Here is a 72,089-nt window from a genome sequence, read left to right on the forward strand (position 1 = left end):
TGAAATAAGTCCAAGAGTTATGGTTCTCACTGTCCACCAATGCAAACGCAATTGGAAACAACTGGTTGTTTACATCCAATGCAACAGCACAGAGCATGTGGCCACCATACTTATTCTTCAAGAATGTGCCATCCACACAAATTACAGGACGACAGTACTGGAAACCACGCCTAGAAATACCGAGGGAAAATAAGCAATACAAGAAACGACCATCTTCTGCTACAAAATCAGTAATTGTACCTGGGTTCTTATGCTCCAACTCACACAGGTTGTAACGACCCGAATTTGCTAATCGGGCTTAGGGCCTTGATTAGTGTGCCTAGAGGGCAATAAATGGATTAATATGCTAATATATGGATTTATGTGAATATATGATAATGATGCGTGTTTAATTGAGTTAAATGTGCATGTGGGCCTCGTCTGGATATTAGGGGCGTAAATGTGATAAGAGTGATAAATGTTATATGTGTGTGATATGTTTACAGAGCACGATCCGAGACAGTCCTGGGGAGCAGTTTTGGCGAACCCCATCTAAAACTATCATCGGTTCTACTTGGACCTGGACGACTACTGCTGGTCCCAGGTGTTTGCCAATCTTCTATTCTGCGCTCCTTATCTACCATAACATCTGAACTCTGTGTTGGAAAATCTGCCCTAACATCTGGCCCACCAAGATCTGTTGCATCAGCAACAGGATCTTCGTTGACATAAGGATCATAGCCATAAGGATCGTACTCCGCCGTGTCACGCACATATGACAGATCTCTAACCGGGATATCATCATGGACTATGACATCTAGATTTGTCTCGGGAACACATGTTCCAACGTCACCTTGAGTTCCTTTGAAACCATGACATGGAGGAGAAATATTCTCTTCAAATCGAACTTCTTTATTAACGCTGGCAGAAGCCGATGCATTTCTTACACCTCCCTTCTTAATCAATGTCACACATAGAGGAATGAGCTTCTCTACAGATTTCGATGCTAACCCAATGAATGCACGCACATGCCTATCATTTTTTATAACGGTAGGTTTGACGGATTGTGATAGGCATGTGTACGGGACCTCAATTTTCAAGTCATGCACACATTTATCCACTTCAAGCTCATCGTACAGAATGTCAAGCAGTTGCTTATACGTCACACCCTTCTCCACGGGCAGAACTTAATTTTCAGCATCTCTGAAAATCCAATCCCTATTTTCGAGTTCCCAAACACCATTGAATGCAACAAATACGGAAACAGTCGAATCTGCAACAAAAAAAAAACAAAAAAAAAAAGTTAAACTACAACATAAAACAGAAAATATCGATTTCTATCGATATATGTCGAGTCCTATCGAGGTCACATATATCGATTTTTATCAAGTACAGTCGAGGACTATCGAGGCAAACAATCCAATAAAATTCTTATACACCTATCGAGTTTTATCGAGTACAATCGAGGACTATCGAGGCAAATAGCCCAATTAAACTCTTATACACCTATCGAGTTTTATCGAGTACAATCGAGTTATTTAATCCAATTAAACTCTTATACACCTATCGAGTTTTATCGAGTACAATCGAGGACCATCAAGGTATTAACATCCTAACACTTTCGAGGCACGTGGAGGTCCATCGAGGACCGTCGAGCCAGCATGCATGCAACACATCGAGACCTATCGAGTTTCATCGAAACTCATCGAGGTAGGAAAAAAATCCAGAAAAAAACGCACGAAGTATCCAAAATTCATTCCAACAGTGAAAAATTGCAATAAAACATGAAGGCATACACAGCTCTGTTCGAAATAAGTCAAGTAATGTTACCAGACAAGTTTCCTCACTACATATAATAAATATATACTTACCCATACGATTTTTCCCCTAGATCCGAAATCCAAAATGAAGTTTCTTGACTTGAAAGGACTCACAACTTACCCCTAGATTCGAAATGCAAATTAATGGTGGCTGGCTTTTTTTTGTGTGTACGAGAGTTTGAGAGATAGAGAGTGAAAACATAAGAGATAGAGAGTGAAGACTATGAGAAAAAAAGAGGGAAAATTATGTCAGGGGTATTTTGGGTAGTAACGTCATTAGTAGCACCAAAATGAGAGTTATATAGGGTTAGGATATATTTTAAATACAATGTCACTTATTTCATTAAAACTCAAATTTCCCTAATAAAATTAGTACAACATTAAATAAAAGTAACAAGCATATGCGTGGTAGTGGCTAATGCTTTAAGCATTGGTTTTGAAAAATTATAGGTGATATATAAGTTTGTTCGTATCCAGTTAAGACTCATTATTAAAAACAATTGTTTAACCAAACCCAATTTATATATTAATCGTATTGAAAACTAAAACGCGAACCCAACATGCTTGTAAATAAAGTGACATGACACCACCAGTGTAACTTATTTATATAAGGATCATGTTTAATTGTCACTTTATCAACCCATTAAAATGTTAATGACACATTTAACGCATTTAATATCAATTTATGACATATTTAACTCATTTAATATATTTTAAATGTAATAAATATAACAAATTAATATAAGTGTGTAATTTAAAACATGACCTAAAATCATATATTTATTGTAGTTTTCGAATCTTATTATCGTGTCTAATTCATTTTGGTACCCTTACAAAAATTAATGGTTGATTCTTGATTTATTAATGATACCTTTGGATATTTATTAGTTTTGGTACCACTTTTAATGTTCGATTATATATTTATACCACATTTTAAAAAAATTAATTTGCACCATTTTTCTCATAATTTCTTATTTAATTAAGTATATTGATGTTAAATAATTCAAATTCATAATCAAGTAGAATAGATATATAAAATGTACCAATTAATTTTTTCGAATTCTTGAGTAATTTGATAATTTTATATTTACACATCACTTCATTATAAAATTAATTAATCATCGTAAAAATATGTATTCTCGTTTCTACTCAGAATAACATTATTAAAATTAAAATTTACAAACCATTATTTTGTCAGCAAAACTATTATTAACTTTTTCTTTCTTTTTTCTTTTGACAAATCTATTATTAACTTTTTTTTGACAAATCTATTATTAACTCTTTCATATTCCACAGAAAATACCTAAGTTGTTAATTTTATAACACATAAATACTTTTTTTTTTTTTTTTGCAGTGAAAATACCTTTCGTCAACAATTATTAGCATTCGTAGGTACCTGGCCGTCAAGTGCCATGTAGAGGTACACGTGGCAATATTTAATTGGTCAACGCAATTTTAAATAGTCCAGGTCACTTAATGAATGCCACGTCAATATTATTTTTAAAATAAAATTGATATAATTAAATAAAACTAATATAAATAAAAACTTAAATAAATGAAATTTAACAAAAAACTTAAATCAAATTCTTTGGTTTATCTTCTTAAACCGATATCTTCTCTTCATCTTCCTCACCACCTCACTCAAACTTCTCATCTGATAACCACCACCACTCTCTCTCTCTCTCTCTACCAAATGGGTATGTAACCCAAAAATAGGAGGCTAAAAGTGGCAGATCTTGGTTCACTATTGAACCTTGACCACAACAAATGGAGGTCGGAGGTGACAAATCCAGATCCAAAGGATCATGCGGACGGAGGAGAAGCTCGACGATATTCCATTGAAGACGAAGATGGAGCACTCTAGATCTGGTGTGCCGTTGAGATCCACCGCCGAGAACACGAAGGTTTAACGTTGATTCATCTTCTCCATTGTACAAGGAGGCTTTGTCGGAGCTGAGGACGTACGATGTCGAAACATTGTTGAAGATGAAGATGAAGCTTTGCTGGAGTTGTGGACTCATATCTGGACATATTTGGGTTCGTAAGGCTAGCGGTGGTCGAATGGTTTTGGGGTTAGGTTCATGGCTGGAGTCGACATAGGTTTGTTTGTGGAGATTCTGGTATTTTCTTCTCAAATGTCATTGCTTGATTTGTGATTTTGGTTTTGGATTGTGAGTTGATTATTAAATTGAACATTGATTTTCGATGTTAATTTCTGGTTCTCACTAACTGTGTTGAATGGTTTTAAAAATGTTGAATGATTTTTATTTTAATTTTTCCAGTGGTTAAGTTTTTATTTATATTAGTTTTATTTAATTATATCACTTTTAGTTTTAAAATAATATTGACGTGGCATTCATTAAGTGACTCGGACTGTTTAAAATTGCGTGGACCAATTATATATTGCCACGTGTACCTCTACATGACACTTGACGGCCAGGTACCTACGGATGCCAATGATTGTTGACGAAAGGTATTTTCACCGCAAAAAAAAAAGTTAGGTATTTAAGTGTTATAAAACTAACAACTTAGATATTTTCGCCGCAAATATCCATTTATGTATTATACTAATAATTTTGTGACTATATCTACGTAACCCTAAGTAATATATTTATTTGTTATCTTATTCAGTAAAATATTGGTAGAGTAACTTTAAGTAAATAAAAAAATTAAGAAAGTATTTTTTCAAGGAAAATAATAAAGAATACATATTTATTAGATCCAATCCCCACTTACACTACAAAAAAAAAGTTCTATACCGAGAACATTATACCAACAACATGTTCTCGGTATAGTCATTTAAGATGTGCGGGACATTTTCGCGGTTCTGAAATAGGGTTAGTTCCTATACCGAGAACATGTTCTCGGTATAGGGTTTATAAATATGCCCAACAGCCGCGAACCCCTTTCCCCTTCCTCTTTGGTTTCCCTCTGGTTTCTCCGCACCGTCCGCCTCTCTCCGCCGAAAACCTCCATTTTCTTCCCAAAAATTTCGGTTTTAAGCCCAAAAATTTCCAAAGGTGAAGGAGTTTCTCTCTATTTGTTAAAGGTAAGGTTTATTTCTTCATTATATATATATATATAAATATATATTTATGAAATGGTAATGATTTTTTGTAATTTTTGTTTGAAGCTTGGGTGCGGTTTTTGTTGAACTACAGAGAAAGTTTGCAAGGAATTGAAGGTGTTGGTAAGTTGTTTTTAATTTTTCTATTTTTTTTTAAATTTTTTTTTCAATTTTTGAATAATTTATGTTTTTTTATATAAATAAAATAATATTAATTTTAATAAAAATATGAAATTATTATATTAGATAGAATGTATTTATTTTTAGGATTTAAAAATATTTATTAGTAAAAATGAGATTAGGAATTAGAAAATTGTTATATGATTAATTAGTATTTTTTTTTATTAAAATAGATTCTATGTTGTTTTGGTGAAATTTATGTGTATTAAACATATTAGTAAACATATTAAATATTTGAGTGTTAATTTGAAAATTTTTGTGCTAATGTTAGTATGTTGTTGTTGTCAATTTTAATTTTTTTTGGTTATGTCAGTAGTAAAAAATCAGATTTTATAAATATTGATGATTTGTTGTTGTTAATTTTTAGTAGAATTTTGATATTTTGCTTAGAAAATTGAATAATTAATAAAATTTAGACTAATAATTATAAATTATATAGTTGTTTAAAATGCATTTGTATTGCTCTCTGCATGATCTGGGTCTGGATATTTTTTATGTGTTATTTGCAGGATTTTAAATTTTGGGGTAGATGAAAATATAGTCGTTATGCTGCCGAATTTTTTATAGAATTGTAAAATTTAGAGATATTGTGAATATTAGTAGAAGTACTCAATAAATTTATAATTTAATAAATAGTGAATTAATAAGTAAAATAATATATTTTTAAATTAAGATTAAAAAAAATTAACATTAACATTATGCAACTAAATTTTAATAAAAATAAACATTAATTAAATAATTTAAGTAATAATTAAATCCTAAAGTAATTAAATAAATTTTAAACAAATCTTAGAACTTTTGTTTAAATTAATAAAACTATACAATAAAGCATAAGTAAAATATGTAATTTAATAAATACTAAATTAATATGTAAAAAAATAATATTTGTTAGTTCTGATTAAATAAAATTAACAAATATATTATTAGAAAATCAATTTTAAACATAATTTTAATCATTATTAAAATTAAAATTAATATTTGAAGTTAGAAAAAAATATGTCAAATTTAATTCATTTTAATAATATTTACACTCAAATATATTATAGTTAGATATCATAAAACAACATAATTAACTTCAAAGAGCATAAGACATTATAAAAACAATATTTAATTTTATTTGTTTTTTTCTTTCGTAATAAGAGATTATTACTAAAGATATGATAGTGTGTTATTATCACCTAGTGATAATTTTTTATTTTTTTAGTGTTTATCACAAGAAGCCTTAGACCCGTTCAGAGAGGGTGAGTCATTGAAGACTCTTAAATTTGCCTCTCTCTGAATTAGGACACACACACAACTTGATTGTAAGTTTGATGATTAGTGTTCCGTGCAGTGCTACATTCATACAATGTCGATCGACAAGAGCTGGATTAATTTGACAGATCGATTATCCAATGAGTATGAGGCTGGTGTGATGGAATTTCTCCAAAGAGCTCAGCAGTGCGTTGACTCAAGGGGATTGGTGAAATGTCCATGTAGGAGGTGTGTCAACGTTGAATTTCAGACGATTGATGTATTAGAAAATCATCTCTTTGTAAATGGTTTTCTACGGAAATATACCAATTGGCATTGGCATGGAGAGGATGAAATAATACCAATGAGGAAAGTGATAGATCAAAATGATGAAGATGAAATGATGGATGTTCTCAATGATGTTATGCAAAATGACAATTGTAATGCCCCAAATTTCCTAACAAGGTTTAGGACCTTTATTAGGAGGTCGGGAGGGCCATAATTGATTTATTATGCTATTTAATGATAATATGCATGTTTAGGTGTATTAAATATGCATGTGAACCCATTTGTGATTAATTGGGTGACTTTCATATTTTGGCCATTTCGGGCATTTTTGGCATATATGTGAAACGACGTGGTGCTTTGTTATTATTTGGTTATGCCAGGGCTACCCAGCACAAGACGATCCTAGGAGGTAAGCTAGTGGGAAAGTCACAACGGGATTTAAGCTTGACTTGGAGTAAGTCAAGGGGTGTTTAGAGCATTACCGAGTTATTGGGTAATGATAATTAATATTTTGTGATAAATTGGGAGTTAGTAAGATCAGGGGGAAATTCTGGAAGTTTTGACTATAATGTCCCCGGGGGTGTTTTCGGGACCGCAAGCATTAGGTTTTATTGGAAGCTACTTAAGCTTGAAGTAACCTTTTAAGAAAATAAAAAGAACGTTCTGTACGTTCTCTCTCCCTAAAAGTTCCCTTTTCGTCTCCCGATCGCATTTTCGAAGATAACTTGAGTTCTAGGATTCAGAATCAAGCAAGGATCGAGGCATAGCAATCCTAAGGAGAATTAGAAGCTTATTAACCGGAGGATTTAGTTGGAAACAACTCAATTGGAGGTAATTCAAGTTTAAGTTTTAAGTTTTTGAAAGTTTTTAAGCTTGAATTGGATTTTGTGAATCATTGAGTTTTTAGTTTGTTTAAGCCTTGGGTTTTGGACCATTGGGGAGTTTGGGAACTTTGATTTGATGATTTGGAAATGTTTGGATGGATTTTTGGAAGGTTTTAAAATGGAAAAAACGAAGAAAAGTGGCTAGTGCGAGGTTGGGCCGCGGCCCTGTTCTTGGGTGCCGCGACCCTAGCTTGAAGAAGATGGAGGAGGCTCTGCCAGGGGGGCGGGCCGCGGCATGGCCATGTAGGGCCGCGACCCTTAAGGGAAAAATTGGCCAAAAGTGTGTTTTTGTGATGGAAACTTAGCTCTAAGGGCCTGGGATCGATCCTACTACCTAGTTGAGTGGGATTCGATGTCTCGGAGGCTTGGGTTGGGTTTGGAAGTATTTATTTACTCATTTTGATGAGGTTTTATATTATGGTTGTGACTAGGTTATCACTAGAGTCTTGGAATCGGGATCGTTCTTGTGGCTCGTTTGTTGGTAACCTGTGCTTGGACCCAAGGTAAGAAAACTGCACCTCATATGTGACATGCATGGCTATGATTGATGCATGTTGGATGTTTAAATGTAAACATGGATAGCATAATGAATGCTTGGCAATCTTGCCCATTTGCATATGATTATTGTTGAGGCATGCTGGATGATTAAGTGCGATGCATGTGATTAGGGCATGCCATGAATGATGAATATGAGATTGGTCAGAGCTTGAGTCTCTGTGTTTGTGCATGATCATAATTATGCTAGCAACTGTTTAGTAAGCATGCTGAATGCCCTGTTCTTGGATAATTGGCATATGATACACATTGATAGCATTGCTTACTTGTGCATGGCACTGACTGTTATATTATTTCATATAATATAATATTAGATTAAATAATGTGACAAAATGTGATTTGTCACACAAATGTGATTTGTCACACCTTGTAACATATTATTGAGAGTCACAAAATTGGACACATGTGTGTGTCCAAATGTGACATATTTTGGAGTTACAAAATCAGTTACAAATTTGTAACTCCCAAATATTACCCAATAATGTGTATATTATATGTTACACATTTGAGATTGGATTTCATAAAGCCATATGAGAAATGGCTGATAAAGATGTGATTTTAACTCCCATATTGTGTATGGAAGTTACAAAATCAAGTGGGAATAAATTGGAACGTTTTGGAAAAAACTCAAAAAAATTGGTTGCTGAAACTGACCAAGGGCCGCGGCGCTTGAAACTAGCGCCGCGGCGCTAGTGGCTGACAGATTCATACTAAGTCGGTTTTTATCTAATTTTGAACGTTTCCAACAGCCAAGTAATTCCCAAATCTCTATTTTAATTCCATAAAACACCCAATTTATCATTGGTAACAGCCATGGGGGTTGGTGGAATTTGAAATTCAAAGGGTGTCTCTAAACTCTATAAATAGGAGCCTAATGCTCACTTGTAAGACACACCATTTTTCATCCACAAAGCACTTGGCTGAAAAATACACCAAAATGCTTGATAATTCCAGAGAGCTATTTCCTAGAGAGATCCCTTAGTGCTTAGAGAATAGGGGGAAATAAGCTTTTGGACAAAGGTCTTGAACCTTGTTCAAGTTGGTGATCCCACTACTCTACACTTTGGTTGTGTGAGAGTTTGTTTGTGTTTTTCATTCTTTTGTTCCTTTTGTTCTTCTTATTTACTTGTATTGTTATAGTATTGAGTTTGTAATCTTCTTCTTCTACATCTTTATATTTACTTGTATTTTGAGCAATTGAGTTGTAATACTTATTTAATCAATATTATCTTGTCCATTGTATTTTTGCATAGAGTTGTATTTTTGGTTTTTCCACTTTTCCATTGAGCAATAAAATTATATTCTCTAACAATCAAAAGCTTATGTTCCTTTTCAATGGAAGGAGAAGCCATAGAGATCTTGTGAGGATTCAACCTTGAAAAGATGGTAAGATAAGGTAATGTTCTTCTTTGGTTTTCTTAGAAGATCTAGTAGTTTTCATATAGTGATAGATATGAGAAGAAGAAAAGTTTATAAATGAGATTCATTGTTTTCTAATCTCCTTTGTTTTTTAGTGGTTAGATTAGAAGATAATATAATATCTTGAGTTTTTATGATATGTGATTAATATGTAAATAATCTAGTAGATTATTGGGTAATATGCTTGCATGTCATAGAATTGTCCTATTTTGTGTTAATGGGAAATTATTAGAATGACAACTATATGAGTTTTATATGACATGCCTATATATTGATTTTGTGAATCAATAGAATATATCAATATGTGGATATGTGAATTATTGTATGATATTTGTGATATATTTACAATATTATTATGAGATTAACAATGTATGCTAATATGATGGATATATGTTGACAAATTGTGTGAAATTTCTTTGAGACATAATTATGTTAATATATAAAAGTATATTGATATATACATGAGAATTATCATGATTATTATGGTGTGCCATATAATATGATTATTAAGGTGATAACAATATAAATATGTTTTATCATATTTTATTGCAATATGATGAGTTACCATTTATTTGGTAAATAAAGATAATTATTTGAGAAATTAAATTTCTCATTTAAGTGTTTACCATCTCACTTTATGAGATAAGAAAAGATGAACCTAAGGGGGTTACATCTTTTAATGATAAGTGTCTTGCCATTGCAAGATAAATGAATCAAAGTGGATTAAAAAATAATAATAATAATAATAATAATAATTATGGGATGACATATTAACTCAATAGACTTATAGTCTAAAGAATGGTCAAAAGAGAAAATATTTGAGAATTATTTAGTGACAATAATTCTTAAATATTGAATATCTCAATGAGGAGACATTACAAAATTGGAGAAGCAATTTTGAATCTTTACACCAATGGTGAATAAAAGAGAATTTTATTCATTCTTGTTAAAGATGGTGATATGTTTTAAATTAATCTCAATGAGGAGACAAGGTTAAACCAAAGCATTAGAATTCAAAGTGTTTAAATAAATCATTGAGGGTTTATTTTCTTTGATTTAAAGTGTTTAGAAAATTGACATTTTCATTTTGATTTTGATGAGAAAATCAATGGATGTCAACTTGATGTTTTCAAAAGAATCTCAAAGAGAATCTTAGAAAATACACAAAAGTTGTTTAAGTGATTTTGAGATTATTTAGACAACTAAAAGTAAAAGTTGCTTTGAAAGAAATATTCCTTGCTTTAGCAAGTAAATAAATCAAGATAAACATTGAGGTTTTATCTTGAGAGTTTATCATGTGGCATAGAGGACTCATGATGAACTTTGAGAATCATAGGTCTAGATTTATCTTGAAGGATAAATGACTTAATAGAAATTAAGAGATTTATATTTTAAAGTGATATTTTATTATCACTATAAGAGAAATGTGGGGGTGATGCTCCAAAGTTAATCAATTTATTTTGTTGTTAATCAATTGATTAATTTGGTCATCCTATCAAATAGGTGATTTGGAATTCCACATTCTAAATCACATTGGCTATATGTGTATAGAATGAACAAATCTAGACATGTTTGGTGTCTAAAGTCATTGTTTGTAATATTTTGATTCAAGAAGGAATCAATTTAAACATAAAGGAGAATTTTAGAAGCAAAGAGGTTTCTAGAATTAATATTCAAGGAAAATGTTTATCTTGGATATAAAACTATAAAATAGTGGGGGTGTTGACTATGGTCAAAATCACTATTTTAAAAGGGGTAACTATTTTAATCAAACTATGGCTAGCAACAAAGTTTGAATAAAATAATGAGAGTGTCTAAGTATGCATACATGAGAAAATAAATGATTCAGATGGAATCATTTCTACATCTCAAGGGGTGGGACTTAGACTCCCTAAAGAGATTCACGGTTGATGGTAACCTATCTTAATACTAGTAACCAAACTAGTATTAGGTTCAATAGGTAATAACAAGTCAATCAAGTGAATAGATAGTAGTACTCAAATTTTGTCCCATCTGAGATATGAGTACTAGTGTGTTACCAAAATGAGGGTTAAAACCGAAAGGTTTTTTAATAGAACTCAGTCTTGAAAGGACAAGTATTTTAGGGTAACAAAATACTGTAAGAGTTCTACCTATATAGACCTAGGGGTGGTGCCGCCCCTCATGAGAATTGGGAGTCATTCTCAAGAAAAGTCTATGAATGGAATGTGCACATGGCCATTAACGGTGCAAAAGCGAGACATTGAGGTCTCAAGTGAACACAGCAAAGGTGTGTGTGTTATCACCGGTTTGTTATCAAGGGATAGTGGTTCAATGCTTCGGCAACCAAAATTTCAACAAACTTTGTGATAATTACACTAAGGTAAAATTCAAGTCGAAAGACATTTTACTTTATGCACCAATGCAAAGATTTCTATTATATTTAATCAAGTGGGGGAATATTATATTTTAATATAATGTTTGATTGATTAAATAAGTGTTACAAAAAGTGATTATTTAATCTAGTGGGGGAATGTTATATTATTTCATATAATATAATATTAGATTAAATAATGTGACAAAATGTGATTTGTCACACAAATGTGATTTGTCACACCTTGTAACATATTATTGAGAGTCACAAAATTGGACACATGTGTGTGTCCAAATGTGACATATTTTGGAGTTACAAAATCAGTTACAAATTTGTAACTCCCAAATATTACCCAATAATGTGTATATTATATGTTACACATTTGAGATTGGATTTCATAAAGCCATATGAGAAATGGCTGATAGAGATGTGATTTTAACTCCCATATTGTGTATGGAAGTTACAAAATCAAGTGGGAATAAATTGGAACGTTTTGGAAAAAACTCAAAAAAATTGGTTGCTGAAACTGACCAAGGGCCGCGGCGCTTGAAACTAGCGCCGCGGCGCTAGTGGCTGACAGATTCATACTAAGTCGGTTTTTATCTAATTTTGAACGTTTCCAACAGCCAAGTAATTCCCAAATCTCTATTTTAATTCCATAAAACACCCAATTTATCATTGGTAACAGCCATGGGGGTTGGTGGAATTTGAAATTCAAAGGGTGTTTCTAAACTCTATAAATAGGAGCCTAATGCTCACTTGTAAGACACACCATTTTTCATCCACAAAGCACTTGGCTGAAAAATACACCAAAATGCTTGATAATTCCAGAGAGCTATTTCCTAGAGAGATCCCTTAGTGCTTAGAGAATAGGGGGAAATAAGCTTTTGGACAAAGGTCTTGAACCTTGTTCAAGTTGGTGATCCCACTACTCTACACTTTGGTTGTGTGAGAGTTTGTTTGTGTTTTTCATTCTTTTGTTCCTTTTGTTCTTCTTATTTACTTGTATTGTTATAGTATTGAGTTTGTAATCTTCTTCTTCTACATCTTTATATTTACTTGTATTTTGAGCAATTGAGTTGTAATACTTATTTAATCAATATTATCTTGTCCATTGTATTTTTGCATAGAGTTGTATTTTTGATTTTTCCACTTTTCCATTGAGCAATAAAATTATATTCTCTAACACTGACTAATTAGTCAGGTTTGGCAAAGGTGCTAGTACCACTGTGAAGCCGTGACTCACTAGTCAGGTTCGACAGTGGTGCTGGGCACTGGTCACGCACTAACTAATTAGTCAGATCTGGCAAAGGTGCTGGTATCAACTATGAAGCTGTGACTCACTAGTCAGGTTCGGCAGTGGTACTGGGCACTGGTCACACAGGGCTGACTCACTAGTCAGAATTGGCAAAGATGTTAGTATCAACTGTGAAGCCGTGACTCACTAGTCAGGTTCGGCAGTGGTACTGGGCACTGGTCACACTGTGCTAACTCACTAGTCATGACAACCCTAGTGTGTAGTGCAAGCTATGTCGATTGGACCTAATCGACCCTATGCATTGAATGACTCAAAGAGCATTAATGCAGGACCGACCTCAAGTTCGATGAATATAAACAAGCATTTATCTAGCCAAGGGCTAGTCATTTAGAGCCATTGCAGGAAAGCCTAGGTAACGGTGTTGTTACACGGCTATGGGCACTGGGCCCCTAGTGACTTGGTTGTCAGTCACTCAGTATGGTTTACTAGAACCTCAAGTGATATTCACTCATCTTATCAGAGCTATGAGCTCTGCATGATCATTTTGATTATCATATGCATGGCTTGGGCACTGAGGCCCCAGTGACTTGCTTGTTAGTCACTCAACATGGTTTATCGGAACCTCTAGTGTTACGACACTCATCTGATTAGGATTGACTTGATAGTCCTCCAATCAGAAGGCCAGGACTTCTTGTCCTGGATACCCCAGCATCTGTTTGAATTCATTTGCGTGCTGAGTAGAGCTATGATTGCTAGGCATGCCAGATATGATTTGATATCATGATATGACTGCTTATGAGCATGTGAGTTTTCTTGCTGGGCTTCGGCTCACGGGTGCTTTGTGGTGCAGGTAAAGGCAAGAGGAAGTTGGACCATCCTTGAGTTGCAGAGCTTAGGTGATGACGTGTACATATGCAGCTGCTCGACCAATACTTGGGCGAGGTTTGAAAGTTGAACTAGGGCTGAACCCTGATTTGCCGCTTAGAACGGCCTGTTGTAAACACTTTCTTGTAATAAACTCTAAAATTATATTTTTGGGATCCCAATGTATACAGTAAACATTATAGTGAAACGTTATATCTTAACCAAAAATTTTAACCCCTAAACCGCTAATCACACTTAGTTACACGTTTATGGCCAAACGACTCGATTAGCGAGTTTAGCACTGTTTGCAATGTGCACTGTAGCGGTCCCTGGAGTTGGGGCGTTACAACAATGACGAATATGAAGAGAATGAGCGCGATCAAGAGATACCTACAACGGACTGCAGGGGTGGGCAACATTATAACGATTTGTTTGCTGAGATCGAGGCTCCATTATTCACCGGGTGTCAAAATTACACATCATTGAATTTCCTAGTGAAGTTAATGCATTTCAAAGTGTTGGGAAAAATTCCCAACAAAATATTTGATGGAATGCTGGAGTTGTTACATGATGCATTTCCAGCCCCAAATAAGCTTCCAAAATCGCATTATGCAGCGAAAAGGTTGTTGCGGAAACTTGGATTGGGCTACAAGTCAATCCATGTCTGCAAGCATGATTGCGCACTGTTTTGGAAAGAACATACTGGAAAAAGCAAATGTCTTGTTTGTGGGGAGGATCGATGGGTGGAGAAGAACACCAAGGGAAAGAAAGTGCCTCATAAAGTGATGCGTTATTTTCCTTTAACCCCTAGGTTAATGCGAAAATATGCATCAAGGCACATTGCTCAACATATGAGATGGCATCACGAGCAACGTATAAAAGAAGATGGTATATTGCGTCATCCTACTGATGGGAAAGCTTGGAAGGACTTTGAGCAAAACATAACGAGTATGTCATATCTTTCTGGTTATGACAGGGACAAGAATCGCAAAACTCAAAATAGTGGAGTCTCTGTAGCGGGAGTCGAAAATAATACTTATTACGGCCAGTTGGAAGAAGTTTTAGTGATGTCATATCTTTCTGGTTGTTCTGTTGTATTATTTAAGTGCAAATGGTTTGACACTAATCAGTCTTTAGGATTAAAGTTTGAGCAAAACATAACGAGTATCAAAACCAGTTCGGATGCCTTCAAAGATGATAAATTTATCTTAGCAACTTAGGCTAACCAAGTTTTCTACATTGAAGACCTTAAAAATAAATCTCATTGGAAAGTCGTCCAAGAAGTGCATCACAGAAATGTGTGGGACATCCCACTAGTTGAAGAACAAGCGGAGGATGTAGAAGTAGATGTTATGCACGACACTAGTTCCTCTAATTTCCAATTATTCGTTGATCTTGGACCGTTGACACAAATCAACTTTGAACGTACGGGGGCTCCATTACAATTTGTTGAGATAGATAATGTTGCAATTGAGGAGGAGAGGGGGGAGGAAATGGAAGAGGAAGAGGAAGTGGAGGAGGAGGAGGAGGAGGAGGAGGGGGAGGAGGAAGTTGAATATGAAGATGATGAAGAGGAAGATGAACACATAGAAACCGATGATGATAGTGAATATAATTATAGTGATAATTAAGTGGTAATTTTATAATATGTTGAAGTAATTATTTTTAACAATAATTAATTTTATATAGTCATTTTTAACCGATAAATGTAATTTTAATATCGATTAATTTGACAGATATGACTGATGTTATTGCTCGATCTCACGGGGGTGGTGGTGGAGGATGCGATCCTCCACATGGACCGTCAGATATCCCAGCTGATTGTGAACGAGGTAATACTTTACACATTGATATACTCCTTAAATTTTAACAATTAATCCATATTAATTTTAAAATATTGAATTTGCATACAATAGCGTCTCCAAACAAACGTGGACGCCATAAAGGATTGAACATGCATGAAAAAAGGGAATAGTTGGGGCGTCCTCTCCCTCTCGAGTGGGATGTGCGGGGGAGAACATATAAAGAGATCGGAGATTACAGCTCAAATTTCTCAAGAGAGCTTGGATTACTTGTTCGACAGTACACAATGTAGGATCTTGGAATTTAAATCTAGATGCATGCTTCCTATTATTTTTCCAAACACATAATAGAAACATAGAATAACATGACATACATATGAACATTAGATTCGTAAATTAACATAAACACAATGGTGTAGAAACTTACGAATACGCAGCGGAACTAGAACAACTCCATCCTTCAATCTCTCTAACCCTTGATTCCTTTCTGTAGCAGAGTATTATCAAGAGATTGAACAAGATCAGCAACATAGTCTTCCTCACCAAGCCTTTGATCAACCTAGAACTAGTGTGGGTTGGTTCTCAACACATGAGATAGAGATCTTGAAGAGAAGAAGAAGAAGAGAGAGTGGCTAAGAAAGGATTAGAGTGTCTAGGTTTTCACTTACCCAAATCAACTGAGACTGACTTGCTTATGAAAACCCTAGATATCATATTCCTTATATAGGCAACTTAATGGGATTTATTTAAATTTAAATTAATTAAAAATAATAAACAAAAATAAAAGCCTTGGGCTGCCATAAATGGGCTTGGGCCCGATCTTTTTGTTTTGAATTTAAATCCCAACTGGGCCTAAATTCAAAACATTTTATTTATTTATTTTTAATTAATTAATTAAATCATTATTCAAATTAACTAATTATAATTTGAAACTTGATTTAATATTATTTATTTATATTGATACCAATTTATCAATATTAATAAATTTACCCAAAGATTCTCTTTTATTCTCTAAATCTCATATCTCTATAAATTTTCCAAAATTGACATAGTCAACTTTAAAAAATCCTAATTGATAATTAAATCAATTAATTGATACATTCTAGATGATTTACTCAAAGGTGATGCGGGGACCATGGATCTATGAAATCAAGCTCCAATAAGTTACCGTGAATTTATTTACGAATAATTTCACTACCTTATTAATTCCTCGTGACTCCACTATAGACTTGGAATTGAACTCTTGAATTCATAGAACGTATTTTCCAAACCATAAATACGTTATCCATTGTTATAACCATTACAGTTAGTCAATCCTCTATCGATGACTTACTAACAAGCTGGGTGCAAATTACCGTTTTACCCCTCATCAGTATTTTATCCTTAACTATCACTAAGTTCCTTATAAATGATATTTCCATGAACTTAATCATAGAAATGAGATCTCAATCATTTAACCTTTTGAACAAAGCAATTAAGGAAATCATCTTTTCACTTCTCATACAGAAGTTATAGATTTCATATCTATGAATAATACTCTCACTCAATTACATTACTAAATCTCCAAGATGTAAGTATGGGCTAGACCGTAGGGTAAGCTGGTAACGAACAAGTCAAAAGATTTAAATAATATAATTAGCAGAATATTATCACTCAGAATTAAGATTGACTTAATATATGGTCAACGTTGTGACATTGATTAGATTTGATAACAACGATACTTATTTATCAATCAATAATCAATATCGGTCCTAGTCCGATGTAACTAAATACATCCGATCTTATCTACTTGGTCGATGCCTTGGACAAGACATCACACCCTGAATGTGTAAGTAGACCATATCGTAGATTGCCTAATCAGTGAAAATCCAATGCACTGATCTAATCTTAGGACCCGTTCTTTTGAACATATAGTTACAACTATAATCCACTGTGACCTAGTCACTATAATTATAACTATCCATATGTTCGGGATTTTATAAATATTTGTATTATTTCAGTAATCATGTAATAAAACAAGCAAGCAACACGGTTTTCAAACTAAATGATTTCTACTACTTTTATTGATAATATGAAATCGTGCTACATGTTCGACATGGTTTTATAAGGGCATAAAACCCAATACACGGATCTGGACTGTCCTCAATGGTCAAAAGTACCCAATGCCTTGAAACAAAGAATACTTGCACATTTGGAAGTAAGTAGTTTATGTATTTTTATGTTAACTCTCATTTTATGTTATATATCATATTTACTAATAAATGTTTGTAAATTATGATGATTTGTTTGATATTGGGCGTACTAGATATGGAGAAGGGCATATGCTTGGGATCTTGAGAGGCATTGATACTTCGTGTGCTAAAAAGTATTCTGACTGGAAGTACGATATTAAAGAGCATTTAACGATTAATGGGCCACAAAATCGTTATGGTGGTTGCACGGATACGCAATGGCAAAAAGCCATTAAATTTTTCCGACGCCCAGAAATTACAGTATTAATTTCTTGCTAAACTTAACTATCTTAATTAAATATATTACTAACGATAACTTTTTGCAGAAACGTTCTGTGGTCAATAAGGAAAATATGAAGAAATTGAAAGAGCTTAGCTATGGAGGTTCTCAGTCAATCCCAGCGCTGCGCTATAAAAAAGTTGGTTAATTAATTATTTTTTAGTTTGTTTTTCTTATTTACGTTTAATTATTAATTTTATAAAAATATATGTACGTGACAGCGCAATTTAGAGACTAGGCAACTTGAGCCCATCCCGGATAGCTGGATGGATACTCACCATAAATCAGGCACAGGGTGGGTGACAAAGACAGCCAAAAATACTTGGGTACATTAAGTTTTTTTTAACATTTTTCAAAATTTTAATTGTTTGTTTGCAAAACATAATTACATTATACATTGTATCATAGGAGGAATTGCGTGCATATCGCGACATACAGCAGACACAGACAACTGATATTGAGAGTTCCACACCAGTTTCGAGTGCGCCTGAAGATGAAGACATATCTTTGGTACAAACTGTCTTCGGAAAACAACGGGGGCCACCAGAAAGGATATGGACGTATCCTTAACATAAGGGACCGAACTCCATTTGATTTTCGTCCTTCACAAACTAGAGATGAAGAGATGTCTGGGATGAGAGAGCGTCTTCGACAGTTAGAGGAGCATGTCCGGACTCATTGTACCACCCCGGGATCTCAATGTGCCCCACCACCACCCAATGATCCCGATGTTGGAGCACCGACTCAGTAGGACTTATGTATGAATTTTATTACAATGGGCTATTACATTATCATGTTTAAAACAACTCTTTATTTTGATTAAGCAAACATACTCTTATGTTTTTATTTATATGTTTAATATAAGTGTTTTAATTTTATTCTATTGTTTTATATTTAATTCAAATTAAATAAATAAATAAGGGAATAAATATTACAAATATAAAAAAAATTCTGGTTTAGTCTATATCGAGGATATTGTCTTCGGTATATACTATTAAGATGACAAATTTGGGTTGGTTGTGCCGATGACATTTTTCACTCTATACCGATGACATTGTCCTCGGTGCAACCTATACCGAGAACATGTTGATTGTCGTCGGTAGAAGTTTACTTCTACCGACGCGGTTGTACCGAGGACTTACTGCCGACGACATGTTCTCGGTATAAGGTCTACCGAGAACATTTAGGCTTATACCAATGACATTTGTTCTCTGTATAGACCTTGTTTTTTGTAGTGTTATTAAGACTTTATTTGGATCTTGGAAAATTTTTGTAAGAGAAAAGAATATAAAAAAAATGGAAGAAAATATTTTCTAAATTTTTTTTAGAAGACTTTTTAATTTTAATATGTTCTTTGTTTTGAATATATTCATAATTATTCTAAAATATAAAATTATACTATATTATTTAAGTTTTTGTTTTTTTTTCAAGAAAAAGAGATTTCTTAATTTTTTTGTTTTTGCAGTACTTAATTTTTTGTTTTGAATTCAAACAAGTTAAAATAAAAAAATTTGGGATTCATTTTTTTTCCCTAATAAAAAGTAAAAATGCAACTTATAATAGGAAAGAAAATTATGAATTCATAGTACGCCGAATATAATGTGCCAAGTGAAAAAAATACACTTGATCGGATGATTTACAATGGTTATATTTTTTTATGAAAAATCAAATAGTCCATTTATTAGGTCTCAGATATTGAGTGGACAAACCTTTTAGTCCTTTTTTTCACATATGGTAATTGAGTTGATTAATAAAGTGGAGGAAAAGAATACTTTCCATAATAAATCATCTGTGTTTATGTTGTATTGTTTTAATGAATCTACATATAGACATAATTCTAATAAATCATCTACCCTGGATCTTGCTCAGAATCGTTTATATTTATTTATGTAAAAAAACTAATCCACAAGACAAACAAAATGTGGATCTTCATTCATTTATGTCACAATCCTCAAAGAAGATATACGTAGATAAGAATTACATAATATAAGAAAATTAAAAAAAAAAAAAAAAAAAACAGAAATCCATTTCTACAATGGGAATAAAAAAAACAACAACCATACTTTTGTGTATGTAGTACATATCCATTTGTCTTCTAATGCTAAATTTTCGTAATGTGAACGTTGGAATGTTGCGAACTTGTCACGTTTTTAACAGTTTTGTTTTTTTTTTTTTTTGGTTTTGCCAATACACGATCAAACTGTATCCAGTTTGGATTTTGTAATCTCACTTTTGTTGAAAGATTTAATGCATGCTTGTACATGTGTCTGTCATCACCATCTCTATACTTTTCTGGTTCATATATATATATATATATATAATATATATATACAAACTTCAAATTGTATTGTTGGTCAAGTCTTGAATCCATTTCTAGATATATAATATATAGGTTCAACTATCTTCGTCTAAACATCTACTTTCAGTGAGGATATGGAGAGCAGTCCCTTGCGTCAACAGATAGCCACTATGAGGCAATCTCTTTTCGATGAGGTTTCTTCTTCTTCTTCTTCTTCTTATTATTATTATTATTATTATAGAAACTATATTTTGGTTGTTTTCAGTACGTACCTCATCTTTAATATATTTCAAATGTTCAAAAGTATTTATTTTGTTTGTTGAACTTGAAGTCTTCCATTATGCTGGTTAATAAGTTTCTTTCAGTATTGGACTTTGGAAAAAAAAAAAATTCCAATCCAATTTTTTGGTACATTATTGGAAGGAAAAATAATAATGAACAACTGCAGTGCTTTTTTTTTTTTTTTTAAATTTCCATATACATATAAATTTTATTAATAATGATCAATATTTAGTAGTGAATATACATACATGTGGGGTTTTCAATATATATATATATATATATAAATATATGTATCATTTGTAGTAATTAAGTTAAAAAATTCAGCCAAAAAGAAGATACCTATTTCTATTACCTATGAAAAAGATATAAAAATGATTGAAATTATATTAAGGTAGGCTTGAATAATTAGGGAGCGTGATTGAAATTGCAGAAAATGCTTGATGAACACTACCTAATAGTGGAACAATTGGAAGATGAAAACAATCCCAACTTTGCAGAGGAGATCATGACCATGTATTTTAGGGACTCAACTCAACTCATAGCTAACCTTGAACAAGCTTTGTAAGTACAGCATTTATATATATATACTCATGCTCATTTACACATCATCATCATCATCACCATCATCATCTATGCCTTGTATATTTATTTATTTATTTATTTTTAAATAAATATATGTTAATATGTGATTATCATTCCCTGCCTACCTACACACAGGGAGAAACCCACCTATGATTTCATTGTTACGGAAAAACACCTCCATAAGCTCCTAGGAAGCAGCGGCAGGTACTTCATTTATGTTGTTTTTTCCTCTTTTCTCTTCTAACATCCGTTCCAATCTAATTAAATGTTAGATTTTAATAATCATAGTCAAATCTAATCTAATTAAGCATCAAAATCTCAAGTAGTAATTCGATTGATTCAGCTTTTTAATTGGATTTTGAGTTAGAATCTGATTTTTTTTTTCGAGAGTGAGTTGAAACTTAATTTTTAATATTAACTTAAAAATATACTAAACAAAAATCAGTTAAAAACTAGACTACACGATTACACCGAACTAACTAGATTGGATATCCATTTCTATTACTTTCTGGCAGGGCCCTTTTAGAAGTTCAATAAAAATATGTTATTTTTCTATTTAAAGGTACAAAATGATCATTTTTAAATTATGGAAACTTCATATATATATATAAAAAAATATTTATATATTTTTTAATTTGGAACTCAATCCTAGTCTGCTCATATTATAAACATTCACATATAAATACATATATTATAAATTAATTAAAATGTTGAGCATAATAAATTATTACTACTAAAATCATATAAAATATAGCTCACCAATGTTTATCCAAACTAATGGAAAACTCATTAAAAATTGTTGTATGTTAAAATTGAAGAAGATACAATTGTAGCCTCTCATATATATGTTTGGATGAATTTGTGGCCTCTATGTAATATTCTTGCACGGAGCCGGCACATTAGCCCCTCTCAATTTTTAATTTCTATATTTTTTTTTCAAAAAATACTAATAATTTTTTATTTAAATCATGTTCAACAAAATGGGTTTATTTGGCATATTTTAAATTGAAAGGTACCTCCTTTCAAAAAAATAAAATAAAAATTTAAAGATACAGAATGAATTAAGGAAAAATACTAGTTTGCCTCCTGCATTTTTCTTGAATACGCGACTGATTCCTGTGTTTTGTTAAATTATAATTCAGATCTTGTGTTTTACAAAATTGATCAAAATAATACCTTATACCCAATTTTGGTAAAAAAAAATTCAAATATAATCTTTCATTCTCAACTTCTTGACCACTTTCTCCGCTTTTCTGAACTCATCGAATTGCTAATGACTCAAGAATTAATCTTATAATTGAAAATATTTTGATCAAAATCAGATTTAGGGTACTATTTTGATCAATTTTGTAAAACACAAAATCAAAATTGTCATTTAACAAAAGATGGCAGCTGATCGCGTATTCAGAAAAATCACATGCCAAAATAATATTTACCCATGAATTAAATAATATATTAACAGTGAATAAGCTTGGCTCTTTCGTACGTATACTACTATATATGTATGGATTATGACATTAATACATAAAAAAAAAATTTGGTCAAGACATTAATACATAAATTTGATTATACTAGTTCACACAAAATATTATATTATATTATTATATAGCTATGATTATTATATACGATGTAGATTTATATAAACCTCTTAGTCGTGTTTTATCTGATTATTAAAATTATCACTCTTATTGAAATACTTGTTTGTGTCAATATTTTATGACAATATTTAGGATTTATAATATTAATCGATATATGTACGCAGCATTGGGGCGAACCAAGTAAGCATTGAAGTCAATCAAATGAGAAAATGCACACGAGAACATGACATAGAAAGGTTGGTGTTATATATATTGGCTATTATTATTATATGGACATTGATCCAAATTACCTTGATTCACGTTTATTGTACACACAATATCAAGAAGCTACATCATGATAACTTAAAATAATTTAGCTTTTACTAATATAAAAATATGTATTACTTTGCTTTCACTCAACTTCACTAAATTATAATAACAAATCATTTTTATATTTTTATTAGAAACCATGTCGCATTGACTGATCCACCTACCTGATTAAATGATTGATCGGGTTGTGTAATTTCCTTTAAATGATTGATCCACGTGTCAGCTCACAAATTTATATGCTTTTAAATTATAATAATAATAACAATACTAAAAAATACTAAAAAAAATTAATCAATTATTATGTTTTATCGTTGATGAAGTTATGAATTATGATAAATGTATATTTAGTCAACTTATTATATATATATATATTATTGGGTGTTCTAGGATGAAGACGACCCTCCAGCAGGTAAAAAAAGAGCATGAGAAATTGCGAGGACGAATTGAACCTTATTTCCAGGTCACTTTCTCTCTCTCTCTCTCCTCTTTAATTAAGTATAGTTCTAAATGACTAATAATGAGTTGAATTTTTTATATTCAGCTACTTCGACAAGTTGGGCCTGTTGAAACAGCTCAGAGGCCCAGTTAATCAACCAAACTAATAGAGTTACAGACTTACAGTAGCATCTCAGGCTCATTTGTTTTCGTCACAAACTTCTTGGTTTTGTGCCCACAGAAAAAAGGAAAAAAAAAGTTGCTGTTGAATCAGAGTAAAAATTCATGTGAAGTTTAACTTTCATGTAAGAGTAAAGTTAAAGTTACATGTCATTAATTAGAAACTGAATTTCGGTTTGTTGGAGGGTTGATTAATGATCAATGTAAGAAAAGATGTGTCCTTGAATTGTAATTATGTACATGTTATTGCATCACATTCCATATCCTGATGAAAATTTGGCCAGAATTTCTTAAAATTATTCAGAGAGAGATCTTGTATGGTGGTTTGGGATTAAATGGTTTGTTTATTCTCAAATGTAAAATGATAGGGTGAAAATCTTGGTTTTGAACATGGCAATATAGTCATATTTCATTAAGTTACAATTCATTTTGGACTAAACAAAACATGGCCCAGATAAGCAGCAGTTTCTACTTTCTAGCCCACTGAAGCTTACTCCAACTGTTTAGGTACCTATAGTAGTTGGTCTATCTATGCTATAGCTTATCTCACTTCGGCCTTAACATCATCTGGGCCACTGTACATAAAATGAGGCTGCCTGTCCTCAATGTTAGGCTAAAGAGACCTAACTTTTTTCTGGCTATGCTATATGACAACATTAACAATATATAATTAAGTGTTTAATTTTAATTAGTTGGACCTAAGTTTGAAAGGCTAACAAGGTTGAAGAAGGCACCCCGCTTGTGCTTAAGGTGAGTATAGGTCCCTCGCTCCACCACCTTTCCATCGGCCACGACTGCAATGGAGTCCAACTCTTTGATAGTGTTTAGCCTATGAGCCACCACAATTGTCGTCCTTCCAACCATGATTCGGTCTAGTGCTTCTTGGACAACTTGTTCTGATTGCACGTCTAGCGCACTTGTTGCCTCGTCCAACAATAGTATGGTAGGGTTCCTAATGATAGCTCTAGCTATTGCTATCCTCTGTTTTTGCCCTCCTGATAATTGCACCCCTCTTTCTCCACATTCCGTTTCATACCCATCTTTCAATGACCTAAAAAAATCACCATCGAAACTTGTTTATAACCACTTATTAGATCGATCATAAACTAATAGAATAAATATATAATTAACTTGATTACTTACGATATGAATTCGTGAGCATTGGCCGACCTAGCAGCCTCCACCACCTCATTCTCCGAGGCATCAAGCTTACCAAACAAAATGTTGTCACGTATGGTTCCAGAGTAAATTACGGGCTCTTGGCTGACCAGTGCTGTGTGCTTCCTATACCAATGGATATGTAGTTCCCTTATGTCAACTCCATCCACTTTGACCGACCCTCGCTCTACATCGTAGAACCTTTGGATCAAACCAATCACCGTTGATTTACCACACCCACTTTTCCCAACAATCCCAATGCTCGTCCCTGGCTTCACATCTAAGCTGAACTCCCGCAACACTAGACTATCTGGCCTACTTGGGTATGAAAACTCCACTTTCTTCATCTCTATTCTTCCCATTACTTTTTCCAATTTGCTTCCCCTACTTTCATCCGAGTCCTTGAAATAATTCCACACACAAAAAAAGTGTCAATTATATTTTGACCACATTAACCCATATTAGTCCATAGTCATTAGTGATAAATAATGTAATAAGTGAGTTGTCATCATTTACTAAGCAAAAATAAATATAATATCATTAGTGAGGATAGAACACATATTTTTGTATTAAAAGTTGGTATTTTTTTTTAAGATTATATTGCAAAAGTTACATGTTCTATTATTAGTCATATTCGTACCTCATTTGACCACTTTGAAAGATTGTTCTTTAAAGAGAAATTGAGAATTAGTGTTAGTTTACTCACAGTGTGAGATACTGGAATGAGTGACTGGCGGTCGAGGATGTCAAAAACCGAGGCTACGGCTGCTGAGCCCTTAGCGAGATCAGAAGTCATACTTCCAGCTTCGGCTATAACCTTACCAGTACTCACCAAGATGAAGAACGTCTTGAACACGTCACCGGCCGAAATTTCACCCTTCTCAACTAGAGTACCGCCATACCAGAAATCCAATGCCCACGACATGAACGTCAAGCACTGAGCAGAACCCATTCCGATTCCGGCCATCCACGACTTTTTCCTCGCCTCCTTCCTCGGCGCCTCTTGGGCTTCTTCAAACAGCTCCAACACTTTTCCCACGCTCCCAAACGAGGTCACGATTCTGTGATTGTATACGGCCTCCACGGCTATCTGGGTACTCTGGTTCTGGGCATTGACGAAGTTTGCAGATGTGGCTGACAGCAGGACCTTTCGGGTGTAGAAACAGAGGATCGTCAATGGCTGAACGGCGATCATGACCAGAGCCAGCTTCCACGCCACGATGAGACCCATCACCATGGCGATCGTCACCGCAGAGGCGACTTGGACTAGGAGCGAGACCCGATCTGCCACGAGGGATTTCACCATGGAAGCCTCGTTGCTGAGGCGTGAGCACAACGCTCCACTCGAGTTCTTCTCCTGATCGAACCAAGCCGTTTCGAAGGTCAGGATCTTCTCCAGCATCCGTATCCGGATCCGCTTCGTCAATCGCTCTCCCATGAAGGCGAAATTGTAGTGCTGGAGGATATTCAGAACGATGGAGACGAGCGAGAGAAAGCAGAAGATCAGGGAATATGCCCGGATACGTCCCCGAATCTCTTCATGAGTCGGTGCAAAGAAAGCCGAGATCATCCCTCCTATGGTCAAGGCGTATGTTGGCTGTACGGACCCGAAGGCGACGGCGGAAAGGCCACCGACTAGGCCGTTCTTCCATTCGGGCGAGTTGAATGAGATGAGTCGCGAGAACGAAGCTCGCCGGGGGGTTTGAGATTTTTTGCGTCCCACAGCCGGGGTCTGATCGACTGTCGAATTTGGCGACATGGCGAAGATCAGAGGGCTCGATCTCGCCGTGCTTAGGCCACCGCCGCCGCTGCTTCTCGCGACGGAGGATTCTCGGCCGGCCGTGACGGCAGCTTCTTGTTCTTGGTCATTATTTTCGAGGGTACTGAATTGTCTCTGCATTTTTGCGAGTTTTGCATAGTGACCGTTATGTTGGTTGATGAGGTCGTTGTGGGACCCAATTTCGATCACCCCACCGCTGCCTACGACGGCGATTAGGTCTGCGTTTCGAACCGTTGAGAGCTTGTGTGCGACAACCTGATCATGAAAACGACATTGTTATATTTTGTGTTTTAGGACATTTTCTGTAAAATCACATCTCAAATTATGAAGTGTTTCATTAGTTTTACCAGGGTGGTTCTTCCCATGGAGGCTTGATCAAGGGCATTTTGGACCAGAGTTTCTGATTCAGTGTCAAGAGCGCTTGTTGCCTCATCAAGTAGGAGAATTGCAGGGTTCTTGATTATGGCTCTTGCTATGGCAATCCTTTGCTTTTGTCCACCTGATAAAAGTGCTCCTCTCTCTCCAATCTGTAACATTTTTTATTTATTAATATATAGTCAGTATCTGTTTACCAGAAAGCTAAATAACCCATGTGATGCTCAGAATGATGCAACGATAGACATAATTAATACTAGAGTACAAAATAAAAATATTAGTATACTACTAGGAGTACTATCACTAGTCTTATCAAATTCATGGAAAGAACTAACCTATATTGCTCTACTTTTCTTGCATAAAAAAAGATGGATCACCAAGTTAAAAGAGTATGTATAGAAAGCTTTCTCTTACTTCATGACTATTTAGAGATCGTACGTGAAGATAATCTAAAACTTTACACTTGCACTCAAACAAATGCATATGTTTGAAGTGATAAAGCAAAAGTTTTTCTTGGAACTTTATTGCCCTTTTGTTACTTTTCCCTGGGAATAATCACTATATATCTTCTTGTGTTGGCCAAAAGAAAAAGAATTAGCATTTAAATTTTCAAGCCTATATATACATTAATTACATATGAGGAAGAAAATATATAAATCCATTCAAAAATACATTTAACCCACCTTAGTTTCATACCCTTCTGGTAGCTGCCTTATGAAATTATGAGCATTGGCAGCCATGGCTGCAGCTGTGACCTCTTCCATGGTGGCATCAAGCTTCCCAAACATGATATTCTCCTTTATTGATGTCCCAAACAAAGCATGGTCTTGACTAACAAGTCCCATTTTCCCTCTGATCCATTTCAAATGCAGTGTTCTTACATCCACACCGTCAATCCTCACAACTCCATCATCTGCATCGTAGAATCGTTGGACTAATGCAATGGCCGTTGACTTGCCACTTCCACTTGCACCAACAAGAGCAACAGTTTGCCCTGCTTCAACTTTGAGATTAAAGTCTTTGAGTACAACAGCGTCTGGCCGAGAAGGGTAGGTGAATTTGACATGTTCGAATTCTAGTTGGCCTTTGATTTTGTCTAGTACAAGACCTTTAATGCCTTCTCCGTCGATCTGCGGTATCCGGTCTATTCTATGGAAAATCCTTTGAGCAGCAACTGAGGCTTCTGTGAAGTACTTCAGGTCTGGGAGTGCCATTCCAAGAGATCTGCATTATTTACATAATATATGGCCATATTATTTTAATTACTGAACATGCACGTTTTTTTGTTTTAGTGCGTGATAGCAAAGAAGCCTCAAAATAAGATTAATTATTAATTAGGTAAGTTCAATGAAGTTTCTTCTGTTCCTATAGTATTTTAATGGGTTCCTAGTACTTATTCGTTTCCTTTTCCTTTTGCTTTACTAATTTTGTTCTTTGTTCACTTCTCTAGGTCTAGCTAGTAACCAAACTATTAATATTACTTACTATATAATAATGTAAAGCTCCACATGTTGATATTATTAAAGCCAGACAGTATTGGTAAACTATAAACACACCCCATTTGCTACCGACAATTCAGTATATATTTTCTGAGTGATTTACGATTATTATGTCCCTGTGTTTAGTATATATATATATATTATATGTTAATTAGTAATGACACACTAACTGTACGATCAGGTTAATCGGGATCACTAATTAATAGCAATTGATTAACAGACTAAGCTCTTTATATAGTTTGAAGATTTGTTAGAACCTAGAGTGTACTTAGTTATATCAGGCAGTTTATTACAATACTAATTAGACATTAAGTCAGTGTATATATACCGATTTGTTTGAATAAGCACCTAATCAATGTTAATTTTTGGCTATCTTATAACTGAAGTTACGTGTATAAATATAGGGTTTAATCCTTAAGGCGGTGAGTACTTAAGCCCACGCAGTCTCAATTATTTGAACAAAAATAGAATTTTGAAGCTAAGCCACTTTAGGTCACACACGTAGCTAGATGTGCGAATTTAAAGACGTTTAAGTATTTTTCTAATATAACATACAAGTGTTCTCAAAATTTTACTATAATTAAAATCTCATGATCAAATATACTTATAGGAAAAGTTTTGCGAATCAGATGAGATTCTACTTCAGGATCAGAAAATATATATTTCTAATAATATATTGCGGTACTTAGTTTTCCTTACGCGTATTCATTTTCAACTTAGAAAAGAATATGAATATAAAACATTGTAAGCTTGTTGATTAATTATACTTGCATATATATATAACACATTAAATAAATGAATAAATAAACAAACAAACATTGCATAAAGACATGACATGACATATATTAAAAAATGCATATATGATCCATATATGGTGGAGAAGTAGAATATACATACAGTCCACTTAAGACGAATGAGACTCCAGCGGCATAGATCCTTCCACCACTTTCACCTTTATACATAACCAAACGACTCCCATACCAAGCAAGAAACGCCCATATCATAAAGGCCAGCCCTGTGCTCCCTACAGCCAAACCTTTCGCAATGCCTTGTTTGATTCCCAACGTCGTCGTTTTGTCCAATATGGTTGAGTACCTCTCCACAATTCTCTTCTCAGCAGTGAACGAGTAAACCGTTCTAATTGAACTCAAAGCTTGTTCCACTATGGCGTTTGCTTTGCCATACTCCTTGTGAGACTTTCTGGACAAGTAGACAAGGTACTTGCCATAAATCAATCCCGGTATGATTAAAACGAGCAACGTTGGGAATGCTACTAAGGAAAGTCTCCATGAGAAGAAAGTGGAGAAAGCTAGCCCAGATATGAACACTGAGGAGTGCATCAGAAAAATCGGCACCTATAATATAATGTATAACACAATAAGTACTTAATTAATTAGTATATATATAACTTGAAAAAGAAAACCACCCAAATTAAATAAAGTGGTGCTTTTTTATATAACCTTTTCACTAAGAAGTTCTTGTATGAGAGAAGTGTCTTTGGAGATACTATTGATGACCTCTGACGTGGTAGCTTCTTGTGAATCGAAAAAGCCAACTTCTTGTCTTAGAACAGCTTCTAAGTACTTGTAACGCATCCTTAGAACTTGCCTTTCGCTTGTTTTACTCCAACAATAACCTTCTGCAGCCATTACTTTTATGTTAATTTAATCTAAATTTGCACTTATTAAGCCTTTTTAGAGATACAACAGCTTTATTTTACTTTTTATTCATGCAGTGAATAGGCTTAATTCATTAATTATGAGTCAAAATAGGATTCTGATATGTAATTTATTAGCTAACATGAGTCTAATACACCAAGAGGCACTCGAATATTGAGTGTATGTAATCATTTACTTTTTAGCCAAGGACATTCTAGGGTTTCACTTAAATTAATTTTTTTTTAAAAAGAAAAAAAAAAGCCTCTCTTTCTTCATTTGACGACTCCACTGGTGACGGTAATGTCTCCTTCGTATACGACCGTGGAGTGTAGACTGTGTGGTTAGAATTTTATAGATAAGCTAGCTAACAAACTGGAAACTATACATGTAAACTTACAATCTGAAAAATATTCTGCCGTTAAAAAGAAAAACAAAAGCAAAAAAAAAAAAAAAACATTTATAAAGTGCTTTAAACTTACCCATAAAAGCCACCACCATTACTGCTAATCCCAAGTATACGAAGTTCAAACTACACTGTTGAAAAATAAAAACAAGAAAAATGTGAGGATAAGACAAGAAAAAACAAAAGATTGTGTTTATGATGGGTTGAATTTGTTGACTATTATTACGAACCTTTTCAACGTCGTCCATGAAATTAATCCCACGATTTTTTTGATTCGGACCATATCCCAAGCTATTCATCAGACTGCTGGCGAAGACTAACAAGCAGTTGGTAGACATTCCATCTCCAATAGCTCCAACTGTGCCCAAAATCATCAGCAAAATATCCACCCAATCTGCATATCTAAAAATTATCATCAAATTTGAACTATTACTACTCATCATTCTTCTCTCTCCACTTTTCTCCATCTTTATTTCGTTCTTGGGAGAACCCATGTCTTTTTTTTTCTTTTTTAAGCTCTTCCTTCTTATATATTTATTAGAACCTCATGAGTGTGCTATATAAATATTTGTGTGTGTGTATATATAGAGAGAGAAAGATCTGTTGGAAAAGAATAATAATTTTAATAATAATATATAGTCATGAGAGGAGGCAAAGTGACCAGCTAGTGAATTTCCATGAAGCAATTTTTTTGATGGTGATAGGCTTTATATGTGGGGTCTTTTAAAAATATATAAATGTAGTCATAATGGTGGTTACTTTCAAAACCCACATGAGCTAGAATCAGTGATATGACCCATATGTATTGTAGGACTACTGTTCAACAAAAGATGACTGTGACCACTATGCAATTGGCCAGTTTTATTTTGTTCTTTTGCGTCTCTTCTTCTTTTTTCATTACAGCTTTTAATTGTTTAGTTTAGTTGGAGTGATCTGCTAGGCTACTTTTAAATTCGTGTCGTTTTTGGTCGATCGGCTTTTTCCTTCAATCCATTTTTGTGATTGTGCATTTAACTATATATTGTGTCACCAAATATATTTTATTTTCCTTTTTATATATATATATATCATCTATATAAAAATAAGACGTATATAAATATCGAAAATTATTAGTTTTAATAGATTGTTTTGATAACTTTTAACATAATATTTTAAATATTTAATGGAATATATTTTTGAAACTTATTAAAAATATATATATTTATTAATTATATTAATATAAATTTAAATTCAAATAATATAAAATATTATTATTATAATAATATATAACACAAAACTAAATATTTAATAATTATATTAATTTAAATATTATAAAATATTATTATGATAATAGTATATAATTCTAATTTTTTTACTAATTATATTAATATGAATTCAAATATTATTAAGATAATAATATATAATCTTATTTTTTTACTAATTATATTAGTATGAATTCAAATATTATTATAACAAGATTATATATTTAATACTCATATTAATATAAATTTAAATGTTATAAAATATCATTATAATAATATATGATACATAATCTTAACATTTATTAAAAATTTATCATTTATGTTTAAAAAAGTTATCATATTATATATATATATATAAAATCATAAACAACAATGTTTTGGTTTAATTTTTTATTTAATTTGTTTATGTCATTCTTTTATATATAATATTGTTTATTTATTTGAAATTTATATGACAATGATACAAATTAAATAAATATAATTGATAGATTCTATTAATAAAACTAAGCAAACGTGTATTGCACGTTGCTTGTATCTAGTATATATGTATATATATATATATATGTGAGAATTGCTAATAAGCATCACTGGTGCCCAATACTACAAGAGGTGTCATACTACTATTGATTCAATCTAATATCAGGTCTCACATATTTGAATTTAATAATTATTATGGGATATAGCTAACCAACAATAGGGTATCACATAATGTGGTGTGAGGCACCTTAAAGTGCGAAATAACAGCACTCATATTTATATATATGATAGATATAAGCAACATGCAATACACATTTGCTTAATTTTATTTATAGAATTTATTAATTATTTTTATTAAATTTTTATTATTTTCATGTAAATTTTAAATAAATAAATAATATTATATACAAAAGAATGACATAAACATATTAAATGAAAAATTAAACCAAAACATTTTTTTATGATTTTTTAAAAGTATATATATAATATGATAACTTTTTTAAACATGATAATTTTTTTAATAAAAATTAAGATTATGTATTATATATTTTTATAATGATATTTTATAATATTTAAATTTATATTAATATAAGCATTAAATATCTAGTATAGGATTGAATATTATTATAATAATAATATTTTATAATATTTGAATTCATATTAATATAATTAGTAAAAAATTAGGATTATATAATATTATCGTAATAATATTTTATAACATTTAAATGTATATTAATGTAATTATTAAATAATTTGTCTTGTATTATATTATTATAATAATGATATTTTATAAGAGTTGAATTTGAATTTGAATTTGAATTTAAATTTATATTAATATAATTATTATATATATGTAGTTTTATATTAAATATTATTATAATAATGATATTTTATTATAATAATATTATATAATATTTGAATTCATATTAATATAATTAGTAAAATATTAGGATTATATAATATTATCGTAATAATATTTTATAACATTTAAATTTATATTAATATTATAATTAAATATCTAGTCTTGTATTATATTATTATAATTATAATAATGATATTTTATAACATTTGAATTTAAATTTATATTAATATAATTATTATATATATAATTTTATAGTAAATATTATTATAATAATGATATTTTATAATATTTGAACTTCTATTAATACAATTAATAAATATCTATTTTTTAGTTAATTTTAAAGGTATCTTATGTTAAATATTTATAATATTCTATTAAAGTTAACAGAACAACCAGTTAAAATTAAGAATTTTCGTTATCTACACACTTTTTATATAGAAGATATATATATATATGTATGTATACTAGTAAAAATAATGTGCAATGCACGTTTCCTTACTTTTAAAGTTATAAACATGCTTATTCAAACATGTATTTATTTTTATTATTTTTAATTATCATATAAATTTTAAATAAATAAACAATATCATAAAAATAAATAAAATATGTTGAATATAATGTATGACATAAATGTATTAAAAAATTAGGGCAAAGCATTGTCTATAATTTTAATAAAAACCAATTCACTTTTTTTTCTTCAATATATAATAGAATGAATTACATTTCTATAGTATATATAAATATTTATATCAATGATCTCTACATATATGATATCTAAACACAACATTGACATATATATAAATTACAATAATATTTAAAAATATATTAATAATAGAATAAAATAATAATAGAAAAAAGTCATAGTGTAGAGTAGTATACATACACCAACTATTTTTAATTTCTAATGTATCTCACAATGTCCTTTGGTGAATTTGATAAATAAAAAAAGCTTCAATAACTTGATAGAAAATAAATTATCACACAAATTTATAAGATAAAAAAATTATATGTATGGTTTTATTATTTTTAAATAAATATGATTTAATTATTTAAATTATCATAAAATATCTTAAAAATATTTATTTTAATTAATTAATTTATTTATTTTTATTTAAGTTTATGTTTATTCTAGTTTTTTAATTTTTCAGTAAAAACAAGAAATTATATATTATATATTTAATATAATATTAATATTATATACGAACTTTAAATTTAAATGTATTAGTAGTTTTTTTAGAGAAGTTTGTTTATAGTTGATAGTATATTATATTATGTTATATATTTAATATGATATTATTCTAATAAATGAAGTTTAAGTTTAATTAAATTTTATTTAAGTTATAAAACGTATGGTTTTATTATTTTAAATAATTGTCATTGTAAAATATCATATTTTAATTTTTTTAATTATTTATTTATTTAATTTGATTTAAATTTAAAACATGTTTACAATCTATTGTTAAATATAATAATATTCTATTATATATAAGAATATTTTGTTAAAATTAATAAAAAAAAATAAAAAACTGTGGAACCCAAAAATCTCTCTTATCTACACATTTATTATATAGAAGAGATATTTATGTTGCAAATGCATATGCATAGTAATTTTTCTTTATGATATTTATAATTTTGTATAAAGTCGTAAAAAGATCAAAAAAATTAAAGCATAAAGAAAAATCTAGAGGGAGATGAGGCAATTCTTTTTTTGTAAACCGCATATATTAATTAATTGTTTTTTTTTAAAAAGTAATTTACTTTGTTTCATGATCCATATTAGCACCTTTTCTTCTCATCGGATTTTTCCATAGCCATACAATATCATATATGAAAATTAGTTTAAAGTATTTTTTTTAAATAGTATTTTTGCATAATAATTAAGTTTAGTGGAATATGATCAGATCATGGCTAAGAATATCTATTTGTAAATATTTTTTATTTTTTATATTAATATTGTCTAATATTTGATAAAATAACCTTTGTATATACAAATCCCGTAATATCAGCATATAAATACATACTCATCGTTAAATTATTAAAATAGGGAAAAAAGAATTAGAAGATATCAGACGGACATATACTATGAATCTCCACAACTGTCTAGTTTAAAATGGTTATCACAAGGAAAAGTTACAACATACTTAACATTGTTCTTTATTTCTAGCTGCAGTTCTTCTAAATTGAGGGATAAAATATATATATATATATATGGAAAATATGTGTATATATTAGCGAATTCTTTAAAGGAAAAAGTCTAGTTTGAACTTTGTGTTTTGCTCAAATACTCGATCGATTTTTATGTTTTGTTAAATGACAAAATAGACCATGTATTTTGTAAAATGGAACAAAATGATACCATGAGCCTAATTTTGATCAAATAATTTTTCAATATGACCAAAATACCCTCATATTTTTTAATTAAAGAATTAAATTATATATAATAAAATTTTAAAAAATATATAAAATTGAAAATTAATAATTTACTAATTAAAACCAATAAAAAAAACAAATCACTAATTAAAACAAAATCAACCAAAATTAAATCTATCCTAAATTAATTATTAACAGCAAAAGCCAAAGTTTCTTCTTCTTCTTCAACCTTCCATCCGCCCTGTTGCAGCTACCCATCAAGCTTAACGCAGCCCTTGCCCAAATTTTTTCTTGTTGACGCTAGTCTAGATCTGCCTTTGCGATCTACCTTTACCCAAATCCATCACACACCCCAGTCGTCTCCAGCTTTAGATCTCGTGGCAAAGCACTTGCAAAAACAAGATGGAAGAAAAAGAACCCAGAAATTCATCAAAAGTAAAACCAAAAATATGTTCTTGAGTTCATCCTTCAAATCCATAATCAACATCAATACAACAAACCTAGTTTTACAAACATAATTTAAATAAAAAAATCAATCCCTAATTTCAACATTACATCAAAAAATCAAATCAAAACTAAAAAAAAAATTCATCTTATTCTTCTTCAAACATAAAACTTCGTATTCTCGGTAGGTAAGTCACCCAAATCGAGTTGTCCTTCGATCAACAACCTTCGCCAATCATTGCACCCTAAAATCTCCTCGTCGCGCCTTGGACTCAGCCATCCCCGTCGACTTCAGACCTCGCTAGTTCTTGGACTTCAGTTCTGGCCTCACCACTCGCACAAGTGCACCAGATCTCAGTTGTGGCAAGGACGAAGCTCCTTGACCCCAAGAGTTCATAAACCTAGACATATCTTGATTGTGGGAGGGATGAAGCTTATGCCTTCCCCGCACCCTAAGAGTAACGCCCTACTACTCAGAGACTGTTACACTGTGTATTTTAAATAGTGTTAAACTCGCTAAACGAGTCATTTGACCATAACTGTGTAACTAAACGTGATTAATAGTTTAGGGTTAAAAATTTTGGTCAATGGTACAACCATTTCACTAAAATGTTTATTTCCATACATGTGATCCCAAAATACATTTAAAAAGGTTAACTATAATAGAAAAGTTACAACCAGCCGACCTAAGCGACAAAATAGGGTTTGACCCAAGTTCTTCTTTAAAACCTCGACCGTGGTGGTCGAACAAACGCATATGTACACATCATCACCTGAGCTCTCCAACTCAAGGACAGTCCAACTTTCTTTTCCCCTTACTTGCACCACAAAGCATCTGTGAGCCAAGGCTCAATAAGAAAACTTAAACATGCTCATAAGCAAATAATAACATGTTACCAAATCATAATAAGCATGTCTAGCAGTAATAACCATACTCATGCATGCATACCATTCATATAAATGACTACAGTGTCATATGGGACCAATTGCCCTAGATAAATGATCAATGTATCATATCGGGGCTCATTACCCAAAATACATGAATCATACTGGGGTTCAACACCTTAGGATATGGGACTAATGAGTCACCTCGGGGCCCTTTGCCCTATCCTTTATATAACCAGCTTTGGAACTAGCCCAGCGTGCCTGGTGCCCTAGTTTTCTCACGACCAATAAGTCGGTCAAGCGTGTATGCGCACCTAGTTAGGCATAACCATAACGACCAGCGCTCAATTCATTATTGCCGTCCTTGACTCATAAATCAATGTTTTTTTACCAGCACTCAGCATGCTAAGGCTATCATTGACTCATAAGTCAATGTTTTTCGACCAGCACTCAGCGTGGCAATGTCATCCTTGACTCATAAGTCAATGCTTTTTGACCAGCACTCAATGTGCTAATGTCGTTCTTGACTCATAACTCAAGTCCAGGGCCCAGTCCTAGCTTAGGATATGAGACTAATAGGTCGCCCCGAGGCCCATTTCCCTAGCGTCTGTATAACCAGCCTTGGAGCCGGCCCAGCGTACCTAGCGCTGAGTTTTCCCACGACCAATAGGTTGGTCAAGTGTATGATGCGCTCCTAGTTAAGCATAACCATCTCGACCAACGCTCAGCGCGTTATTGCCGTCCTTGACTGATAATTCAATGTTTTACGACCAGCGCTATTGCCATCCTTGACTGATAAGTCAATGCTTTACGACCAGCGCTCAGCGCTATTTCCATCCTTGACTGATAAGTCAAGTCTTTCTCAATTGGATAATGCACATCAGCATATATCATATATCAAATATCCAAATACAAAGCATTCAGCATGATTAATCAACAATCACAAGCATAATTATAATCGTGCACATTCTCAGGTGTCCATGCCCTATTCATATTCTTGTTTAACAATTCGGCCCAATCCATAATCACATGTATGACATACTAGGTGCAGTTTTCTTACCTTTAGTCCAAGCACAGGTTACAAATGAACAACCCTCGAGCACGATCCCGGTTGTAAGTCCCTTGCGATAACCTAGTCACAAACAAGTATAGAATCTCGTCAATAACGAATAAACACAGGCTTCCGAACCAAATCCTAGCCGCCGACACATCAAACTCTACTAAACTGGGTAGTAGGATCGATCCCAAGCCCTAAGGTTTGAGTTCTTGCACTCAAAACACTTATTGGCCAAAATCCTCTATGTGTGTCATGATGCACCCAATTAGGGTCGCGGCGCTCCCACACTTAGAGTTGTGGCTCTCCCCAAGAAGAGAGCCTATCCAAAAATACTCTGCACACGGGTCGCAGTGCAGCCCATAGGCGGCGCGACGTGATAGCGGTTCAAGCATCCGCCCAGGTTCCTGGGTTCGGGAGGGCTGTGGCGCGACCCCACAAACCCAACTTTCTCCGCTCCAAATCAACCCAAAACTCACCCTAAATCTGAACCAAACTCACAATTCAATCTCACAACATCCCTAGAATGTCCCATGCCACAACACCCGCCATTCAAATGGATTAAAAACTTACCGAACTGTAAAATCCAATTCAAAACTTAAGGAACCAGAAACTTTGAAACTCAAAGCTTAAATTACCTCCAATTATGTCATATTTTTCGCTAAATCCTCCGGCTATCAAGCTTCTAATCTTTCCCAGAATCATTATGACTCTAACCTCACTTGAATCCGAGCTCTAAAACTCGAGTTTCCATCAGAAATGCTAATGGCGTCAAAAAGAGAATGAAAGAGAGAAAAAGTGTTTTGAACATACTTTATGTTTCTGTCGGGTTACTTCGAGCTTAAGTAACATTAATCAAATCCCAAAGCTCGAGGTACCCAAAAATATCATCAATGGTAAAATAGTCAAAATCCTCATAATTCCCTCCAGATCTCACTAACTCCAAATATATCTTCAAATATTTATTTCCATTACCCAATATCCTGGTAATGTACTAAATACCTAAAATATCATTTGACTCACTCCGAGTCAAATATTGGTCACATTGTAACTTTCCCGCTAACTTGCTCCCTAGGATCGTCTCGTGCCGAGTAACTCAAATATATCCACATAATGATGTGGGCCCACACATATATCACATATATGTCAAATATACTCATAACGGGTCAAATTACAAAAATTTCTCTATTAATCAGAAATGGTCCCACGTGCATATTTAATACACATAAACATGCATATCAAGTCATATTATAATATAACTCACATAATCATATAATGTTACACATATATACACTACAAAAAACGTCACTTTTGCCGGCGCAAATTTGCGCCGGCAAAAGCCCTATGGGTTTTACCGACGCAAATTTGCGCCGACAAAAGTCCGCGACGTACCCCCGTCGATAATGGCACTTTTTTCGACGCAAAACGTAATGCGCCGGGAAAAATAAGGATGCATTGGGAAAAAAATTTGTCACGTTGTTGTGGAAAACACTTTTAGCGACGCAAAAATGCATCGGCAAAAGATGATTATTTTAGTGGCGCGAAATTGCGCCGGTAAAAGATGTGTCTTTTAGTGGCGCGTTTTTGCGCCGGGAAAGGTGTATAAATGTAGTGAAGGTTGAGACTTTTTCCGACGTAATTTTGCGTCGGTAAAAGTATTTTTTAAATAAATTTTTTGATTATATTACTAATTTAATTTTCAATATATTAATATTAATTAATAAATTTTGATTTTAATATATTAATAATTATTTAATTTTTTAGTAATATTATTTAATTAGAAATAAAATTAAAATTAAAATTTTATAAATAAATACAAAAATTACAATTATTAATATTTATTGTCTCCACCAAACATGAAAATATAAAAGTAGTTTAATAAATTAAATGTCTAATAAATTAAACTTTAAATAAATAAATAAAAAGTTCTACAAATGAGTATTCCCCGTTTCATCATACCCACCCCCGTCAGCATCTTCGTCATCGTCCGGATCCTGTTCTGGTAAGTCGACAGTAAAACCAGGAGCCAATTTACCAACCTACTTCAACAAAGCACTGAGCAGGACATCTTGACGCCGTTGACGACTCTCAAGTTTAGTCGTATACTTCTTTAGGTTATGATTTTCTAGCATAATGTGCTGAGTTTGCTGCAAAATGGTGTCCATTTCAGGTGGCAATTGCCCGGACATTTGAGAAGTTGACGAAGATGCTGCCCTCTTTGCGCCAATTGCCTTCAACCTAGGCAACCCCCCAAACCCTTTCTTATAACGTGAGCGGGGTCCAAGGACATCCGTGACAATATCAATATCAGGCGGGAACTGACCGTCGACATTATCGCCGACACAAGAAGCAGCAGATGATACAGGGGCCGTACTCTGCGATGCTCGACGCTCGGTCATCTCAGTCTGCACAATAAAAAGCACGTATCTCGAATTCCAATATAACATTATTTGAAAACCTAACTTATAAATTTTTAATATAACAACATATAAAATATAACTTTATTATTTATCTGCCAACATTCTATCATTAATGACTGCAGACCAATGATTGAAAAAGAATGTAATTAATTTTGTTCCTGTATCAGAGAGCAAGTGGGCTAAAGTAAATTTGGTCATGAAAATCCATATCTTCAGCGTAAACATCCTCCAGGATATTCGCTATCTCATCTCTATCCTGATCTCATACCACAGTTGGTGGCGACGGTAGTGCCTCTCCATGGTAATGCCACACTTTGTAGGACTGTATAATGTCATTGTTGAATAAATGCATCGAAATTGCATTTATAGGCTGGAACTTAACATTCCCACATTTCTTGCACGGACAGCGAACCAAACCCCGATCGTTCACCTGATTTTTAGCGATCTCGAAGAACTCCTTAACACCATTTCTATACTCCAGAAAACAACGATTCCTCGCACTCATCTAGCTTATGTCGCTCGCCATCTTTAAGCGAAATAATTCAGAAAATATTAATAATTGTCTTAAAATGAGGGAAATGATAGTCAAAATATTGCATGACTGTTTGTCTCCCTAATTATCACTAAGTGATAATAATATCCTACCTCTCGCAAAAATAATTATTTATATTTACAAAAAAAAATGTAGCTAATTATTAATTATTACAATTTTTTTAAATCATTTACTTATTTATTAATTTTATTTTAAAATTAAATTAATTATATATTAATTGCATTTTGTAATTTTTTATTAAATTCTTCAATTTGTATTGAATTATTTACTTAATTAATAACAATTTTATTATATTTATATTTTATTAAGTCATTTATATTTTTAACTTTTTTCAATTACAAAACATCTAATATTAATGTTCAAATTAATTATTAATTATTATGATTGGTAATTTTATTTTATTTAAATTATTGTTAAAAATTATTTTTTTGATGTATTTTTTAATTATACTTAAATTTTTATTTAATTAATTATTAGATTTTTATTAATTTTACTAACTCTAACAAAATTTGGGCAGCATAACGACTATATTTCAAACTATCCCAAAAATTTAAAAACCTACAAATTAAACACATATATAACCAGAATATTCCCAGATCATACAAAACATATATATACATTAACAAATACATCAATTTACATATATACAAATATTTAACCACAAAAAAACATATACCAAAACTATTTTTTTTATTAATACAAAAAAAATTATTAAATACATATTTACAAACATATCACATTTAATATAAAACAATTAAAAAATATAAACAAACATTATTAATCTCATTTTTTTTAAATTCATACTTTAACTAAAATACATATATCACAAAATACAATATAATAAATATTAACAAGCAAAAATAAAAATATTACAGTGGGTGAAGTGGCTCCGCTCCGGCAGTGGCTCGGGGACTCCATAGAAAAAAAAAATTAATACATAAATAAAATAAAATAAAATACGAAAGTATATTAAAATACTTACAGTGGGCAACTTGGAGGAGGAGGGGGCGGCAGTGGTGGCTCACGGTGGCGCCGGGGTGGGGTGAGGTGGGGGCTCGGATGGGGTGGGGGTGTCCGTCGGGGTGGGTGGGCTCAGGAGGCGTGGGGTGGCCGTCGGGGTGGGGTGCTGTCGGGGTGCGGCTGGAGGGTGGTAGAGGATTGAGAAGAAAGAGAGAAGAGAAGAAGAAAGAGAGAAAAAAAAAGGAAGAAGAAAAAAATGGGGAAGAAAGGGCTCGGCGGCTGGGTAAATTGCTATGACTTTTGCCGGCGCGTTTCATTGTGTCGGCAAAAGTCTAAAAATGCGCCAGCAAAAGTCTTTACTAAAACCCTAGGACAAAACGGTGTCGTTTTATTTAGTCCAACTTTTACCGACGCAAAATAGACTTTTGCCGGCGCAATGAAACGTGCCGGCAAAAGTCTAGCCACCTACTTTGTTGAAAACGTGCACAAATTTAAAAATGCACGGTTGACTTTTGCTAGCGTGTTAGGTGAAATGCGACGGCAAAAGTGTATGGTATTTTTTTTTTTAATTCTGATAGATCTTTGTCGGCGCAATTTTGCGCGGGCAAAAGTTGTTGTTTTTGCCAGCGTGATTCACTAAATGTGCCGACAAAAGTAATTGCGCCGACAAAAACCTTATTTCTTGTAGTGATATATCACATAACGCATAATTTCTATAATTTACTATCCTGGCCTAAGGTCTTAGTTCTTATTAGGTCATTTGTAAGCTTCACATCTGTGCCTCATCCACCAAATGAAGATGTCGCTAGCCACCTTCCGGGGAGAGAATAATAAGAAGATGAAAATGATAAATTTATGGTTATGGTTAACATTGGTTTTAATTTAGTTTTTTTATATTGTCTCGATTTTTGCTTTTAACATTAATATTGTTTAAATTTTGTTTTAAATTTTTAGATGAATAGGTTTTAGATTTTTTTTTTAAATTAATATTTTTTATTTTAAAATCAATTTATATAATTTTTATTTAATATTTATTTTTAATTATTTAATTAATTCATTTATTAATAAAACCTAGAGGTATTTTAGTCATATTAAAAAATATTTTGACCAAAATTGGATCTGGGTCACTATTTTTGATATGTTTTGCGAAACACAAAGTTCAAAATGTGATTTAACGAAACACAGGGACCGATCGAGTATTTAAGCAAAACTCAAAGGTCTAATTGATATTGTCCTTTCTTTCTTTATATATATATATATATATATATATATATGTGTGTGTTGTTTAGCTGCATCCCAAAATCCTATACGGCCATCCCACTATGTCCTAATTAGCTGTATTTGTTGGACTATCTTTTTCTTGTATATGCATATATAAATATATAAAATCATTTGTTTTTCGAAACTTTATAACCTTTTCCTTTTTATTTATTTGTATTATCTTTAAATGGCCAGCTTGTAATAAGTCCGAAAGCTACATATATATGGTATGAAGAACTTCACTGCAGCTTTTTTGTCCATCTTTTTTGTGTCGAAATATTATAAAAATCTAAAAATGTACATCATGTATACTTCATTTTGACAAAAACCAAACGACCTTTAATAATATTGTTAGGGCAATAATTTGTCTTTCTATATTTGGAAGTAAAAACTTAACGATGAATGAAAACTTACTTCTACTCCGGTGATGAAATCTACTTTGACTCGTCGGGATCACCTGCAAGAAAGACACTTCGATGCTTAAGTCAGTTCAAAGTTCGATCCATTTCTTCTCTCAAAATCTCATATTTATAGGATGAAATATACAAAACAGTTAGTTGGTTCAAGTGAACCCTAAAAAGGAGGAAAGAGAATATAAGAATTTTCCTCCAAAAATACCGACTTTTAAAATGTCTCGCTCAGCGGTCAGAGGCGCGGATTGCCTCTGACCCACGGCTTTTGCCTTCGGAAACTCTCACTATCAAAACGCTCCATTTTGATTATTTGATAAATGAGGCAAGTGTTTTCGGGCCGAACATTTTAGGCCCAACAAATATATATTTAATCATGGCCAGTTCGATTACTTCTATTTCTTCTTAAACAATAAGGCTCAGAAATTAATGATCAGCAATACGTACTATATTAATTAAATTATATCCACAGTTCTTGTACGTGCATAACCTAAACTAGATAGTCATGAATTATATTCCCCTGTCGTAAGGATCATAACAATATTGATTATATTAACATACAAATTATTTATTCGAGAGGATGATGATACGAAACGATTTCAATGAGATTTTATGAGATCTTCATGTTTTATTCCTTGTTTGTTCCCATGTCACTAAAATTGACCCTTTTTTTTCTCTCTTGTTTTTTGTATTTAAGCAGTAGGTAACAGGTCCGGCTCATCTTTTGGCAAAATTAAAATATTTAAGGAAAAAATTGTAATATTCACTACTACAAAATACCATTTACATGTTTTTTTAGGACACGCACATAAATGTAGGACCTTAAAAAAGTCCCTATAGTTTTTAGGACGCTCATTGAGAGTCCTTAAAAACCACATTTTAGGACATGCAATGAGTGTCCTAAAAAAATATGCGAGTCCTAAAAAGACTAGAGAAGAGAGTTTCAAATGGTGACTTTTAAGGGCATGAGTGTCCTAAAAGAATATTAGGGGCACCCAAAGCGTGCCCTAAAAATTGTTAAGTAAAAAGGGATAAAAATATATATCATTTTTCAAATTTGGACTATATTAGGGCATCATTTTTCTCATCAGCACACAAAGAAGAAGAAAACGAAGGAGCCAATTATCTTTCCCTCTCTCTCTCCCGTCTGCGTCACTGTGAGGCCCGATCACCGCCCTGCCGCCGTCCACCGTCGACACGCACTAGACCAAGCGACACAGAAGGTCGCCAACCTTCGACCCCCACGAGCCAAGCCCCACACGCGCCCTCATCCGCCGCGTAGAGCCATTCAAAGTCGCGGTGGTTCTAAGTTTCCCAAACACTTCTGAGTGTGTTCTGACCGCCTCGAGCCACCCGACCCAAATGACCACCACCACTGCATTCCTTGTGTTTTGGGCGTCAAAACCCACTAAAGGATCGGGCTCAACTACCATCGGAATTGGAAGTCGACGTTCATCGGAATCCATGGAGGCCCGAGAAATCATAGTGCAAATTCGGCCATTCTAGGTTGTTCCAAGAAGAACCACCACCACGCTCCCCGAGACTTGGGCTTCGAGGCCCAATCGTTGTCTTCCCGAACCACCATCGTGGAGTGGTGGCTCCACTGCCGACCATTCTTTTAGGGCTCGTAATTTGAGTCCTAAAAAGATTCTGCGAGCCCTAAAAAATTTCATTTTTTAAGACTCTCAAATAGAAGACTCGTCCGCCCCCTATAAAAACATTTTTTGTAGTAGTGATTTTAAAATTCACTAAATTTTTATCATTTTTCCTATCTCAATTTATAATAAATTACATATATTTATTATTGATATAATAATAAAACATTAAATGTAAACAGCATTGATTAATGTTTTCGATCGGACAAATTAAGAATTATAGAAATGGAAATAAGTGTTCTTTAAATAAAATGGAAATAAGTGATAATATATTATTTATAATTTTGACTGAAAAAACTACAATAATGATCATAACTATAAAGAGCATAGCACGTAGACTTTATTTTTACTATTTCATAACTATAAAGAGCATAGTACGTAGACTTTATTTTTACTATTTCATTTATTTTTTTGGTAAATATTCATTTAATATCTTATATTTTATATCGAAATACACACTTGACACTTTATGTTTATAATAATGATCATTCAGTATCATCTATTAGCAATTTGTACCAGTTTGGTACCCTCCACTGCAATCTGGTTAACTCGTATTTCAAATATGACCATAATACCCCATTTTTTAATGATTTATTTAATTTTGTTTTTGTTTTTGTTATTTTAAAATGTTTTAAAAATATTTTCTGAATTAATAAAACAAAAAATAAAATAAAAATCAACACCCTAAACTTAAAAGACAAAATTAAAATAAATTCAAACAAAAAATAGTTTAATTAAAACTTACAAAAATTAATAGGTTTTTAATTTTGTTTAATTAATTTAGAAATATTGGTTTTAGTTTTTTATAATATATATTTGGAATTAAACATATTTGTGTTTATTTAATTAATTTAAATTTTTTTATTAAAAAAATATTTTAAAATTAATTTATATTATTTTTTGTTTAAAAATTTACATTTAATCGATTCATTTTATAAAAAATATTATTTTATTAATTTAAAAAACATTTTTGAATCATTTAAAAATAATAAAAAGAAAATCAAATCAAATAAATCATTAAAAAAGAGGAGCAAATATGATCATATTTGAAATATGGGTTGACCACATTCCAGTGAAGGGTACGAAATTGTTACGAATTACAAACTAGGGTACCAAATGATTATTATTATAAACATATGGTATCAAGTGTGTATTTCGATAAAACACAGGGTACCAAATGAGTATTCACCTTTTATTTTTTTATAATATTATTTTACTACAGAGTATTACTATACTTTAATGTAATCTTTTTAATCATTTGCTTTTAGTGTTACATACAAAATAAACTAATTTCAATTTTTTTAATAATTATTAGGACTAAAATAAAATTGATTCCTAAATATAATAATTTAATTGTTTAGTTATTTACTTAAATTTTAAATATGATAATTATATATATTAATTTTTTTAAAATTGGCCCACCGCTATGAGATAAAGCAACATATTTTATTTGTTTTTAAAAAATATATTAAATAATAATAATAATAATATTGGTAATATTAGTAATAAGATCAGCAACAATATAATTCCTTTAAGAAAATAAAAATGTTTTCCTCTTGTATTAATTTGGTCAAAATTAAAATACGAAGAAATTTCTCTTACGCTAAAACTTGTAAAGTACTGAACAAATATAATAAATAAACATTGAGAAGGACAAATTCGAATTTTTTTTAACAAAAAATAAATAAATAAATAATCTTTTGACAGATCGATCACCACTAAATTAATAGACTTGCGTAATTTTCAGTGTGAATGCATAATAATAGAGAATTAAAGATAACTGAGTCTTTTTATATAGAGAAATTAAAGTATATCTTATGTTTTTTTTTTTTGGTTGTTGCTGGAATTAGCTCCTTTAATTTAATTCATTGAAGAAAATAGAGCATACATAGTTCAACCAGATGGGTCCTTCAAACCGTCATCAAAATCTCCAAACTAGCTATATCGATTTTAGTACAACAGATGTGAAAGGGAAATTGTCGTGAATTATGGGTCCTTATTTTCTTTACGTCATTTTTTAAAATGTTTGGTAGATTTATTGCATTAATTTTTAAATGATGATCGTGGAACCCTTAATTATAAGATAACTATGATAGTTACTAAAGAACAATAATAATTTTTATAAAGACAAATAAATAAATAAAAAATCAAAACTGATATATTCGTTCCGTTGTCTCCTTTGAAGAGACGTACGATGTTGATTTAGAGAGACATGCGTGAATGGAGCACAATTTTATTAATTTTAACATGTTAATTCTTTGAACCATTATTACAAGTGACAACCAAAAATTCCTGGTAGTAACTAGTCAATAAGCAAATTATAGGGTTCCATTAATTGCACTCAGATAATATTCGAATAAATTAGTGAAAATTGGTCCAAAAGCACCATTTTGAATTGAGCATCAAGCAACCACGCCACGCCGGCCAGTGTGTGGTGGTACTGATTCATATATATGTATTTTATTATAATTTCTTAACCTCAGCATCAATCCTTATATTCATAAAATCTGGTTCTTAATAATATATCTCATTTTATTGTCACGTTCACATGTTCTTTGACTCGTTTTCAATGCATAAAGCGTGGGTTTCATTTTGACTTACTAACATTATTAATTAGGTATCGTATGACACTACTGTCTAATCTTTTCATTCATATCATATCTACACATGGAATATTCCTTACTTTCTTTTTTTAAAATGTTACAATGTTTCTTGGTACTTGCTTATAGAGTGGGTAACATTTATATTTATATTTATATTTATTGTATAAACACACATATATGCACTTACGGAAGGGGGTACCACCGAGGGGGTCCCTAGCATCTTTAGCCAATCTACCAGCAACTAAATTGTCCAAGCAACTAATGAAATAATAATTACATAAGTTAAACCAAGATAATGAAGATAAGATAAATTATGACAAGTGCAACAATGTCCAATCCGGAGTCAGCTGTCTTTTGTTCAAAGCCAGGACGATTAGGGTTTTAATTATGTGTTTTGATAAATTACATTTTAAATATTGTGTTTTGTAAAATAATTTAAATAAATTCTTAAATTCAATTTGATTATTTGTAATTTTAATTTAAATTATTTTTGACCAAAATCGGATTTAAGATTCTGTTTAAACTATATTTTTACAAAATACATAATCCAAAAAGTAATTTATCAAAACACAGGTACAAAATAAGTAATGAGATAAAACACAAAATCTATATAATTATTCAATTTACTTTGATTAAGTTTTACATATAATTTTTTTTTATTTTTTATTATATATAAATAATAATGAATTAGCAGTATTATCAAAATCACTTTAAAATACTTTGGAGAAAAGTTTAACAATTAATTTCATAATAGAGAATTACTAATGAACACAATTATAAATAACCCTTCCTCTTGATAAATTCTTTTGGGAGCAAATCAAGCCTTTTAATTTTAAAATTGTAATAATTAAATCCTTATAGTTTTACTTTTTTTTTTAAAAAACAAAATTTTAAGTTTTTCATGGACAAAAATTAATATTTCCCTATATATTATACACTTTCAAATTAATTTACTCATCATAAAATATAGAAAAAAAATCCAAAAATTAGGAATGAAATTTATAGAACTCAATTGCTAAAAAATTTTTGTAAGAGAATGAAATATCAAACAATAAAAATCATTGTTAGTGTAAGATTTCGTCATAGTACCATGGAGAGCATGATGTCAGGCCTGAGAGCATCAGTTGTAAGTTTCAGCCTTAAACTCCTAGGACTCATTCTGTTTGGTATCAATTTGATATCTTAAGCTCAAGTATAAAAATGAGACAATTGAGCTCTATAGGCAAATGATAGAAATGCTTTCAACCGTTATCATCTTATAGACGTCCCAATGGCAGCTAAACTACTAAATATGTAAAAAAAAAAAAATAGCTAAAGACTTAAAATTCAACTATATTGGATGCTTTAAATATTTAGCTATAATACATAGCCCTAAAAAACCAATAAAATTTTCATTTTACAACTTCATAAATACTTTTTTAATATTTTTTTTTTTATCTTTTTCCTTCTTTTTTTCTCTCCCATTTGTTATTTTATAATTATTATTATTTTGTTTTTTAATTTTTTTTCTGTGACTTTAACTAATAAATAATATTTTTAAATATAATAATCAAATGATGTAAAAGAAAATATAAAAAATACGTACGGTATAATGTGAAAGTGTGAGGTAACATAGAAAAAATAAGGTTTTGATGAGGTATTTTGAGAGATAGAGTAGAGTACCTTTTGAGAGTGTTCTTAGACACCTAGGGTACGTTTGTTTCACAGGATAAGTGAGATTACCTGTTTGGCATTGTTTTCTGTTTTTTGTTTTCAGAAATAAGAACAGAAAACTGTTTTTGTAGTTTTAAAAAATCAACATGTGTTTGGTTAATGTTTTATAAAAATAATTTTTTGTTTTATTTTAAAAAAAAATCTTAAATAAAAAATTAATAAATATAATTACAAAGAGAAAAATCTTTTAAAAATTTGAATAAATAATGAGATAAAGTAATGTGAAAGAAAAAGTGATAAAACATAAGAAGAGAAATTTCGAGGAAAAAAAATTGAGAAGAGAAAAATTGATGCAAAAAAAATGAGAAAGATTAGTGAGAGAGAAAATGGCGAGATAGAACAAAAATAATGATACAAGAAGTGATGAGAAAGAAAATAAAGAGATAAAAAGTGATGATAGAGAAAGTGATGTGACAAAAAGTGAGAAAAGATAAATTAGTGAGAGAAAAAGTGTTGTGAGTTAATAATAATTAAAAAGGTTATTGTAACGACCCAACTATTCTAGACTTTGGACCATTAATGACTACTATACTAATCTTAAGAAAACGTACATATGAAATAACCATAACTTTATTTAAAAACTGTAAAGTAAAGGTTAAATACATAAAAATTCATTTAGGATATGGGATCCCATTGTTTTGAAAACAAAACATAACTTAAATAAGTTGGTTACAAAATTAAGTGCGGAAAGATAATACATAGAAATCATAACTAAAAGACTTAAAAACTTCATCCTCGAATCGAACACGCAATCCACCGATTCCATCCTGCCTCAATACACATCCTCAAACTGCCAAGAATCTTTCCGCCGCCATAACTATTTCCTGCACATATATACATAAAAGAATGAACCTAATGCCCAGCAAGGAAAAACTACTAAACACATAAACATACACATAAAATCATATCATAACATATGCTAAAAACATATCATAACATATACTATATAAGACTATACTAATAATGGCCATTATGACATGTGATAAACCATCTACGTCCTCTGTCTAATATTTGAGGTAGGTTAGATCACATGTAGTGTATGATAACCCATCTACGTCCCCTGTCTAATATTTGAGGTAGGGTAAATCATAACATAACATATACAAACATAAATTTATCACAACATATTAAACATAACATAACATAAAAACATAACATATCATACAAACATACAAGATCTAGCCTATTTTCCTTACCAAAATACCGGGATGATGAGAACAAGGTCAGGATTTTGGAACACTCCTAAAAACCATTAATAGAGATGTGAGTTTTCTAAAAGAAAGAGATGAAGAGGAATGAACTAAACCATCGAGAAGATACTTACCAACAAGAAATCTCAAGTTCGAAGAACTTAGATGCCTAACCAAGAATAGAGAAGATTGGGTTAGGAATTGAGTAGAGAAAAACTATAAGAACTAATGAAACAATACAGAAAATGAACTAAGAATAAGAATACCTTTGAAATTGCTATGCACTACAACAGAAATGAGTATTAGAGGCGGAGGCTTCCGCCGGTAATAATAGGGCATTCCGCCGGTAATACATATTACCGGCAGGGGTCCGCCGGTAATACTCCGCCGGTATAAAACTTATTTAATACCAGCAGTCCCGCCCCTAGTAATCTGCCGCTAATAAATATAATAATTTAAGGAACAAAAAAATAAAATAATAACACCATTAAAATAGGAAACAACTTATAAAAACACAAACAAAATTGAAAACATATGAAATCCAGAAACAAATCTCATTAAAATAATTTTTTAAACAATACAATAAACTTAAGAACATCATAAATCTGAAATATGTGAAATCTAAAGCATATACAATAAAAAAAATTCATGAAACAACATAACAAACTTAAGAACATCAAAAATCTGAAAATTGTCATGAAATCCATGCCGTGTTCAAACCCCATCAGTGGCCAAACTCTCTGCCATGGTCAAACCCACGAACCTCACAACCCCACTATGAACCACCACCACCTAAATATTAGAAAAACCAGTTAGAGAGAGATAGGTAGAGTGCGTGTGAAAGAGAGATATAAAGAGAGACTTACCATGTGTATCGTCGTCACACACCTCGACCCCAACCATGGGCCAATGCACACCCAGAGGCCCTTAGCTTCGTCGACACCAAAGGCCACCACATTGGCTCCAGAAAATGCTCGGACAGAGGGGCGGTGGTGGTGCTCGGACAGAGGGGTGGTGGTGGTGCTTGGACAAAGGGGAGGATTGAGAGAAGAGTGCGTCTGAGAGAGGGAGAGAAGAGAAATGAGAGGGACAGACGAAACAATGTGCAAAATTTTCAATATATAAGATTATTATAGGCGAGGACCCGCCGCTATTAATATATCCCGCCAGTAATAGTCTTATTATTGGCGGATATTTACCCGCCGCTATTAATATAATCCCGCCGGTGTTGACGCCGTTTTTCGTCAACAGATAAAAGAATAGAGCACGTAAACAATTTAAGACAATGGCCAAAAATAAACAAACGAATCAAACACGGTTTTTTACGTGGTTCAGCAGTTAAATCTGCCTAGTCCACGAGTCTCTATTATTAATCTCAAGATTCTCTCTAAACAATTCTTTAGCCAGAATTCTTCAGAGTTCTCCCTCAAGAATTAGGATTTCGGTCCCCCTTTAATGGTGCATGCCTTCTCTATTTATATAGAAGGATGCAGAATACTATCCCACATATTTTGGGTAGTTACTCTTTTGTGAATACAAATAAATGGCTTTAAATGCCAATAATCAGATATTAAAGGAAGCGTCCCCCAAAGATCAGGGGGCGTATAACTGTATAAAATAATATCCCACAATTCTTGGGGATTTACATCAATTAATGAGGACTACATCTCATGGTTATTACACTTGTAGATACTCAAGGTGGTTATGGCGTATCTTCAAGTCTCCAGCATTTCTGGTCTCATGTCATTGTGCGAGCCACTGACATCTCCCGAGCTAACGTTTCTTTCGAGATGGGATATCGAGCTCAAGAACCATGCTCCGAAGTTCCTGAAGATGAAGGTGTTTTCGGAGCTACCTTTCGAGATCGGGGTCATTTCGAGATCACCGCATTCGAAATCATACATCGTACTTTGCAGGCTCGACTTACAACCCTAGATCATTGATCCTCACGAGACCATTTATTGCGAACTCAGCTTTCGAGGTCATATTTACTATGGCTCGAAATCTGGGTATAACATTTTGCCCCCTCAAAAGTATTTGTTCGAATCCTAAGAGAATGAAACTTTTGAACTACTCTTTTCGAGAACCATACCGTCACACTCTTGAAAATGGACACGTGCCAGGTGGGTATTGCTCACTTCAGGTACTTGAGTACCTTGGGAACACGCCCACGATCGCTCGTCTGACAACTTTTCGGCGCCATCATGTCACCGATTCCCATCCATTCGATCTGTTGAGGAATTTAATCAACGCTCCTGATTAGTTTAGTTTTCTCACCTATATATACAAGACTCCCTCTTCATCTTCTTCACATTTGTTCATCACAGGTCAGAAAAAAGAAAAACACCCCTAGCAGCGGACTACCCGCCGCTAATAATTGGTAAGTCTGCCGCTAATAATAAAAAAAAATTATTAATTTCCACATTATTAGCGGCGGACCCAGTAGTCCACCGCTAATAACCCGTATATTACCGGCGGACTAAGTCCGCCTCTAATTATTCCGCCCCTAATTTTAGATTTTCTTGTAGTGATGACCGAACTATACCTCGAAACCGAAATACACTCTATGAACCTTACTTCCCCAAGTGTAATAAGCTTAGAATGACAAATCTTATAACCTTAGCCCAAGTGTTTATCACTCTATAGTCTCACTAGCACCTAGAAGGCTCTGATCAATGCTTGAAGAATGAATGAAAATGCTTGGTGCTAGGTCCTATTTATAGAGTTCTAGAATAAAAATCTTCTAATTATAATCCAAATTTAAAATAGAATCCTAAGGAATAAAAATCTTCTAATTATAATCCAAATTTAAATTTAAATTTAAAATAGAATCATATCTTCTAATTTTCTAAATCCCATAACTCTAAACTCACCTACAGTAAAATCAATATATATGGAGCTGTAGGACTCCGATTTATAATATATTTATACCGTTAGAAAGCTAATTAAATTATCTACAACTTTTTAAAAATACTATTTTTCAAAATTCATAACATAACTGGGTTAAAAATAGGTCGGAAGTTACAGTACCATAAAGTTACGAAAAAAAAATCTATTTAATTATCTAAATAACAACCTAATCCACAAATAAATAAAATTTTAAGTCTAAATATCTAAATAAATATTATGCTCCGAAGAGCACTTACATTGGATGAGCTAAAATGTGTTATTCTTTATAATATAGAGAAAAAATAGTTAAGTAGTCTTTCATTGAATGATGTAAAGTTATATTTTTTTACCTAAATGAATAGTATTTCTTTATATGTAGTGAAATACTATTCATCAAACTATAAATATTTTATTATTTTTTTATAAACTTTTGTATATATATGAGTGTGATACTATTATTTTAATTATTTTATTTCTTAAAATAAATAAAATATTTTTAAAAATATAATTTATAAATAATGTAAAGAAACAGATGTATGGTATAATGTAAAAGTTTTGAAGTAAATTATACAAATGTATGTTTTTGTGATATATTTTATACTACACTTTCTTTATAATATTTAGCGAAAACTCATAAAAACATCTTCCATCAGCTCCTTTATACATATATTTATAATAGCTATGCACAAACTCCAATTAATCCATATCTACATTTACATAACATTTACATATCATTTATATAATATTTTAATATATTTTTTATAACTTTTCTCTCTCCATTTAGTTTTTTTTTTCTTTTTCAATTATTTTATTTTACTTTAAGTAATAAAATATGTTTAAAGATATAATATTTAAATGATGTAAAGAAATATATAGAGAAGCTGATATATGGTATAATGTAAAACTTAGAGGTAAAATAGAAAATTGTGTATTTTGATGAGCTATTTTAAAGGATGGAGTAGAGCACCCAATGTGAGTGCTCTAACAGATTCTGGTGAAGACTAAGTCTTATATTTCCCTTATTAAAATAATGACTCCTTAATAATCATGCATATGATAAGTGTCATAATCCTATTGGCTCTATCTAAACCTTAGGTTATAATAATCATCATATTAATAACCAGCAATACTAATCAGACCTTATGTTATAATTAATATTCTTAAACTATAGGTTAAACTTATAAAATCCATAATTATTGCTAGGAGTTTCCAACTAAATCCCGACTTGAACCAAAATCCACAGTAATAAACATACTATAACTACTACTAGCTATTACTATTACTACTATTATCTAACTAGCTAAGTAAAGTTCTTGGACTCTACAGTTATGTAAGAAAAAAATTGACAATTTTTTTTTTGAAAACAATTAAAAATAATTTTTTATTGTTCTTAAAATTTTCATTTTTTTTTAATTTTGTTTTTAAAAATTATTTTATAAAACAATGACAAACACTCCTACTTATTTTGATAACATATTTTTTAGTTCTTAAAAACAAAAAATAATTTTTAAGTTAAAGAGTCAAACAACTTCTTAATCTAAACACAATTTTAGTCGTTATATTTTAGGACTATTTTGACTCATAAAATGGGTTATAATAGTCGAAACGAGCAGCTTATTTTTATTTTTTTACCTTTTTATTTTATTAGCTATTTTTTATAATATAATTAAAATTTAATTTTTAAAAATAAAAAATTGTAAATTTTTTTCTTAAATATTTTTTTAATATTTATAATTATTATTTTTATTGAAAATTATATAATATATTAATTTTTATTAAATATCTTACATCAAATATTATTTAGTATTATTTTTTATTAATAAAAAATAATTTCATAAAATTATAAATTTAATAAAAAAATATTTTATACTTTATCTAGTCTTGTACATCACCAAACATATAGTACTAATATAATTTAGTATAAACTAATTTTGTTTAGTAAACAAACCCCAAAGGATCTAGTCTGGACCGTTGCTCAAAGATGGGTGTTGGTTGTTTGCTTGTAGCCCTGCAAGCACTGTAGCCTACGAAGACAAAAATAGTTACACATATTCCTAAGATTTATTGTAGACTTTGTTTGATATGCAAGCAGCCACTCGGTTTATAGGATGGCAGCTATATGTATCATTATTTGTGTGGTTAGCTTAATCGAGAACTCACCAATTCACACATATCAAATGAGTTTCTACCCCTTAAGATATTGGAACATTAAACCATATACAAACTTCTTTATAATTCATCTTTGGAACATTTAAATATTATATTTTTAGATATATTTATTTATTTAAATAAAAAATTATGGGAGAGAAAGAATATAAGAGAATAGTAAAAATAATAATTAAATAAGTTTATAGCATGAATAGTATGTAACTAAATGTGGAGAATGATTTATGTTATCATAGCTTAGCTATTATACATCATCTACTAGAAGTATCATTTTGTAAATTTTGAGTTATATTTTACATATCTAGTTATTATGCATAATCTATTGCGAGTGCTCTAAGCTTACTTAAGCTACTTCGTAATAGGTAAATCTATGAGGTCCTCAGGATGTGATAAGCATACCATGAGGCATCAGACCCAAGCCTCCGTCTAGGGTGAAATTTTCAGGATCTATTTGGATAACTGGATAATGACTTAGTCCAAATAAACAAACACCTAACTAGGCTCATAGTGGGCAAGTAATCATAATTAACTAGAAGTTCAAACTATTTGGTGGGTAAAACAACAACCAACATGTATAAAATAGAATATACATATTATACACACCTTCCATTTTTTATAATTTTTTTATACTTATTGGGGGTAGGTGTAACGTCCTCCTAACACAGGAACGTTGTTTAACTTGCTAAACGAGTCATTTGGACTTAAAACGTGTAATAGAAACTAACCACAGGTTTAGGTACTAAAAATTTCGGTCAAAAGCCAACAATTTCATTAAAAGAGTTTGTGTTCAATACATGGGATCCCAACATAGTTTAAAACGGTTACAAACTCAAAATGAATACAAAACCCGACCTAGTCAACAAAATCAGGGTCTGACCCTTGTTCCAACTGATACCCTCGATCGTGGCAGTCGAGCAAGCCGCATATGTACACCCTGTCTTTGAAGCTCTCCAATTCATGGCTAGTCCAACTTTTATTTTCCTATTACATGCATCATTTAGCACCCGTGAGCCGATGCTCTGCAAGAAAACATAATTATGCTCATAAGAAGTAAATCATCAAATCACAGAATCATAATTAGCACGCCAGTAATAATCATATTCGTGCATGCAATCAATCCAGATAGCTGACTCTAAAGTCACGCCAAGGCCCATTGCCTAATTTCATGTATAACCAATTTTAGAGCTGGCCATAGGGTTGTTCAAGTGTATATCACGCTTCCGAGTTAGCTTAACAACACATTATTGCCACCCTCAACTCATAAGTCGAGCCTTTAAACCCTCGGCTTATAAGCTGAGCCTTGTAAACCCTCGACTTATAAGTCGAGTCTTTTAACAAGATATATCCTCGACTAATAAGCTGAGATTTTAATCAAATACAATAGATAGATCCTCGACTTATAAGCCAAGTTTTTCAGTCGAATATAATCGATGAAATCTCGACTTATAAGCTGAGTCTTTCAATCAAATATAACAGATAACCCTCGACTTATAAGCCGAGCCTTTCAATTAGATATAACAGATAACCCTCGACTTATAAGTCAAGCCTTTCAATCAGATATAATAGATTACCCTCGACTTATAAGCCGAGCTTTTCAATCAGACACATAGATAAGCAGTCATTACTTAACATAGGAAAGCACAATGCAATCAACATGTTTAATAAACCATTATCAGCATGGTTATAACCATGTTCTATAGCCGGACCAAGCCCTAAACACAGACCAGGTGCAGTTTTCTTACCTTAGGTCCTAAGTGAATAGCGTATGACGACCCCGAGGACGGTCCTTTCCTCTTGAGCCTAACGGTTCACCCTAGTCACAACCATAACAAGGAATAACTATAACCAATAAAGGCTTTCAGACTGAGTCCTCGCCTCCGGGACCATGAATTCTGCCAACTCAGGTAGTATAACCATTCACGAGCCCTTAGGTTTGGATTCCCAAATCCCAAAACTTACTTTTTATTTTTTCCCCAATTTGAGTCGCGCGCGCCCCCACTAAGGGCCGTGACACTCAACAAGTCAGAGAGCCCGTGCCCAAAAATCACTGGACACGCGCCGCGACCCAACTCGCCTAGCGCTGCGGGGCCAAGGCGGTCCGAGGCACCCCCTGCATCCCTGAGTTCATGAGGGCCGCATCGCTCCAAGAACAGCGCCACGGCGTGACTCTATGAACCCGGAAAACCAACGATTTTAAGAATCGCCAACTTCCGAAAAATCTTCATAAAACATGATTTTAACCAGTTTTGACCATAATAATGATCCCAGCAGCTCAGAAACATCAAAACAAACCTTAAAACTCCCTTAACTTAAACTCCTAATAAAGCTTCAAAAAACATAGAAAACCAAAAATAAAAAACTTAGATAATTGAGTTACCTTTGCTAGAATTCACTCCTAGCTTTAACAACTTCCAACTTGCCCCAAATCTTCTTAAAATTCAAATTCTATTCTGAATTCTCAAAGCTTAAAGAAAGAGAAGGAGAGAGAGAGTTTTGTTCTATTTTTTTTTTTCAAACTAAGCTAATAAGCTTCAGTTAAGGGAACCCATGGTCCAAATGACCATAATGCTCTCACTCTCTTAAAATCCTCTCAAAGCCCTTCAAGGGCAAAATCGTCATTTTACCCTCCTGTCTCACCATACACTTATAATTCTCAGTCAATTCCGCCAATCTCAGAATATCACTATTTTTCCCAAAATATGACTCATACTCCAATTAGTCTCAGTAACTCCCCGAATTACCGATATACCCCTTGGCTCACCCCGAGCCGGGTATAAATCCCTCGTTGTGACTAAATCGCTACCTTACTCAAAATAACCAACTCCTGCCGAATATCTCAAATATATCCACATAATAATGTAGTCTCAATCATATAATCACAATTAGATCATCAACGGGTCAAAATTACAAATATGTCTCTTTAAATAAAAGCGGGTCTGCTTCTCACATTTAATACACTTAAACATGCATAATCGGTCATATAGTAATATAACTCATGCAATTCACATAATCACATAAATATTCAATTAATTCACATATAAACACATAATATTCCAATAATGTCATCCTGACCCCCTAATCAAGGCATTAAGCCTTATTAGGAATTTCAGGATGTTACAGTGGGCAACATCCAAACCAATCCAACTACACCGAACCATTGCAATCCAATACAATTACAAAAAATTGGATATCCAATTACAATTGGATTTGATTTGATTTGAATAATTGGATTTGTTTTCCCCATTTCCTGCGTGAACCCGGAAACATTCGTCCAGGCCCATGGTCAGGGGCTGTTCAAAATGTGGGCCCGGCCCAAGGCCTCTTGGTATGGGAATGTCCAAGGGGGCACGGGCTTGGGTGAAATTCCGGGCCCACAAGGAGGTCCGGTATGGTATCCGGGACAATCATCCGGGACACTCGTCCGGGAGACGTGCAGACAGTTCGAACCCCCACGACATACGCGTCCTGGTCCCGGACCCTGGTAATAGTCCGGGCCTGTGGTAAATGAAGAGGGACAAAGGTAAACGAACCTGGATCGCATCGTCCCTGGTTGGTGGGACCAAGCGTCCAGGACCCTGAAGCCGCCCCACTCCGCGTGGGCGTTGTCCCTACTTTTCACCTGCGGAAAAGGCCACCTCGGGATTGCACGCCGTTGTTTCAGATCTGCGCTGCCAAGTACTCTGATTGGTCTTGCCCCCTGAATCTGCCTCGTAACTCGAAGTGTTCAGACCAAAGACACCGTTTTGTCGGGAAAAATATAGCTCTTGGGCCACCTTATTGGGCCTTAACTGGCCTGGAATTCATGTATGTTTTATCTTTTATATTGGGCTCCCACTAGAGAGGCCAAGAGTATCCATATCTCTGATGGGCCCGGGTCATACCCGGCCCAGACCCAGTGTTCCCATAAGCCTATAAATACAGGCTATAGAATACTGGAAAAAGGATCTCTCTTCGACTAGTATACAATTACTCTGTCAAAATATAGAGAGAAACTCCATTGTAAAAAGGCTTTCCAAGTTCTAATACTACTGACTCGTGGACTAAGGCTCATTAATGCCCCAACCACGTAAAAATCTCGTGTTAATCTTCTACTTTTCTTATCATTACTCTTAAATAATATTCATTAATATAGTTTCCGAAAATCTCGGTAAACATTTTGGTGCTTTCATTGAGAGCTGAAGGAAGCTAGTGCTAATGTGAAGCCTTTGCTACAATGGTGAACACACGACACACAACCTTCGACCCTAGCAATCCAGAGCAGGGCAACAAAGACCCGCGGCCTTCACAACATCTCCCTCAGGATCTGCCCAAGAACGCGCCTCCTCAAACATCTCACCATGACGAGTCACAAGACTACGAGGGTGGGACATAATGCGAAGAGGAAAACGAGGAGGAATATTATGAAGAGGAAAATGAGGGGGAATACCACGACGAAGCTGCGGATCCCGAGATCCCCGAAGGAAAGCCCAACCAGCAGGACTTGAAGGTGACCAGACTGAGGCAGCAAGTCCTGGACCAGGAAGCCAGGATCGCCGAGCAAGCGGAGGCGCATCGACGGATGCAAGAGTCTCTCCAGGCCCTACAGGCATTCATAGCCGCGCAGGGTCCGACAGCCAATCCCGCAACTGACCCACTTCCAGGAGCGCAGGAGCCTGCTCCACAAGCGCGAGCCGGGGTCCCCGAAGGAGCAAGCCCGGCCCCTCCCCAGGAGCCGTTTCCTGAGCCAGCTCCAGGAAACTCAGACAGGGAGAAAAAGAAGGCCGGTGGAAAGACCCGAGAAAAGACCACCCCCATCGTAAAGGCTGGGACCCGTTCCCGGCCGCTCCCTAGGAAAGAGAAGGTGCGCCCCGTCCAAGGACGAGGGCACTTGATCGATCCGCAGGGGATGCAGTTGCGGAATGCACAGCCCCGGCACGCCCCAGGGCGAGACGAGTGGGAAAGATCTTTGCACCCAAGTGCCTCGGTTAACAAGAACCGTTGGGAGCGGCCTCGCAGCGAGGAGCATCATGCCCTCATTTCAGGGGACGATACGTCCCGGATAGACTTACACGACGGACTGAACGCTCGGAAAGAGCGGGCCCGCAAGGAAAATATCCTCCCCCGAGGTGGCGACCTCAGAAACAACATCAACGACAGGAGGAACGAAAGAATCCCCCTAGAAGATGGCACGGCCAGGCAGCTCATGGAGCAGATGGCCGCTTTAAAAAAGGTCACGGATCGTCTAGTCCGCAAGCAAGAAGGCGCAGACACCAACTTCAATGAAGAGGATAAAGATCCCTGTGCAAGGCACATCCTGGACGCCATACTCCCCAAGAGGTTCAAGATTCCAAGCCTCACCGCCTATACTAGAAACACCGACCCCAGGGACCATTTGTCCCGATACAACCAGCTCATGATAGTGGCCCATGTCAATGACGATGGCAAGTGCCTCTGTTTCTCGATCACTTTGGGCGGTCCCTTCGAAGAGTGGTGGAAAAGACTTAAGCCGTGATCCATCCAATCCTGGTCCGGGCTGCAGTCAACGTTTCGCAAACAGTTCGTGGCCGCCATGAGGATGGATATGCAGATCAGCCCCCTCGCAAATATCAAGCAACTCCCCGCGGAGACACTGGGGGCCTACATCCAGCGCTTCACTGAAGAAGCCTCCAAGACGAAAGTGGACGACGGACAGCGTCTGGTGGCACTGCAGTCCGGAATCCGGGCCGGGCCCCCCCTTTGGGATGACATGCAGGGTAGCAAGGCCGCTACCCTGGAAGAGTTCATCAGGAGGGCCCAAGGATTCATCAACTGGGAGGAAGCTCAAATCCAGGCTTTCGGGTGGCCTCCGGCTCCGCAGCCCGTCCCCCAGACGTTCCCGGGATATGGGGGACAGTTCCCGGCGCAGTCCTGTACCGCGCCTCCCATTGCCCCGGGACCGGTCGTCGCGCCCGGGGTCAGCTACACTCCTACGGTGTATGGCCCTGCCACTTCAGGGTATGCCCCGGCCCAATCCACCCACTTCTCCGGTTATGGCGTCGCACCAGCAGGACACAGCATTGCCCATGTCGAGGCCCAGCAGTCACAGGTAGGAGTGACTGAGGCGAGCGTGAACCTCTCCCGAGGGAAGCGATCTGGCAGAGGCCAGAACCGGCCCGAGCTGGTCAAGAAGGGAAAGAGGGGCTATGTAACGCCCTGGATAGCCAGGACCGCTACACTGTGTATTTATAAAGGTGTGAGACTCGCTAATCAAGTCATTTAATCAAAACGTGTCATTAACTAAAGAATTCTAGGGCTAAAAGACATTTTGGCCTCAAAAGATACATTTTATAAGTTATAAATAGTTTACAGAAGGGATCCCCAAAACTTACAGTTTTTAAAAGTTGGTTTACAAAATTCAACAGTTAAGAGTAAACATTAGCCATACTAAGGAAAAATACAAGGTTCTGGTCCTCTCATTCCTGTAATCTCCTCAACCGTGGCGGTTGAGCGGCCTGATATGTACATTCACCTTGCAGAGCTCTCCAATCAAGGTTGATCGATCTTGCCCTTGCCTTTACCTGCACCACGCAGCACCCGTGAGCCAAGGCCCAGCAAGAAAACAACATACACAGTATAAACAACATTATCAAACAGACATTCTAGTAAGCATGTTCAGATATTCAGTCCATAGCATATAAGCACACTTCAAAGTACAAGTAACCTTATCTATACTCAGATTATTCAACAACATCATTAATCACTCTTATAGCCAGGTATAATAATCAATTAACACAAATACTAGGGTCGACACCTTAGGTCACACCCTCTGCTTAACCCACTGACTCCGGCCCAGCTTAAACCGAGCTCAGTGCATAATAAGCTGTCCTCGGATACTAGTGTCCGAGCCGTGCCAATTGCACAAGTTAACCGTGGCACGCTTAGGCCGTTGGTTTACAATTTACATAGCATAATACCATTCTTTCAATCATATATATATCGGGGAGCCCTTAGTCCCGCTCAAATATTCAACCGGGTGTAGTTTTCTTACCTTTAGCTTTCAGATGAATTAGTTACGGGCGATACTCCTTGAGCGCGATCCGATCCTTGAGCCCTAGCTTAACACCTAGTCACAACCATGATAAAGGATACCATTAACAATCTTAAATGAGTTCCCAAGCCAAGTTCTAGTACTCGGAACATTGAACTTCACCAAATATGGTAAAAGATTCAATCCCGAGCACCCTAGGTTAAATTCCCAAGCCTAAAATCTCAAAATCTCAATATCCCTTAAGCATCGCGGCATAGGCCACCCATGCCGCGGCATGGCTCCCAAACAGAACCTTCTAAGGCACAAAAATAGGTAAGGGCCGCGGCATTGCTTGGGCCATGCCGCGGCCCGCCCTCCTTCCTCAGCGTGCAACAACTTCGAAGGGCCGCGACTCACCAAGAACCATGATGCGGCCCGACCCTTCGAACCCAGAAAAACCACCATTTTCAATCCAAAGCCCCCAACTCAATGCCAATTAATAATAACAACATTAGAATGATTTAAACAACACAATCCAACCAAAAATCCAGCCTAAGACTCACCAAAACCCCAATTCCAACTTCTGAAATTTCAAACCCACAGAACTCAATACCAGCCATGAAAACTCTCAAATTGAACCATAAAACTTTAAATTAAACCTTACCTCAGCTGTAGAATCGATTCTCCAAGAGTCCCCTGACTTATCTTCAAAGTTTCAAGTCTCAATCCCACCTTAAATACCAAAACCACAGATATTTAAAACTCTGCCATTTTCTTTAAATTCCTAACCTCAGAAACGAAAATTCAAAGCTTACCTTGGCTCTATCTCAGACCTTGATCAATTCCTGAGCTAATCCTCCAGACTATTTCCCCAAGTTCCTGCTTAATTCCTGCAGTTCCCTCTTAAGTTTCAGTAGTTTTTCCTTTGCTAAGAGAGAGAAGGAGAGATAGGGTCGTTTTACACTTTTCTGTCTAGTATTTTCTAAGTCTTCCAAGTATATCCTTAGATTATTAGACTAATCCCAAAGCTCGGGGTGCCGAAAACGTCCCCGAGGCCAAAACGGTAAAATCCCCCAATAACCCCGCCTAGACATCCTAACATCAAATATATCTCCAATTATTTATTTTCATCACCCGATAGTCCGATTCACTACCCGATACCTAAAATACTCCTTGACTTGCCCAAAGTCAATTATAATACCCCGTTGTGACTTTTCCCGCTATCTAGCCCTCAAGTCGCCGGCTGCAGAATTATCCACATAATAACGTGGTTCTCACATATACAACACGTCTATTTCATATTATCATATAATATCACCAATTATCATATAATGTCATTTAAACACTATTAATCACATAATATCACATTCAAATAAGTACTATTCACTCAAATCCCATTTATGCCTTCCCGGCACACTAATCAAGGCCCTTAAGCCTTATTAGCGAATTTGGGTCATTACAGGCTACGAGCCCCAATATTCAGAATACACCAATCCGGTGGACAACAGGGAGAACGTCTACCTGGCCACAGAAAGGGCGGTTCACTACCGGAAACCTAGCCCCATGTTCAAAGGGGGAAGAAATCCGAGGGACACCAGCAACAGGTGCGCCTATCACAAGGATGTGGGCCACACCACCGATGAATGCCGGCAGCTCAAGGATGAGATCGAAAATCTCATCAAGCTCGAGCACCTCTACCAATGGGTTCGGATGCTCGTGGGAGTCCCGGGCCTGTCAGCAAGCCCCAGACAACCCACGGTCTCGGGAACGCCCAGGGCATACCCACCTCCGGGAGGGTATGCACAGGCACCCCCGGCGCAGGCCCCTTAGGGGGTCCCCGTCGCGCAGGTTCCCGGCCCCGGAATGCCTTACCCCTCCGGGGCGGCACCCCCTCGAGTTGACGGACATGTGGCCACCATCTTGGGCGGACCTCACCTGGGAGGACCATCCAGGAATGACCAAAAGCGCTACCTAAGCTAGCTAGACCACGATAAGGAGGTGTGCGCCCTTGTCCAGGCCCCGGCTCAGCGCCCTAAGTTGATAAACCTCCCCATCACCTTCACGGAGGACGACGCCCGCAATGTCCACTTTCCGCACCACGACTCGCTGGTCATAGATGCTCAAATCGCCAGCAAGTTGGTGTCCCGTGTGTTGGTGGACGGCGGGAGCTCCATCAACCTGTTGTTCAAGCCCGCTTTCATCGCCATTGGCTTGACTGAAGCGAATCTGGCATCGTGCCCGACCTAGATTTACGGCTTCAACGGAGATGCACTTCTCCCCATGGGAAAGATCCAACTGCCTGTTACGCTGGGGAGTGAATTGCAGCACTCGTTCAAGTTCTGCACCTTTGTAGTGGTGGACTGCCCCACCGCTTACAACGTCATTTTTGGTCGGCCTGCATTGGGTGAGTTTGGAGCCATCACCTCCATCCGTCATCTTTGCATGAAGTTTCCATTCGATAGCGGAGGGGTACGAATTGTCCGGGGAGACCAGAAGAGCACCCGAAAGTGCTACCATGTGTCAGCTCGGCCCATATACATGATCTGGGAAGAACCCGTTGAGGACTTCGTCGAACCGATTCCCCTCCCGCCTGCTGAGAGGGTGGTCCAGGAAGAAGATGACCTGGACCCGCGGATAGGGGACGACCGCATCCTGGAGCCAATGGACGAGATAGAAGAGGTGTGCATCAGCGACACCGATCCGACCCGAATCATCCAAGTCAGAAAAAGTCTGTCGGCAGATGTTCGAGCCGCCATCATCGCCCAAGCTAAGGGAAACCAGGATATCCTAGCCTAGTCTCACTCAGACATGACTGAGATCGACCGCAATATCATTTGCCACGCGTTAATTATTGACCCAAACGCGACCTCGGTCCGCCAGAAACGTAGGCCTTTGGGGACGGAGAGGGCCGAGGCCCTTAAGCTGGAGGTTGAGAAGCTGTCTTCCATCAACTTCATACGCGAGGCTGTGTACCCCGTGTGGCTGGCCAATCCCGTCTTGGTGCTGAAACCAAACGGGACGTGGAGAACATGCATCGACTTCATGGACCTCAACAAAGCCTGTCCGAAGGACTATTTCCCGCTGCCCCGGATCGACCAAATGGTGGATGCTACGTTCACATACGAGATCTTGAGCTTCATGGACGCTTACTCAGGCTACAATAAGATCTCTATGCACGTGGCAGATTAGGAGCACACCAGCTTTCAAACCGACAAGGGAATTTACTGCTACATAGTCATGCCTTTCGGACTGAAGAATGCCGGAGCAACTTACCAAAGGCTCGTCAATCGAATGTTCCGGGGCTAGTTAGGGCGAAACATGGAGGTATACATCGATGATATGCTGGTCAAGTCCAAGACGTCCCAGAACCATTCGGATGACCTGGAGGAGGCCTTCACAGTCATCCGGAAGTACGGGATGAAGCTGAATCCCAAAAAGTGCACTTTTGGCGTGGCCTCCGGGAAGTTCCTGGGCTTCATAGTGAGTTTCCGGGGAATAGAAGCCAATCCAAATAAGATCAAGGCACTGATTGATATGGCCTCTCCCCGAAAGCATAAGGACGTACAAAGCCTGACGGGACGAATAGCCGCCTTGAGCCATTTCGTTTCCAAAGCCACGAACAAGTGCATCCCGTTCTTCAACGTCCTTCGGGGAAGCCAGCGTTTCGAATGGTCACCCGAATGCGAAGAGGCCTTTCGTAAGCTGAAAGAACACTTGGCCCAAGCCCCAATCCTGACGAAACCGGTTGAAGGGGAGCCTCTGTATCTGTACCTGGCCGTGACTGAGCACGCGATCAGCGCCGCGTTGGTACGAGAGGAAGAAAGGGCACAGCTCCCGGTATACTATGTAAGCAAGCGATTGCTGGACGCTGAATCTCGATACCCATTGATCGAAAAGCTAACATTCTGCCTACTGATGGCGTCCCGAAAGCTTCGACCTTATTTTTAGGCCCACGCCATAAAGGTCCTGACTAACCACCCCCTACGGCAAGTGTTACAGAAGCCCGAGTCATCGAGAAGACTCCTGAAGTGGGCCATGGAGCTAAGCCATTTCGATATATCCTACGTCCCTAGGGTGTCTATCAAGGGATAGGCCCTGGCCGATTTCATCGTTGAATGTTCCGGGTGCCTCAGGAAGACAATATTCCCGAAGCCCCAGCGGCGCCCGTATGGAAAGTCTTCGTGGACGGATCCTCGAATGAAAACGGGGTCGGGACCGGGATCATCTTGGTATCACCGCAGGGGCACCAGTTACAAAATGCCCTCCGTTTCCAGTTCAAGGCGTCGAATAACGAAGCGGAGCATGAAGCTGTCTTAGCCGGGCTGCGTTTGGCCCAGGAGGTAGAGGCAGCGAACCTGGAAATCTACAGCGATTCCCAGCTAGTTGTCAGACAAATCTCGGGGGAATATCAGACTAAAGGAGAGAGAATGGCGGCCTATGTGACTCAAATGAGGGAAATGCTACAGGCATTCACAAAGCATTCCATCCGCCAGATCCCCCGGGAGCAAAATGTCTTCGCGGATACACTAGAAAACTGGCCACCGACGCCGAGGCGGAGCTGGCCGGACTGGTCCCCGTCAACCATCTCCCCGTCCCAAGCATCAGGGCCCCCGCGGTCCACACTGTCGATCACTCCACTTCTTGGATGGGACCGCTTATCCACTACCTGACTACCAGGGAAGTTCCAGCCGACCGGGCCGCAGCCAGGAAACTCCAGTATCAAGTCCACCGATATGTCATGATGGACGGAAAGCTCTACCGCCGGGTTTAGTCCATGCCTTACCTCAGGTGTGTGTCCGGAACTGAACTAAGCGCCATCCTGCACAAAGTGCACGAAGGTTTTTGCGGAGATCACACCGCCGGGCCCAGCCTGTCCAAGAAGATCTTGCGCCAAGGATACTTCTGGCCAACCATGAAGAAAGACTGTATTGACTACGTCCGCAAGTGCGAACAGTGCCAGAGGTACGCGAAGGTCCCGCGGGCCCCCTCGACAGAAATAACCTTGATGACTAGCCCCTGGCCCTTCGCAGTATGGGGGATCGATCTCGTCGGATCCCTCCCGACCGGGAAGGGAGGGGTGAAGTATGTCATCGTGGTCGTGGACTATTACACGAAGTGGGTTGAGGCGGAGCCCATGAATACAATCACTTCCAAAAAGGCCTTAGATTTCGTCATCAATAACATAGTGTGTCGGTACGGCCTCCCCCACAAAATCGTGTCCGACAACGGGAAGCAGTTCGACAGCACCCACTTCACGGATTTTTGTGAAAGGCACGGTATCGTCAAGAGCTTCTCCGCGATTGCCAGGCCCCAGGCAAACGGGCAGGCAGAAGCCGTGAAAAAAATCCTGAAGGGGACGCTGAAAAATAAACTCCAGGCCTGTAAGAGCAAATGGCCCGAGGAACTTCCCCGCGTACTATGGGCTTACCGGACGACCGAGAGGACGTCAACCGAACACACCCTCTACTCTATGGTCTATGGATGCGAAGCCGTCATCCTGATCGAAACGACCATCCCGTCCCACTGACGAGACACGTACGACCCCGCCCAGAACCACGCCTTACTCCAGGAATTACTAGATCTCATCGAAGAGATCCGGGAAGAGTCGTAGGTGCAGCTGAAGATGTACCAAGGCAAGATCGCGCGACACTTCAACTCCAAAGTCAAAAGCCGTAAGTTTGGAACCAGCGACTTGGTCTTGCGAAGAGTCTTCCCTGCTACTCAAGATCCGGGAGTGGGGGTTCTGGGCCAAAATTGAGAAGGGCCGTACGAGATCCAGCACGAGGTGTGCCCCGGGACATACCGCTTAAAGCGGCTCGATGGCTCGAAAGTCCCGCGAGCCTGGAATGCGGAGCATCTCCGTAAATACTATCAGTAGTCGGGAGACCGCGTTTCAATTTAATATTTTCGTTGTAAACAATGTATGCCTCAGGGCGACCCCTTTTTCAAACAATGAAAATGGCGTGTGCAAAACGTCATAAAGGAATATTGTAAAACAATGGTAATCTTTCTCAAGTGACCCCAGACCAGTCTTCGCCCACTTGTGGGGGGTATACCAGGTGTAAGTTATTACCCAGCGGGGCGCAAGTTTAGGCTAGCCCCGGTTCATAAGAGGACCAAGCCCAAGGCCGGTCCCACCCCGGACGAACGATGTTCGGGGATATAAAATAAAGAGGACTGAGCTCAAGGCCTGTCCCGCCCTGGACGAGCGTTGTCCGGGGATAAAAATATAAAGAGGATCAAGCCTAAGGCCAGTCCCACCTCGGACAAACGATGTCCGGGGGTATAAATATAAAGAGGACCGAGCTCAAGGCCTGTCCCGCCTTGGACGAGCGTTGTCTGGGGATAAAAATATAAAGAGGACCGAGCCCAAGGCCGGTCCCACCCCGGACGAACGATGTTCGGGGGTATAAATATAAAGAGGACCGAGCCCAAAGTCGGTCCCACCCCGGACGAACGATGTCCGGGGTATAATATAAGTAGGACCGAGCCCAAGGCCGGTCCCACCCCGGACGAACGATGTCCGGGAGTATAAAATAAAGAGGACCGAGCTCAAGGCCGGTCCCACCCTGGACGAACGATGTCCGGGGGTATAAATATAAAGAGGACCGAGCCCAAGGCCGGTCCCACTCCGGACGAACGATGTCCCAGGGGTATAAAACAAAGAGGACCGAGCTCAAGGCCGGTCCCGCCCCGGACGAGCGATGTCCGGGGATAAAAATATAAAGAGGATCGAGCCCAAGGCTGGTCCCACCTCGGACGAACGGTGTCCGGGGGTATAAAAATAGAGAGGACCAAGCCCAAGGCTCATCCCGTTCCAAACAATTGATATCCGGGAGGTAGAAGCATCCGGTGTGCCCCAGGGCAAAGCCATGGCCTAAAGCTGATAAAAGGAGAACAAAGCTCCAAGTTAAACTAAGCCCCGATGGCCCTGGCCTTGGTGCCAGTATTAAAAACTCGGTGAGTTAAGTCGTTGGGTCTAGTCCAGGCCGTTGGAATCGGAACTAAACCCTCACAATCAATTAACCGTGGCAACAAAATGAAATTTCTACTCGAAATAACGAAAGGAAGCCTATATAAAAACCAGAGAAGGTAGCAGTGTTTCGAACTTAATTACAAGCCAAAAGTACTAATAAAAAATAAAAAATAAAAAGAAAAAGGGACAAGGCCGGGATTCGGGCCTACAACTCGTCCGCCTAGAGGTCCACGTCCTCCTTCTCCTTGGCCTCGAACTCGGCCCGCTTCGACTCTGGATCAGGGAAGACAAGGAGGTTCATACTCTTGTCCTTGCACCAGGCCATGTAAATGGCCTCATCAAAGGTGACCTCCAGCAAGCCCTCGGCCTCCTCCTTTTCGCGGCGGGATATTTCGTGCGCCGCCTTCTCCTCAAGCAGAGAGTCGCCCAATTCGCAGACCCGGTCCTTCAAGGCTTGGATCTCCTCCTTATCCAGGATGGACTGAGCCGCGGCCGCCTCCATGAGTGTTGCCCGCTCATCGGCCTCCTTTGATTTCCGGGACAACTCCTCTTCCAATCCGGCTTTGGCGCGGTCAAACTCCTCGCGCTCCGTCTGAGCACGGGCCATCTCCTGGCCAAGGGCCTCCTTGGCGACCTCCCTTTGATTCACGGATTCCTCCAGCTCCAACTTGGCTGTCTCCATCTTCATGGCCAGCTTGCCCACCAGATTGGCACTCCGATGGGACAACAGGTCAACCTGGAGCAAAGAAAAGTTAGAAAATAAAATCCTCGTCAACAAGTAAGGGAAGGAATATAAGAAGACAAGTAAAAGTTACCGCGGTGGCCTGGTGGCGGAGAGCCTGGGAGATGAACAGTACGTCCGGGTTGGCTATCGTGGCGTACCTCTTAAGCTGGAGGTTGGACATGGTGTTCCCCACCTGGTCTAGCAGGTCAGCCGCCAGGGGTGCCGTGTCTTGTCCGAGTTTAGGGCGGAAGCCCACTTCGGCGGCTGGCCGATCCACGATCGGCTGAGGTGCGCTGAACTCGGCAGGACGCTCCGCGAATTCAACCTGACGGCGAATCGTCAGGGCTCTGTAAGTTTCGTCCCTCCAGCCCTGACCGTTTTCCCAGGTCCGGCTGATCAGTCGGGACTGCTCATCCCGTAAAGCGGACTCCCCCTCCTCGAGAAAAGTCGGACGTATGGGGAGAACGGGCAGTGCAGGGACCTCCTTCGCGGCCAGCCGACTCTCACCATGTGACTCTTCAGCCGAGCTAGTTCGCCTCGTCCGGGGCCTCTTCCCGGTGTTGCCCTCTTCGGTGCCAGCATCCGAGCCCCTTTTCCCAGAGCTTCTGCTGACCACTGCGCCCGCCTCCAAGTCAATTACGGGGTGCTGGGCGGGGGTGGAGACTGCAGCAGGCTCCACGACTTGGATGGGGATCGCGGCCAAGGCTCCCCCACCGGGACGAGGCTCCGCCCCGGACGCCTCCTCGTTGAGACTGGGCTCTGGGCCCGTCACCTCGCTGTTCTTCCTGGCTGCCTTCTTGGGCGCCTTGTCCTTGAGGAGCCGCCTCATTTCGCTGGCAGGGGTTGACATATCGGAGTCCCCTGTAAAAGTACAGAAAAGGGAGTCAGGATGGTAAACCAAACAGAAACAAAAACACACATGTCAAAGCTAAAAATGACCTGGGATGAACCCTCATCTATGCCCTGGGTGCGACTTAATTCCTCTAAAGCAAATGAATGGACTCGATCCCCCATGTCGTCCGGGTTCAGGAAATTCCCGTACTGGAGGAACCTGGATAGGAACATAAGGATCTCCGAGCCTACGGGGACGGGGGCTGAAGGTCTCATCTCCCCGTCGGCCTCGAATACGGGGCCTGGGGATACTAGCCTATCCCTAGCTAAGTCCCCGACTCGGGGAGCATAAGTTAAGATTAAAGGGGAGTTACCTCTCCCCGTCGGCCTCAAATACGAGGCCCGGGGATACTAGCCTATCCCTAGCTAAGTCCCCGACTCGGGGAGCATAAGTTAAGATTAAAGGGGAGTTACCTCTCCCCGATACGCTAGCCCCGGGAGTCCCAATGTTTGGTAGGGCGTCTTCGAAGAGCTCCTCCAGCTCCCCTGAAGTGGTCGCCTTTGTCGGGGCCTTGTCCTTCTTGCGTCGATCCGCGTCGGCTCGCGCCGCTCTCTCCACACTGGCAATGTGGTCCATAGCCAACTGTTCC

The 72,089-nt window shown here is 35.9% G+C and overlaps 2 protein-coding genes across 3 annotated transcripts; one reads left to right on the forward strand and one right to left on the reverse strand.

Moving 5' to 3' along the window:
* The first annotated feature begins 20,470 nt into the window (after positions 1-20,470).
* On the forward strand, positions 20,471-24,130 carry LOC133797108 (pseudo histidine-containing phosphotransfer protein 5-like). 2 transcript variants are annotated; one of them, XM_062234913.1, is made up of 6 exons: positions 20,546-20,706; positions 21,225-21,355; positions 21,512-21,580; positions 23,139-23,210; positions 23,671-23,743; positions 23,825-24,130. In XM_062234913.1, exons 1-6 carry the CDS (start codon positions 20,647-20,649, stop codon positions 23,870-23,872), a joined length of 453 nt encoding a protein of 150 aa, XP_062090897.1. In that variant the 5' UTR covers positions 20,546-20,646; the 3' UTR covers positions 23,873-24,130. The 2 variants fall into 2 exon arrangements, with proteins under 2 accessions (XP_062090898.1, XP_062090897.1); XM_062234914.1 differs by lacking the exon at positions 21,512-21,580 and having other exon boundaries at positions 20,471-20,706.
* A 144-nt stretch (positions 24,131-24,274) lies between these two features.
* Positions 24,275-31,357, reverse strand: LOC133797107 (putative ABC transporter B family member 8). Its single transcript, XM_062234912.1, has 9 exons — positions 31,002-31,357; positions 30,848-30,902; positions 30,171-30,349; positions 29,608-30,065; positions 27,895-28,435; positions 27,184-27,363; positions 25,763-27,091; positions 25,042-25,457; positions 24,275-24,949 (listed from the first exon to the last, which is right to left on the reverse strand). The coding sequence occupies exons 1-9, from the start codon at positions 31,263-31,265 to the stop codon at positions 24,583-24,585; spliced, it is 3,789 nt and encodes a 1,262-aa protein (XP_062090896.1). The 5' UTR covers positions 31,266-31,357; the 3' UTR covers positions 24,275-24,582.
* Positions 31,358-72,089: the final 40,732 nt, after the last annotated feature.

This window comes from Humulus lupulus, chromosome 8, assembly GCF_963169125.1.
Source record: "Humulus lupulus chromosome 8, drHumLupu1.1, whole genome shotgun sequence".
Taxonomy (NCBI): Eukaryota; Viridiplantae; Streptophyta; class Magnoliopsida; order Rosales; family Cannabaceae; genus Humulus; species Humulus lupulus.

Excerpts from the sequence above, each read along its gene's own strand:
- LOC133797108 (XM_062234913.1), top strand. The coding sequence starts at position 20,647 with ATGGAGAGCAGTCCCTTGCGTCAACAGATAGCCACTATGAGGCAATCT. Across the intron at positions 21,581-23,138 it reads CTCCTAGGAAGCAGCGGCAG|CATTGGGGCGAACCAAGTAA; the intron begins GTACTTCATTTA and ends ATATGTACGCAG. Across the intron at positions 23,211-23,670 it reads CGAGAACATGACATAGAAAG|GATGAAGACGACCCTCCAGC; the intron begins GTTGGTGTTATA and ends TGGGTGTTCTAG.
- LOC133797107 (XM_062234912.1), bottom strand. The coding sequence starts at position 31,265 with ATGGGTTCTCCCAAGAACGAAATAAAGATGGAGAAAAGTGGAGAGAGA. Across the intron at positions 25,458-25,762 it reads TCATTCCAGTATCTCACACT|GACTCGGATGAAAGTAGGGG; the intron begins GTGAGTAAACTA and ends AATTATTTCAAG. Across the intron at positions 24,950-25,041 it reads AATGCTCACGAATTCATATC|GTCATTGAAAGATGGGTATG; the intron begins GTAAGTAATCAA and ends TGATTTTTTTAG.